This window comes from Pongo pygmaeus, chromosome 11 (genome assembly GCF_028885625.2).
Source record: "Pongo pygmaeus isolate AG05252 chromosome 11, NHGRI_mPonPyg2-v2.0_pri, whole genome shotgun sequence".
NCBI lineage: Eukaryota > Metazoa > Chordata > Mammalia > Primates > Hominidae > Pongo > Pongo pygmaeus.
In genome coordinates this window covers 31225529-31286476 of record NC_072384.2, presented here as the reverse complement: position 1 = coordinate 31286476, position 60948 = coordinate 31225529, and the positions used below count along the sequence as shown (strand labels likewise).

Sequence of the window (60948 nt, the reverse complement as noted above, 5' to 3'; positions counted from 1 at the left end):
TGATAATGGGTCATCTTTGTCAGACTATAGGTTTGTTAACAGTATTTGATACTGTAGACATGAGACCAAGAAAACTACTGATTTTTTTATTTCAGTAATTCTTAACTTAGCATTATATATGTGTGTATATTTACATAATATGTAACATATATCCCTTTATCCTGTTTTTTCCACTTTTAATGGTTTTGTATTTTTTTTCCTTTTTTTTTTTTTCTTTTTTTCTCTTTTTTTGAGACAGAGTCTTGCTCTATCACCCAGGCTTGAGTGCAGTGGCATGATCTTGGCCCACTGCAACCTCTGCCTCCTGGGTTCAAGTGATTCTTGTGCCTCAGTCTCCTGAGTAGCTGGAATTACAGGCATGCACCACCACACCCAGCTAATTTTTGTACTTTGGAGACGGGGTTTCAACATATTGGCCAGGCTTGTCTCGAACTCCTGACCTTAAGGGATCCGCCCAACTCTGCCTCCCAAAGTGCAGGGATTACAGGCGTGAGCCACCGTGCCCAGCCAGTTCCACCTGATTTTTAAAATTGCGTTGGCCAGCATTGGACACACAGTAAATGTTTAATACGTACTTTCCACGTTGAATCAAAGAAGTTTCCCATCTTAGCTATTTCCTTGAAACTTTCCTGAAGTTTGAAACCTAACAGATCATCAGTGACGTCCTCATCACAGTTTCACCTCTGCCTAATAAAGCACAAATTACTCTTAAGCAATGAGGCGCTGTGCAATTGAAGCCTTTTATAGCTCCATTTGTCTGCAGTCACCTAAATGTCAGTGGATAGATGTGTTTGTCATAGTGTGTGATAAGTGCAAATAACCCTTGTTAGTAGTGTCATTAGAGATGAAATAGATGCATAGGAACTAAGAGGTCATAAGCTGTCAGATTTTACTCTAAGGAAATACAGAATGTCATTTGCACCTGAAATTGTGCAGAAGTAAATGGACAATTCTTCACCCCAATCTAATTTGTTTTTCAAAAGCTTTGCATGTTTACATTTGTATATCCACTACCTTAGCCACGGCATAGTGAAATAAACCATAAATTAAAAATAGCTCAGCATACCACTGAAGAATCAATAGATCTGAATATAGTAGCATAGAAAAAGCTTTGGTTTACTGGATGTGCCTTCAAGGTGGACCATGCCCTTTAGGTAGAGGATTAGTGGAGAACAGAAATCTCTGCCTCTCTGTGGCTAGAAGTGGATCTATGTCATTGACCTACCTACAATGGCACTTTTCCTTACTTGAAACTTGGGTATACAGTGACCTCACCTACTCATAGAACCTGCAGAAGTGGGAATTAGTAGAAAAAGGCTTTTGAGTAGCCAAAAAGGATTTGATAAAGTTAATATTCTAAGTTAGCCTGTTCTCTTACCACATAGTATGTCTCCTCAGTTCTTGTTTGCTTGATGCAAAGTTCTGAGGCTTTGTTCTCTGGTATTTGTTCCCTAATGAGTGCCACTATATTATATTTTGAGCTAGTGACAAGGGACTTACCTTGTCCCTGTTCTACATCCTTCTAGGCTCTAACTTGTTTGATGAAACATGAGTACCTCAGAGATATACATGCTGAGAACGGCCTGGAAGAGTTTTATTGCCCCTCCCCTGCCCAACTCATTGAAGGAAACAGGAGGGAGTGAACCCGTCTCCTCTGCTGAATCCATTGCAGTCCACTTTTTTGTGTTCTAATGAGTATATTAAAATTGCAGTCTGAAGTCATTTCAGAGCTCCTATCCTTTACTACAAGCTGACTTAGGTGGGACTGCTCCAGCAACTTGAGGCTAAGAGGCCCAGGGTCTGACTTCTCTCCCTGCTTCCCTACTCCTGCTCCATTAAGGGTGAGAGGTTGGGGAATTTGCTGTCCTCTTTGTGATGACTTGTTGCTGCCAATCTGATTCCTAATGCTATAGATTTATTAAGGTTAGATGGTGGAAGATTGGGCCCTGATGACAATGGAGCCATCCTGGGTGTTCCTCTGACAGTGATGAGCCTCCTGGGAGAGGCAGCCACAGCTGAAGCACACACCGCTCCCTTCTGCTGTGGCAGCCCCACGAGCCTGCAAACCCCTATCTCATCACAGCCTCGGTTCTCAACTCAGGCTGGCCAGACCTCCAACTGGTGGGTGAAACGCAGACATTTCCAAACACTGGAAATATTTTCTTGGGTGGATGGGAGTTGGGGGACAAACTGAATTTCTCCCTTGGACCATGGGAAGGAGAGAGAACCATTCTTAAGAAGAAAATTATTGTGAGGTGGTAATGCTCTCTCCCTCTGCAGTCTTTATTGCCCTAGTTGGGAACTACTGTTTTATACATCACTATCTTATGTGTCTGCTGATGGAGTTTGCTGATGCTAAACAGAACGTCTCCAGGTCTCCAGAATGGTTTTCTTCCTGGCTGGGTCTCTTTCTACACCTTCTGCCAAGTCCTGCCTGCCCCAGTCCTTCTCTGGGGAATGGGTCTAGTTTTCAGGACCAGATGCATTGCCAGAGATTGTCAGACTATTGAGCTCCTCTTCTCACATTTGACAGAAACAGTCTACACGCATCAGCAAGCCCTGAATGCACTGTGTTAAATTAAAAATAACTAAGCTTCCCAGTCATGATCTAAGTCTGATTTTGATCATTTTTCCATGAAAGATTATTTAATTAAGTTAAATTCTTTATTTAAGATAAATCGGGTTTAGAAATGATTAATAAGAGAAAGTAATTAAAGGAGTACATCCGGAAAACAAAGCTGCCAAGTAGGTAAAGATTACTATCAAGCATCTACTATGTGCCAGGCAATGTTTTAGATATTTTGCATTTGATCCTGCAACCATTTCATGAATTAGCATTGCTAACTCCATTTACAGAGGAGAAAATTGACAATTTGTAAGGATAAAAGACTTGACCAAGGTTACAGAGAGTATTGCCTAGACCCTTTTGGATACAAGTAACAGAAAAATCCAACCAATTATTAATTAAATAAGAATGTCCTCTCACATCAAAGCAGTCTATAGGTAGGTGGCTCCAGGACTGATTGATTTAGTGGCCCACCAGCATCATCAGGGGCCCAGTATTTTCCCACCTTTTGTTGTGTCATTCTCAGCATGGAGGCTCTGTCCTAAGGTTGTCTCCTCCCTTTGTTGACAGACAGTGGTTGCTATTTCAGGCCCAGACATAATCAAATCCATGTGAAGAAAAGAAATTTCTTCCTGGGTGGCCCTTTGTAAGAGAAAGAAAATGTCTTCCAGAAGAGTTCTTTATGTCTTAATGGTCAGAACTGCACCATGTGTCTAGGTTGAATAGATTTCAAAGACAGGCTTAGTGAGACACCAAGTGAAAGGGTGTGTCCTACTAGAACAAAACCAGTTCTCTCTGTTTGGAAGAGGTGGGGAATGTACATGTTCCTTGTTGGATACACACCAGCATTGTCTGCTACACACAGAGTAGAGCAGGGATTCAAACCCCAGTCTGTCTCATCTCAAACCTGCGTTTGTGTCTCGTTCCCTAAGTCACACGCATATGGGGGCTTACTGTGTTTGGCTATTATGAAAAATAGGGTTGTAATAAACCCCAGATTTTGAGCAATTTACACTTAAGATTATATTTGGGTTAGATAAATATTAAAATTTGTTCACTTTGTCTGAACATTGGCCAAATGGTGTGTGGAACTAGTTATGGTCTTGCAGAGTGTGGCTTTCTAATACTTAAAGCATTTAAAATTTATTTCCTTCTATCTAGTGTTAATCATCTTTTTAATATAGTGTCCCTCTCTCTCTCTCTCCCCTACTGGGGAGTGGTGGCTAATGAGGTTGGAAAGGTAGAGAGAGAGAAGAGGCCCTTGAATATTAGGTTAAAGGATATAGATTTTTATGTTCCCTAAAGAATATGGAATCATTGAAAGTGTTATCCAGAGAAAGACATCACCCAAGCTATAATTAGGAAATTAATTTGTCGGAAGTGGATGAGAAGAATTGAGAGAAAAATTTGAGGTGTTTACTTTTGTAGGGGATATGAGACTCAGTCACCTGAGTCTGAGTCTGTTTTGCAAGAAATGCCTATTATTTTCTTCAGGTTGTGTTTCAAGTTCCATTCTGCTGGGCTTGTAGGAAATTCAGTCTGAATCATGATTTGGTACTCCTGCTTTCACAAGTATGTTCTCAAATCTGGAAAGATGACTAGGAGTCTGGGAGTCCTGGGAAGGATTCCTAATTTCCATCCCATCATGGTTGCCATGGACATCTTTGAAACCGGGAGGCCTCCTGTGGCTTAGGGCATAGGAGCTTGGTCTCTAGGGACCAGGCTCTCCAGAGATACCACACAGCCATCTCCTCTGAAGTAGTGCTGCCTGTTCGGGTCTGCCATCAGTATTGCTTAGGAGGTTGCTCCCTTCACCCTGTCAGTCTCTGACCTCTTTGTAAACTGCATTCAGTGAAATTTATAGACCTTATTTATAGTTTGATGTACTCTGAGGAATTGAATACTCACATAAGCACACCCCAATCAAGATATAGAACATTCTTATCACTCTAGAAATTCTCCTGTGCTTCCTTCCAGTCCATCCCCTCCCTACCTGAAAGCAGTCACTCTTCTAAATTTTGTCCCCATAGACTAATTTGCCTGTTCTAGAAATTCATATAAATAGAATCACTCAGGATACACTCTATAGTGTCCTGCTCCTTTTACCCAACATTGTATATGTCAGACTTACCGTATTGTAGAAATCAATAGTTCATACCATTTTGTTGTTTAGTATTTCTTTTTTGTTGCTGAGTAGTATTCCACTTCTTTTATCTTTAAGTCTTTCCCTCTCCTCTTGTTGCCATCAAAAGCACTAAATGTGCTTTCTTCAATAAAAGCCAGGAAGCCTTCACCTGAAGCCAAGGATGCACAGGGTGCTCATTTCTTCGTGGAATAGAAGAGGGAAAAGGCAGCACAAAAAACACAAGTTAGTATCTCAGGCAATTGGTCTGCCACATAATTTATTCAGAGAAGAGACTGTGAAGGCCTGGATTAGGGTGGAGCATGGGAAGAGGGAGGAGGAGGGTTATGAGAAGGCTAGTACAGTGGTGGCATTCATGGGATTTAGGACATAATTAGACCTGGGGAAAGGCAGTGGAGGAAGGCCAATGCTGAGTTATTTAGCCTGGGAGGTGACTAAGGTGACTCGTGTAGAGGTGAGGATGGATGTTGGTACAATATCTAAAATAAGAGGAGTATATTTAGGAGGGAAAATGGTAAGTGCAGTTTGGTACCTGTTGATTTTGAGGGGCATATGGGAGAAAATATCCATTATCTAGAAACAGATCGCTAGCTCAATAGCATCTTCAGAACTGAAAGTGAAGATGAAGAGTAATACATGAAGAGGTGAATGCTGAAACCTTGAGAAAGGAAAGGTAAAGGAGGGAAATAAGCCAAGAACAGGGCTTCGGGGAATGGCATGCAGGGGACCCAAGGAAGAAGAGGAGCCAAAGAAGGAAGGAGGGGGTGCCACAGTATTATGAGTGGGAGCAGGGTGTCCTGGGAACCCGGAGAGCAAAGGACATGAAAGAAATAGCTGGCAGAAATGCCAAAGCCTACAGAGAGATGACAAGGATAAAGACTGAATAAAAGGTCATTACATTTCCCAATTGGAAGATCACTGGTGGCCTCTGAGGGATCAACTTAAGAAGGGAAATGGGAATTGAAGAGGATTGCGAGGAGACCTGGAGTGAGGGAGAATAATGAGACAGCTCCAATCATTGGAAACAGCTTTTTTTATTTTTTGTTTTTCAAGAAACATGCACTTAAAGAAGGAAAAAAGCTCAGTGGTTGCATGAGGGCTGGAGGATAGGTTGGAAACAGGTTGCTTGGGTTTGTTCCCCTGGAAGCCTCGAGCATACCTGTACGCTGAGGCTAAGGAGGCAGAAGTGAGAAGGGGCGGGTTTTGACTCAAGCTCCCAGAAAAGGTAACAGATGGTGGGAAGGAAAGTGAGGGAAAAGTGGATTAATTCTGGAAAAGAGTGAGGGGTCAGTCCTCTTCTTGGAAAGCAGTGGAGGAGAGGATGGGTAATACATTCCAGGATGAAGAGGGAGCAGTCCCAGCTCTGGTTGTCTCCAGCATGACCACAACCCCTCAAGAGATTTTTTTGCTGTATTTACTCTGAATACATGTGATTTACAAAATGTGCCCTTTAAGGACCAGGAGGCAGGATTTTGAAGCAGCACCTGTAAAGGAGGCCTTTTCCAACAGCTCCAGGCAAGACAGTAGAGATGATCCCCCAAAAGTCAATCTGTAACCGCTCTATTGTGTTCGTAGCAAATGGCAGCAAGCCCTAGGTTAGGAACCGTACTATGAAGCGTTAATAAGAGACACTGGGCACATGTCCTTTGATCAGATTAATCAGAGGCCAAACTACACAGCATTAACAATGGAGATTAGCATTGGCTGGGTAGGTTGGCAAGGCGAAAGTGGGAAATACCAGACCTTGGATTCAGAGGCACTTGTTTGCACTCGTTTTCAGAATTATATCTGCAGCACAAAAGGGACTCCCAGCAGATTGAATTGGCTTCACAATTAACATGATGCTTGCAAGCACACGGTTTGCTCAGGCTTGAATTGTTCTGTGCTTCTTGAATGCACATCCGTTGGTGGCACACACAGGGGAGCAGTGATGCTGTGGTGTTTTCTACCTGACCTCCACAGGCCTGGCTATGTGCTGGAGGGCTGTGGTTGCTAGAAATTTGGCTACTCTGTAAAGGAATGTTACAGTTCTTGGAAATTCTAGTGAGTGTTCTCAGTATGCTCAGTGTAACAGGCCCAAATATACATCTATTAAACATATAGGAATGTATTTGTTGACCTTCTAGGGAGAAGGCATGGGTCCAAAGCTGCCGCACTCACTCACATTGTGGTGGCTTCTGTATTCTGTATTACAGATTTTATCACTGATACCTCTAGAAAAAAGTGTCACTTCCCACCTCCTTTTCCCATTCCTGTGGATCTTAAGAATTTTTGTCAGTTTCTTCTCTTGTCGTGGTCTAACCCGAAACAACTTACAGTGGGTGCTACAGGTGTTAATATACAAAAGAATAAACAATATAGCTAGGATGATCTCCTCTTTCTGGAAGATTACCGTACGCAAAGACACTACTTTTTCTAAACATTTAGAAATGAATTCCTAGAATTCTGTCATTGCAAACTGAGTGGGAACAATTCGGAAACTGAAGGCTGCAATGGTTTGTCTCCTTCCAACTTCAGCCTTCCTTTCCCTCTCCCAAAATGACCCTGGCCTTTTTGTGTGTATAAATTACCTCTGTCTGGGGTTGGATGTGGCACTGCGCTAAGCCTCTGGGAGAGGATGTGCTCTAGGCCTCCAGGAACTCATACTCTGTGAAAGATGGCGGCAAATTAAACTGGCAGTTGAAAAAGCCAGAGTGTTTCCAGGGCTTCTGCTAGAGGAGTGGTTCCAGAGGGGTAGAGTCAGGCAAGATGAATAGCTGGAAAGTGGCCAAAAGCATTCCGTGCTCCGCATCAATTTGGTCAATAAATACTTCCTGAAAACCTATGTAGAAGAAGCTATTCCGGACCCTGTGTGTGCACACAAAGATAAAAGAGACCTATTTCTGTCCTATAGTAGGATTGACCACACACTGAAGGGAGCAGGGACAATGCTAGGCTGAATAGGAGTAGGAACAAAGGCTTATACGAGAGTGAGCCCAAAATTATAGCTGTAATGTGGAAATGTGTGTGGATGGGTGAGCCTTGAATGACATGATAAGAATGAGAGAAACTGAATGCTGGGGCTGGCCAGGACCCTAGGGGTGATCTAGGCAATCCCCTCGATTTAAGCATGAGGAAACTGAGATCCCTCCCCAGCAAGGTGAAGTGACTTGTCCAAGGTCAGGGTCTCTTAGGTACTTGATACTCGGTGATGAATAGTACAAATAATATAACCAGAGGCTAAGATGATCAAGCACCTATTCTAAGTGCTTTAGATGTACTCACTAGATTAATCACATCCTCACAGTAGGTTATTTTCGCTTGACAGATGAAGAAACTGAGACAGAAGAAGGTAAGTACCTTGCCCAAAGTCATGGAGCTGGTAATTGTTGGAAATCATGAGACTTGCACAGCAGTTGGGCTCCAGGGCCTATGCTCCTAACCTCTGAGCTACATGGCCCCTTGAGCCTCTAATTCCTGGGCCAGTGCTGCTTGTCCTTGAACCGGGCCTGGAAGGGATTGGGGAGACACGGTACTCTCCTAAACAAAGGAGTGACCTGATGAAGGTGGCATTTAGTGATGCTTCATATGGCTTCAGTGGTTAAGGTGGACTAGAGAAGAAATGGAGAAGGGAGACCAGGTAGGACATGATCTAAATCCAGTTGTGATGCACATCTGGACTGCAGCAAGAATGGAGAAGATGGCACTGGACTGGAATGATTAGTTAGCAGTCATTTACTCCACAGTATGAATTAGCCTGTCCTGTTGCTTATCCTGTGGGAAAAGAAAAACAACTGAAGGAAGGAATGGAGAGGGGAGAAAATAAAAAAGAGGGGAGGAATAGTATGTAAAGGGAAGGGCAAAGGAGCAAAAGTAGAAATGGAACAGAATTGATGATGACTTCACAATATTCCTCACCTAGTCCCTGGCCTTTTGGATATAGTTTAATTTAAACCATCTATTTCTGTCAATTTCTCATTTAAGGAACAGAATAAGAGCAATGCCATCTCCTAGAGAGCACGAGACTTTAACAAGGTAGTAGAGATCTCATGAGGAACCCAGCTGGTGTTCACAGATCAGGAACTCCCACAGGGAAGGACTTGCCACCCCACTGCTAGGACCCCATCAGAAGACAGCCCCATCAGCATGCAGCAGACACTGATAGGACCCCATTAGCAGACAGCAGACAGCTCTATGCTACAGAGACCCTCCTCATCCAAGGTCGCAGCCTTCATGGGGCAACCCACATCCAGTGACTGACTGACACAGAAGGACAAAGCCAGGCCATTTTAGCCCAACATGGGCAAGGCTGACAGGCCATTAAAACTCCAAAGCTCCCTGTAGGGTGGGCCAAGACTCCTGCTGTGCCCTCTCACAGCTCAATTCCTCCCTCTACCCACTCCTGCCTCATCTCCCTTCCTTCCACAGGTATGGATCAGAGAACACACCTTAATAAATCTCCTGCCCACTGAACTCTGCTCAGAGTCGGTTTCTGGGGAGCCCACGCAGCGTCATGGAGATTCTCTCCGGCTGCCTCATCTCTCCCCACCAAAACTCCAACTTCCTTCTTTTGGTTAGGGAGTGCCTCCTTCCTCCTGCACCATGCACTTCCTCCACAAACCGTTTACATCACAGGGGATGATCTTTCCTGTGGAGACAGCCTGCTCTTCAGCTGAGGCAGAGGCTTAGTGGCCTCCCTTGCTGAAACCTTCAAACAGGCTTGGGGCAGGTTGGTTTATCTCCCCGTTAACAGCAGATGTATACGGAACATGGAATCCCTTGACATTTTTTTGATTAGAAGCATTTTTTTTTTTTTTTTTAATTTCTGTGAGACTCCCTGGGTCAGGTTTCAGGATCTGCTGATAGACCTTCATCAGCAGGGGTGTGTGTGTGTGTGTGTGTGTGTGTGTGTGTGTGTGTGTGTCTAAATGTAAGCAACCACCAGAGCCTGCTTCAGTAATCAAGGGGAATTCATTGTTATAACAGAATAACCCATGAAGTTCAAGGGCCAGAATGCAGCCCAGGGATGTGGACTGCCTCAGGGCATAGGCAGAAGGGCCTCTCCAGCTGTCTCTGCTCTGGGCTGGTACTCACTCTGCAGGCCAGGCAGGGCTGCTGCTTTGTGCACATGGCAGCAGCAGCATGCCCCTGAGCGCTGGGGTCCACCCCACCGCAGATCCAGCCGCACTTGTTCGTGGTTTCTGAATACTGGTTCCAGATCTCAAGAGAGTGAGAATCTGACTGCCCAGCTTGAGCAAGTGGTCAACCCTGCTCACCCTGCTGTTTGGGGGCTAGTCCCACAAGCATGGCAGACACCCCCGACCTCCTATAGAGGGTGCAGAGTCTCAGAGAGAGGGGCTGTGGTGAACAAAGGGGACAACCCTCCAAAAAGGGCCCATGACACTGTGCGAACATGCCCACAGAGGGGTGGGCGCACCAATTAGAAAATGTTTGCATGAGATATGACTAGATTTCCCAAGAGACAACTCTCATAGATCAATGTGCCTGTCACGGAGGAGCAAGGAGTGCGCTTGAGAGGAAGAGACAATGAGTAGCTATTTGAATTCATTGTAAACTGAGCAAACTGTAAACAGGGATGACGCTGCTTATGACATAGTCACATACATAGCGTCACCTAGTTAAGGGGATCAACCACATTGAGTGTGGAGCTCTCCTCCTCTTGGAGCAATGTTCCCATTGACATTCGGAGAGGCACGCTGCCCCCAGACGCTCATTTTCAAACACAGGACGTGAGCAGTTTCACAAATATCCACCAGATGGTACCTTCCTACCAGAAATTAGGTTTCAGGTTGTGAAAATCCAAATTGTTTTTCCATTCCACGGACAAGCTATAGAATTAGATACCTACCCTGGCTACGGTCAAAGGAAAGAAAATGGGTGAGAACCAGTCCCAGGGAACGACCCACGATGTTTTTATTCTCAAGAATACCAAACAGAACTTGCAGGGTCCTTTGTGTGGTGGAGGGAGGCAGCTGCTGTGGATGAGTCATGGAAAGGCCATGTGCAAGAGAAAGACCTTGAGGTTGTCTCCTGAGAGGGGTTGGTTGTAAACATCCTCAATGGCACCTTTGTTTTATCCCACTAGTTGCCAAATACCTGTGAGTCTGCACAGCGCTCCTGGAATGCTCAGAAATTATGACTGGTTACTCTGTCAAAGAAAGCCTTCGTTGGAGAAACTTCCTCATTTGTTCAGTCCTTTGGGTTCTAAGCCCTGAGCCATAGTCTCCCCAGGTTGTTTGCCTGAGCCATAGTCTCCCCAGGTTGTTTGCCTATGTGGGCTAGGGAGGGTAACTGATGTTCACTATGGGGTGACCACCTTGTCCTGATTTGGCAGGTGCCTTCCTGCCTTTAGCAGTGACAGTAAAGCAAACCCAGGCGGTTGGTCATCTTGGTGCACTGAGCTGTACACATCAGAGACAATGCTGGATCCTCACACAGTTTCAATGAGCTGGGCGATTTGAGGTGGTAGATACTATCTTCACATTATTAATCATTTTATTCTTGGCATTTTCTTAGCAGATCTCCCTGCTTCATTTTGCCAGGGAGGCATATGTCAGAAAAGGTAAAATTCTGGAGAAAGAGGTTTTTTCTTGGCTTTTGAGTTCAGGCCTTACAGAGGTAAAACCGAGTAGATGTGGGAGAACATGTGGTAAACAGATACAACATTCCCGGGTTGGGGAGAGAAAAAGAGAATAGTGAAACTCCATCTCCACTAAAAATACAAAAATTAGCCTGGCATGTTGGCACGCGCCTGTAATCCCAACTACTTGGGAGGCTGTGGCAGGAGAATCTCTTGAACCCAGGAGGTGGAGGTTGCAGTGACTCTGTTCCCTGCATTGGAAGTGCTCCCCACTAAACTCTCTAATAGAGAAGGCGGGATCTGCAGGCTCCCTGGGTGGCTTGATTTCAACACCTTGTGGGCTGCCTTCCACTCTGGTACTTTCCTTTGCCTGCTGATGCTTGAAATTCCTTGAACCGGCCACACAGACTGCGTTCTGGAATCAGAGATAACACTGGAAAGGCAAGTTTTCCTGGGACGGGAAAAGAGTGATTTAAATTCTTGCCGAGGTGTAAGCTTCGGATGGCAGGTTCTTTCCTGAGAACGGGCTTCAACTACGAGGAGGAGTTTGGAAGCAGGACCCTGAGGTGACCTGTAGACCAGGAGAGGAGTAAGCAGAAAGGAGGGAGGCGTGGGTGGCAGGAGAGAAGGCTAGGGAGCCAGGATGGGGTCACTGCCCCCACCCCCGTGATGCCGAGCTGATCCCCACATTCCACGCTAATGGGTCTCTGTGTTTTGATTTTACAAGACTAAAAAGCAGTTTTCTAAAAACATTCTGGAATGCAAAAAGGTTCCCACTATTTATTTACTTACATAAGAATATTAACAATAAACTCTACCACGTTTAGTCACCACCCTTCACAAAAGAAAGGATGTTTGAATGACAAAAAAGTGAAAAAGACAATCTCCAAGTAGGATAATCCTTTACATTAGATGTATATAGCTTTATGGAAGAAAAATGACTGTTTTGCTGTTTTCTACCCCCCTTTGCCGTGATCCCATGAAAATGCTGGCAGAGACTGGCATCCAGGCACCAACTGGCTTTTACGAATCACTCACTGCTCCCCGCCCGGATTCTGAAGCCCCGAGCCGTTTATAGTTTGAGGCACCATGCTTCCCCCTGGTGGCCGAAGGGAGTTACTGTCGCGGCTAAAGGGGCGTCGCAGTATATACACAGCGGGCCCTTTCCCGCCATACATTCTATGCTTTTTGAACACCCGCCGTGGGCTAAGCATGGGACCCATGTGGGGTGGGGACACATGGAGATAAAGAGAACCAGGCCCTGGCTGCCAAAGAGCTTTCCTGTAACACCAATGCATCAAACAAAAGGTAGTAAAAGTGCCTGGGTTTGTGCGTTGAAATATCTTTCCCTTCAACTCCCCACCAAGGTGCTTTTACTCCCTCTCATCACCACTGACTGCCAGAGGCAGTAAACTTGGGTCCAGCTGGCCCCTGTCAACCTACATAACCACCCAGTGAGAGGCTCTCTAAAGAAAGGCATTTATTCAGGAGCAGAGCATTGCAATGGTAATACGCATGTCATAGTAAACTGTGTGCATATTCAAGGAGGCAAAGGAAGAAAGGAAGAGAAAGGTTTTCAAAGAAAAAATAAGGAGGATTTCATAATTGTTTTGAAATGGTTATCCTTGGCTACAGAGATCAGTAATAAGGGGTTGCCAGTCCAAGGTTAGACAGGCAGTTGCTGGGCGAATGTCAGTGGCGCGATCTCAGCTCACTGCAACCTCCACCTCCTGGGTTCAAGTGATTCTCCCACCTCAGCCTCCTGAGTAGCTGGGAGGCACCTGCCACCACGCCCAGCTAATTCTTGTATTTTTAGTAGAGACGGGGTTTCACCATGTTGGCCAGGCTGGTCTCGAACTCCTGACCTCAGGTGATCCGCCCACCTCAGCCTCCCAAAGTGCTGTGATTACAGGTGTGAGCCACTGCGCACAGCCTGTTGAGCTTTTTTTTTTTTTTTTTAAGAAAAAACATTAGTAACTCCATTTTGATTCTTACAACTTCCACACCACCTAGCACTTTATCTCCAGCCCTGCAGGGACAGCTGGTCTTGTAGACTCTGGCAATTCTAGACAATAACCTCACAGACAAACCATGATTACTCATTTCCCTGGGGCATGGTTGCTCTCAGCCCTTCTACATCCCCAGTCCTACTTATTTGGTTACCTCCTGGCCAGGCAAACCTCCTTTCCCCATGAAGTCCTTCCATGCCTGCCTGCTCCAAACCCACATGGCTTCTTTATTCTCAGGACTTCTCTCTACCATTATTTTTTTCGTTTTTTTTAAATTTTTATTTTCCAAGTAGACGTGAAGTTCCCCGATGGCTGAGGCTGTGTTATACCAATTTTCTACCCGTCCTTCCTTCTTAAATTATGACCCAGGGCTCCCAAGTTTCTCTTTTATTATGTACAGAAACTGCCTTCTTCCTTTCAAATATTGGGGCTACACTTAGGCCTCATCAACGTATTCCCTCATCAGAGATGGGAAGTAGTTAAGTCAGGATAGGCTAAGTTATTGGCAGTAACAATCCCCAATCTCTGTGGGTTAAAATAACAAGGTTTATTTCTTCCTGATGTTTCACGACTACCGTGAATCACTTAAGGATAGGGTTGCCAGATTTAGCAAAGGAAAATATAAGACATTCAAATTTGAATTTCAGATGGTCGGCAAATTTTTTAGTATAGGTATGTCTCAAATATTGCATACTAAAAATTATTATTTTTTTCCTAAAATTCAGATGTAACTGGGCATCCTGTATTTGAGCTGACAATCTCGCTGAGGGGTCTGCTCCGTGTCCTCACTCAGCACTCAGGCTAATGGTGCCTCCACACGTCAATATCGCAGAAGAGAGAAAGGGGATGTGGTAATTTGCACACTGGCTCTTGAAGTTTTTTTGGGTGGAGTAATCTGCAACACTTCCAATCGCATGCCTTTGGTCAAGGCTAGCCAGGAGGCCATTCGTAACCTGGAAGGGGTGGGGAAATGAAGTCCTACCCTGTGCTCAGAAGGAGTGAGCACTGGGTTATTTGTAAACAGCCCAAATCACTACCATGGTTAGAGATATTTCCATAACTGCTCTTAGGAAAAAGTGATTTCTCCATCTTATTAAAAAAAAATAGAGGTGAGGGTGGGGGTGAAGGCAAAAGAAAAAAACAGAAATTTGTATTAAGCATAATCTTTTTCCTTGTAATTTCTATCTAGTGGTTAACCATTGCTTTCTAGTGAGCAGAAAAAAGCTTTCCATACCCACTTAAATATGTGAAAATAAGTAAATGTTGCATTCCCTTATCTTTTCTTGTCAGGATTACGTGCCTCCTCATTTTTTTTTTTTTACCACACTTTCCTCATATGATGTAGTTTCCAGAAATTTATTTACCATTGGTAATATATACTAACTGAATTGTAGCAGGCTGTATTCACTAAGTGAATGCAGTGGGAGAAAAAATTTAAAAAGTAGTTTCTGGTAAGGAGAATCCAAAGATGACTTTTTGCCTAGGCCCCTGGGTTTCTTCACCGGCATCGCCTATAGAAGATCAGCAGCTTCTCAACCCTCAACCACAGTGGAAGCACCTGGAGAAATTAATCAGTGCTGCCGCGGCTTCTCTGCCAGAGACTCTTGATTGAATAGGCCTTGAGTAGGCCTGGGTATCTGTATTTTTTAAACAATGTTCTTCTGTTATCTAGCGCTGCATAACAACCTAACCTAAAAGTAAGGGTCTTGGAGCGAAAGTAATCATTTTATTTATTTTTTTTTTTGAGACGGAGTCCTCTGTCGCCCAGGCTGGAGTGCACTGGTGAGATCTCGGCTCACTGCAATCTCCACCTCCTGGATTCAAGTGATTCTCCTGCCTCAGCCTCCCGAGTAGTCGGGACTACAGGCGCGTGCCGCCACGCCCGGCTAATTTTTGTATTTTTAGTAGAAACGGGGTTTCATCATGTTGGCCAGGATGGTCTCGTGATCTGCCCGCCTTGGCCTCCCAAAGTGCTGGGATTACAGGCGTGAGCCACACCGCGCCCGGCCTCATTTTATTATTATTTTGTCGTTCTAGATACAGACTAGACTCAAACATAGAAGAAAGCAATTTACATTGTAAGAGAATTGCACAGGCAAAGGAGCCAGTGGCTGGAGTAAAGAGACTGTGCCTATCTGAGACTTAAAACAGCCTTTGGACTCCAACGTCTGTAGGTAGGAAGCTGGCTGAAGGCCAGCTTGGCGCCCCAGGGAGTGCACATTCTTTAAGGCCCTTTTCAGCTACAGCTCAGGCAGGTAGGAAATTGACAGGCCCTCCCAGTGGGCAGAGCCTGGGGCCAGAGATAACAATGGGGCGGGAAGTTTCTCCCAGGGAAAACAATCAGTGGGGCTGGTCAAGGAATATTCCCCACCCTTAGGAAAAGGGCTGCTTACGATGTCCCCTGGGGGGACTTTAAAATGACATGGCTCAGTGACTGCTGTGTGCCGCCCATGCTTCTTTTTCCAAGTGAGAGTGTTTATCGTGTCCCTGTCCCCAGTTGCATACTGGGTTTGTGTGTGGGAGCAGGTGACTTGCCTTGTTATTTCTTAGGAGTCCCCATCTAAAGGAGGCGTGTCCAAACCTGCTCTAGACAGGCTTGTGCTTTGGCACAGCTCCAAGCAGTGCCTGGAGGAGAGTTTTGGGTTGTGTCCCTTGGGGAGCAGTAAGTGTGTTCCACTGTGAGAGAAGGGGAGAGAACTGTGTATTTGGTAACCAGAGAACAGACTCTGGAGAATCATATTGTGTCCGGAATTGGTGGGTTCTTGGTCTCACTGACTTCAAGAATGAAGTCGCAGACCCTCGCGGTGAGTGTTACAGCTCTTAAGGTGGCGCGTCTGGAGTTTGTTCCTTCTGATGTTCGGATGTGTTAGGAGTTTCTTCCTTCTGGTGGGTTCGTGGTCTCGCTGGCTCAGGAGTGAAGCTGCAGACCTTTGAGGTGAGTGTTACAGCTCTTAAGGCAGCACGTCTGGAGTTGTTTGTTCCTTCTGGTGGGCTCGTGGTCTCGCTGGCTTCAGGAGAGAAACTGCAGATCTTCCTGGTGAGTATTACAGCTCATAAAAGCAGTGTGGACCCAAAGAGTGAGCAGTAGCAAGAGTTATTGCAAAGAGTGAAAGAACAAAGCTTCCACAGTGGGGGAGGAGACCCAAGCAGGTTGCCACTGCTGGCTCCGGCAGCCTGCTTTTATTCTCTTATCTGGCCCCACTCACATCCTGCTGATTGGTAGAGCCAAGTGGTCTGTTTTGACAGGGTGCTGACTGGTGCCTTTACAATCCCTGAGCTAGATATAAAGGTTCTCCACGTCCCCATCAGATTAGTTAGACACAGAGTATGGACACAAAGGTTCTCCAAGGCCCCACCAGAGCAGCTAGATACAGAGTGTCGACTGGTGCATTCACAAACCTTGAGCTAAACACAGGGTGCTGATTGGTGTGTTTACAAAGCTTGAGCTAGATACAGAGTGCCGACTGGCGTATTCACAATCCCTGAGCTAGACACAAAGGTTCCCCAAGGCCCCACCAGAGAAGCTAGATACAGAGTGTCGATTGGTGCACTCACAAACCCTGAGCTAGGCACAGGGTGCTGATTGGTGTGTTTACAGTCCCTGAGCTAGACATAAAGGTTCTCCAAGGCCCCACCAGAGTAGCTAGATACAGTGTCGACTGGTGCATTCACAAACCTTGAGCTAAACACAGGGTGCTGATTGGTGTGTTTACAAACCTTGAGCTAGACACAGAGTGTCGATTGGTGTATTTACAATCCCTGAGCTAGACATAAAGGTTCTCCAAGGCCCCACCAGAGCAGCTAGATACAGAGTGTCGATTGGTGCACTCACAAACCCTGAGCTAGGCACAGGGTGCTGATTGGTGTGTTTACAATCCCTGAGCTAGACATAAAGACGCACCATGTCCCCACCAGACTCAGGAGCCCAGCTGGCTTCACCTAGTGGATCCCGCACCTGGGCTGCAGGTGGAGCTGCCTGCCAGTCCTGCGCCCTGTGCTCGCACTCCTCAGCCCTTGGGTGGTCGATGGGACTGGGCGCTGTGGAGCAGGGGGTAGTGCTCGTCAGGGAGGCTCAGGCTGCACAGGAGCCCATGGAGTGGGTGGGAGGCTCAGGCATGGCGGGCTGCAGCTAAGGCCCAGTGAGAAATCCAGCGCAGCGCCGGTGGGCTGGCACTGCTGGGGGACCCAGTACACCCTCCGCAGCCGCTGGCCCGGGTGCTAAGTCCCTCATTGCCCGGGGCCAGCAGGGCTGGCCCGCTGCTCCAAGTGCGGGGCCCGCCAAGCCCACGCCCACCCGGAACTCCAGCTGGCCCCCAAGCTCCGCACGCAGCCCCGGTTCCCGCTCGCGCCTCTCCCTCCACACCTCCCTGCAAGCTGAGGGAGTGGGCTCCGGCTTTGGCCAGCCCAGAAAGCGGCTCCCACAGTGCAGCGGTGGGCTGAAGGGCTCCTCAAGTGCCGCCAAAGTGGGAGCCCAGGCAGAGGAGGTGCCGAGAGCAAGAGAGGGCTCTGAGGACTGCCAGCACGCTGTCACCTCAATATGAATGTTCACCAAATACTGTGTCACCCTCCTCTGCAGGGCTTCTCCCTGCAGCGGGAAGTTTCTGCATCGTTGCTCTGTTGAATGCAGTGTGACCGTTTGACTTGCTTTAACCAATGACACACACGTGTAAGTGACAGGTGTAGCCTCTGAGCAGAAGGATTAAGAATCACTGTGTTTACCTTCCCCTCTGTGATGGCAACTGGCACTGTCCCAGACAGAAGCTGCTTTCTCAGTCCTGGTCCTAGAGTAAAGATGATGCAGAGCAAAGCCATAACTGACCCACAGTGAAGGCAGCACATGAAAAATTAACATTTTGTTGTTGCAAGCCCTTGGATGCTCTCAATTAATGGGGAGGGCTTGGGGACCCTGAGAAACCTAACAGGGCCTGAGTTCCTCTTGCACAATAGCTATCAGCTGCAAAAGGACACAGCCTTTTCAGACACCCAATTTCCCTGTCCTTCCTGAGAAAATGGAGTTCCCCTCCGCACGTCAGCAGGCTCGCCGTCAGGAAAACAGTAGTTGACAGAGAGCATCTGGGGGGCGCCAGCCTCCGGACAGCCTCCCATCCACGGTACAGGTCTCTGTGAAGCAGACATTGTGAGGAGTCTTTGACTTTCCGGATTCCAGGCTGATGAAAGGCAGCTGAACACAGCAGATATTTTGAGATGGTGGCAAGTCAGGGGAGCCTCTAGGCCCTACTTGTTGGAGTTTTTTGGTTGCCCTGTGACCTCTCACCTTTGCCTTCCTCATTAGGTATTAAAGACATTGGCAGTGACACTGGAATGCATGCGAAGATGGGAGAGGTCTACCCATAGCTCATTCTACAGAGCAGAACTGAGGCTCAGGTATTGAGGTAGATTAAAGATGGCTGCCAGTTCTGTGCTACTTGTCCCATTGAACTGTGAAGTCTTATTCCCCTCCTTGGGTCTGGACCAGCCTTGATGACTTGCTCACTACAATGTGGTAGAAGTGACGGTGCATGGCTTCCAAGGTTAGATCAGAAGAAGCCTTGAAGTTCCTGCCTTGGTCTCTTGAAACAACTTACCGTGTAAGAAGTCTGACACCCTGAGACCGCTATGTTGGCACAGTTATGGGTGGATGCTCCAGTAGACGGATCCAGCTGAGCCCAGCCCTCCAGCCATTCCCACCCCCAAACCATGGGTGAAACTGTCTTGGACCCTCCAGTCCAGCCCACTCAACATCTAAATACCACAGACCGACCTCAGCTGATACCATCACCCAGTTAAAATGTGCCTGAAACTGACCCACAAAATCATGAGATAAACTAAAATGGTTGTTGTCCTAAGCCACTAAGATAATAGAGCAGATATATACGCACTTAACACTGTCTCCTGGGGGTCTGCTTTTCCTTTCTCCATTTTGTGTTGCATGCCTGGTTGTTCTCACAGATTTCGCAAGTGGGGAGGTGTGATGAGCCTGGGATATTCATCTTCAACAGAAACAATACAGATAAACTCTTCATTCAAACAGGGTTTGGGCTGCACTGCAATTTTGTTGTCAAATTGGATTTGGAGGTGCTCAGGTTTAGCAAGCACCTCCATGGGAAAGAGAACTCTGTTGGATGGTAATGTCAGAGGACTCTGTCTACAGAAATAAGATGAAACAGCTCGGCGCAGTTTAACAACTGTGCCATGTGCTTAACTAATCTCTTTCTTACAGTTACTCTTTGAAGTGAGTATTATTTCCATTATACAGACAAGTAAATTGAGGCCAGGCAGCACAAGCAGTAAGTGCCAGATGAGATTTCAAACCAGGCTTATTTACCAGATAGGCTACCATGAGGTTAATGCCTAAGAGACAGACTTAAACATTCATTTTATAAATGGGAAGACTGAAGACCAGAGAGATTAAGTAGTTTTGCTGCTGTGCTCTATAACTAACCATGCATTTTCTGGCTAGTAGACTCCAGCCTGATCCTCAAGGCTCTCTGGAGTGTAGGCCAAAGCCATGCTGAGTGAATGTCTTCAGGAGTGCTATTTTAGGAGGGAAATAGAAGAGATGATATCTGTACTTCCATTTCTAGTATGTTCCCAGAGAAAGCAAGTCCCTGATCACCTTCTGTTTCATTCTTGGCAGAAGGGTGGGGACTGTGATTGGTGGATGAACAGTTGGTGGGTCCAATATGCTGGATTGCTATCATGTGCTTTTCTCTGGAGAGAGCATCCTTTCATGAAAACATCCATCCCTGTGATCTGGCAGAGGTAACAAAGATAGTTCCATCTTTGCTCCAGAGCATGGAAAACGGGAGATACAGTAAATCAGTGGGGCTATTCTGGGATCATAGGCTACTCAAAAGACCATTCCTGGCTTCTCTTCCATCTCTCAGGCTGCCTGGATGTGGGACCCCAGTCAGCACCCATCAGCAGCAGGGGGAGTGGTGCAGAAGCTGGTGCGGAACATTACTTATTTACAAATAGAACAAGGACCTGGTGGGACTTGGCTAAAGAGAAGTACAAATAGAGTCAGAAATTCTAAGTTGAAATCACTCTGGAGATTAAGTATTTATGAAGCACTTTGTACCCACAAAATGAATTTGAATCATTTATCATCCAAACTCAGAGTATCACAGTAACATATAAGTATCTGGGTTACGGCTAAGGACCCAAACTTGAACTACTACCTGTATAAAAAGGGGACATTTTTATGCACTTGAGTCCTGTTTTTAATGCTATTGTGGAGCAAAATCAAGAATTTTAAAAATAAATACCTGAGTCTTGATCCAGACCCATCATGACTGTGCAGACCTGTAATTCTCTCCTGTGACACTTCTGAAATTGTGGCTCTCCTGTCGCAGGCAGCAGTGAAAGGCGGATTCTTTCCAATGAATCTCTAATAATCCTTTCTTCTTTGTCTCACAACATGATGATTTGCCTTTGTGTAGCTCTTTATGTTCTGAGATGAGCAGATGACAGATTGGGATGCTGGAGATTTTGAATGTGCACACGGCTGAGAAGACCACACCAATTGGCTTACATGCTGAATTCAAGGTGAAAACTGATTTGGATTGTGGTAATTGAAGCTGTTTGCAAAATCAGGAGCTGACTGTGGCTCTGCTGGTCATCCAGAAGCCTCCAGGAAGTCATAGTACATCTCATTTCTCCTCTGACTGTTCAAATGACCTCTTTTACAAAAATACTTCTCTACTTAATCTACCCTCTCTCCAATTGTCTAAAACCCCACTTTACTTCTTAGAATTATTGACCATAGGATCTAAAAGGAATTGTATAGATTATTTCATCCAACCTTCTTATTTCATTAATGAGGAAACTGAGAGTCTAAAACGTTAAAATAAGTCTAGAATCCAAGTATTTCAAGACTTCTTTCAATTTTGTAACGTTTGATTTTGTTAAATATGTATCCCATAGCTACATTGAATGCTTTTTACCTTGGATTCTTCTCCATTCCCTAGTATGCCTTACTCAGGGCTCTTTCATAGCACAGAAATGTCTGATCAGCAGTTGACTGGTAATGGCTGCCTGGAGTGCTGTCCTGAGGAGGAGCCAGTGGAATAGATCTCATGGTTTCTCTCCAAATGTGACCTCTATTGAGATAACTTTGACCACCCTAGCTACAAAGTGTCCTCTCTCCCCCATTCCCTCAGGCACATGCTATCCCCTTTCCTTACCTAATTGTATTCCTATCACCTCTCATTTTCTAAAATTATTTTTCCTTGTGTATTGTCTTATTTCCCCACAAGAACGTAAGTTCCACGAGGGCAAGGACTTTGTTTATCTCATCCACTGAAGGGTCTGCTGTGCTTATTAGAGTGCTGACATGTAGGAGTCACTCGATAAATAATTGTGGAATAGATGTCCAAATGCTGTCATTGATTAGTGACGTCTGCCATGGGCAATGGAGAGACAAATTACCAGGGTCAACGCAAAGCTTTTGCACTGGTGGTTATTGGCCAACCAACCAATCCCAGATGCAAGACTGGTTTCCTTTTGACATTCAATTGAATTCTGGGCCATTGTGGGATAACCAGTTATTAGATACTCTGGAAGGAAGAATTCCCTGAATCACTAGTTAGGCAACTTAAAAGAAGAAAGGCACATTTTCTGCTATCTCTTCTCCGCATTGTCTTATTCATCATGACACTTCTACAACGTTGCAGAATTCTTAGCACATAGTAGGTGCACAATAAATATTTATTCACTGATAATTCGTGCATTCTCAATGTCATTTTAAGAGGATTTTTCAAAACTTTCCTGCTAATCTGAAAGAGCTGCGCCACAGAACACAGTATATAGCTCGCAGTACACAGTACGCATTGGTGTGCCTGATTGAGACTCAGGTGTACAAAGCCATGAGCGAAGTTCAGGTAAATATCCAAATTAAACTGTTCTAAAGTAGGTTGAACAGCATCCATTACCTTAGCCCTGAATATTGGCTGTTCTTATCCATCTTCTCCTTGAAGTCAATATTTGAAATAGGCTTTTGTGAGGCAGGAGAGGCTTAAGAAAAATAAAAAAAACAAAGAGGGATTTAGTGCTTAAATATATTTATGAATTCATCTCAATTTCTCTTTATCTCTTTTTAAAGAGCTGTGGTATATGTGAAAACATTTGTAGCAGGTAAAGGTTTCTGAAAATTGGCTCATTTTTAACCCAATCGATACTGTTGTTTCATGTCAAAAGCAGGATATGATGCAGTTCCCTGATAGATCTGATTTAATATTCTCTAGGACTCTGGGATTGTATACCATCTATACTCTCCTAAATTTGATGGTGTCAATATGACCTGACATTTAATTATTTGCATAGCCTATTTAAAATTAAAATAGCAACAGGCTCTGAGTTCTTTTCAAGCTTTAATACACTCTCCCTTTAAAAATATATTTTTCATAAATTACTCTGCTGTCTGGCAGGCCATCACATTCTTCATTTCCTGTAATAAAAGGGGATGTGATGTGGGTGTGAAACGCAGAGGAGAGCACCATGGTTAAACAAGAGCGGACACTGATCAAGTCCATTAATCAAAGCGCCTTTTAAATCTCTGCAAGTTGAGAACTGTAGCATCCAGGGATTTGATTAAAGAGGAAATATAAAATGGCAGAAGAGGCCAATAGCTGCCTGGGCAGGTCACATCTCAGAGCCCCTGATTAACGGAACGTTGCTTTCAGTGGAATTTGTTTTCTCTGGATCATCTTTTGGAGCTTATTTGCTAAGAAAAGGTGGATTTGAGCTGCAATATCTCCTTGCGGCTATTGGAAAAACACCAATACAGCAGAAACTTGAAAATCTCTTCAGGCCGGCCTCTTATGCCTTTTCCTCTTTGGATTATCCCAACTCCCCTGATTTCCACGTAACCCAAATAACTTCACAGGGCTAACATCACTGTCCAATTTCAGTGTTCTAAAGGCAAGGATTCCTAAGCACTATTGAAGCAGGTTTTTACCCTAGAGGTGAATACCTATTGTCTTCAGTGCCATTCAGTCATTTGTTGGTTTGTTTGTTCATTATTTTATTTAGTCCATTTACTCAGAAATACTTCTTGAACATTTATGTCTAAGCCCCAAATTACATGTCAGAAGAAAGGTGAAAAGCCTCCATGCCTGTCCTCTAAGTGCCTTCAGTGTGGTGGAGAGAGGTCAAGAAACACCTTCTATAAAATATGGTGAGGTCTGGCTACCCTGGAGGCTATGCCCTGGAGGAATGATGGGAGCAAGTAGGAAGGAACTCTGAAACCTCTGGGGGATGGTGTTGTGGAGTGTTCCCAGGGAGGTTCTCAATTGGAGAGGAGTTGGGAGGTTGGGCAGGGGGAGAGCCAGGGCGAGTGAAGGCACCTGCACTCGGTAGAGGAGACAGAGCGTAGAGTGCTTGGGAATGGCCAGTGCAGCCACAGTGTGGAGGATGCAGGTGCAAAGGTGTGGATAGGCCAGCAGAAGCCTGTGGGAGAGGACTTCTATTTCAGGGGGAGATGGGAAACCATTCCAGGATTTTCAACGAACAACATGCTAGAAAGACAGCTCCTGGGGCATTGTGGAGAATAGGTAAGAGTTGGAAAAGATTTGAGTGAGGGAGAAAACTAGGAGTTGAGCCCAAATCTTGGAGAGAAATGGCTAGAGTATGAGCTAATAAGGGAAGTGGGAAAAGGAAATTTGAGATGTATTTGAGAAATCTATAGGATCAATGTGAGGCAAGCCAAATCTGGTGAGAAGCAGGACTTCACCTCTGTTCAAGGTTGCATTTACTTTGGTTTGCTTACAAAACCTCAAATCAGCAAACTAATGCCATTTGTGGGATTAGAACAAAGGCCTCCCACTGCCCTTCTTATTTCTGGAGGTTTCCCATATTTTGCAGATGTTGGTAATCCACTTAAGTGACATGCCCACCAGGCCAGAGAGGCTAAGAACTGTGAGTTTTATGGGCTTGGTTACATTAGCACCTAGAACCACTAATAGTTTCATGCAAGGCAAGTCACACTCCTCACACTAAAGTCTGAATTCTGGGTCTTGAAGTTCTGGATTGAACAATTTCTCTTTTCTCTCCATATGATTCTGGACCTGAACAATTCTTATCTATTTTGTGATCTTTCTCTGGGTAGGACTGGCCAAAGCTTATGATACAAAGCTTTGTATCATGAAGGGAAGAGTGTAGGTGGTCTCCCAGTCTGCTGGTTCAGGAGAATGGGTACATGGTCGTGCCATTCATTCACCCTCATGGGAAACACAAAGAAGAGATAGGATTCGATAAGGGAAGAAACTTTAAGGTATGTGTGCTTGAGCTGTTTGTTGGACTCCAGAGAGGTTTAGGTCTGGAGTTGAAGTTTGGGTCTCCCTGGGATAGTAGTACATATTTGAGGTTTAAAAAAGATGTGGCGAAAACCATCAGTGTATGTGAAGGATGGAGGATGTGTAGAACATCAGGACAGAGCCCTGTGAAACATTCATATTTAATCAGAGGAAAAGAAGTGCTATGGACTGAAGGTTTGTGTTCCCCTCAAATTCGCAAGTTCAAGCCCTAACTTCCAGTTTGATGGTATTTTGAGATGGGGCTTTGAGAGGTGACTAGGGTTAGATAAAGCCATGAGGATGGGGCCTTTCTGATGGGATTAGTGGACTTATAAGAAGGAAGAGGGAGAAGTCTCATTCTCTCTTCATGTGCATAAACTGAGAAAAGGAATGTAAGGACATAGCAAGAAGGCAGCCGTCTGCAAGCCAGCAAGAGAGCCCTCACCAGGAACCAAATTAGCTGGCACCTTGGTCTTGGACTTCTCAGCTTCCAGAACTGTGGGAAACAATTTCTGCTGTTTAATCCGCCCAGTCTATGGTGTTTCGTTACAGTAGCCCAAATTGACTAAAACAAGGAGCCTGTAAAAAAGAATAAAAAGACTAACAAGGCCAGGTGCAGAGACTTACGCCTGTAATACCAGCACTTTGGGAGGCTGAGGTGGGTGGATCGCCTGAGGTCAGGAGTTTGAGACTAGCCTGGCCAACATAGTGAAACCCTGTCTCTACTAAAAATACAAAAAATTAGCTGGGCATGGTGGCAGGTGCCTGTAATCCCAGCTACTCGGGAGGCTGAGGCAGGAGAATCTCTTGAACTCTGGAGGCAGAGTTTGCAGTGAGCCGAGATCATGCCACTGCACTCCAGCCTGGGCAACAAGAGCAAAACTCTGTTTCAAAAAAAAAAAAAAAAAAAAAAAAAGCTAATAAGAGGGCTAAGGGGAGAAGCAGGGTGTAATAGCTCCATAGAGGTGAAAGAATTAGGCTGGTGTAAAGAGAAATGGCAGTTCAACTGTGTGAAAAAAAGATACAAATTTTGGGTGTCCATTGGGCCCATAGGTCTATTTTGTGCTTAACGTTGTTGTCCATGTGTGTGTTACATGTGGCACTTTCAGATGGAATAAATGAATTAAGAAACACCCATTCTGATCACCAACATAGTTTTAATTAAAAATTTAGTTTTTTTCATATTACAATGGTGATAACTATTTATTATAGGAAAAAATTAGATTAGGATAAAGAAAAACCAAAAATATGTAAAAGAAATATCTTTGCTAATATTACTATTCGGTGAAACGGCTTTTATTAGGTTGTTGCAAAAGTAATTGTGGCTTTTGCTATCACCTTCAATGGCAAAAACCACAATTACTTTTGCACCAACCTAATTAAATCTCTGTTTCGTGTATGCCCTTCCTTGCTCTTTTATTCTGTCTCTTCCACATTTACATATTCACACGTATATTTACACGTTCACATGTATGTATAATAAATAAACGGGATTGCATTGCTGTGTAACCTGCTTTTTCAATCTAATGAACACATTCTACGCCAATACATATTTATCCATAGAATAATTTTTAAAATGGCTATAACCAATCTCCTATTGTTGGACATTTAGGTTGCTACTATAAATAACATTGTAAGGACTATCTTTATAGCCACAAATTAATTCATATTCTTAATTAGTTGCTTGGGTTAACTTCCTTAAAGTAGAATTGTAGAATCAAAAAGTATTCACATTTTTAAGAAAGCATCGTTAGTATCCAACTGTTTGTATGTTATATATATGCAATACTGAGAGATAGTCTTTAAGACAGGCTTTGTTAACTTAGGTAATTGTTGAATTAGGTTATTGACTAATCCATTACCATTTTATTGAGACCTATATGCAGCTCACTATGCATATTTATGTAACATGAATACTAAAATATTTAGAGCAAATTCTGATGGCAACTTTTAGTTATTTTACATCAAGGAAGTGACTAGAATCCATAACTGGTGGGGCCAAGAGAATAATCTCTCTTAAAGGCTATTTTAGATATTTTTCTGTTATCCATATGCTGCACTTATTTGTGCTAAGTTCTTAGTATTTACTTGCTCACTTGTTCAATGTTCTGTCTTAAGGTACTGAATTTTCCTTAAATATTTTCGTTGGAAGATTCTATTGCTTGCTAGTTGCCTGCTTTTCTACAGATGAGAAACGGCACTGTGAGGTCTGTCTTCTGCCTTTCTAGGTAGAAGTTCTGTGCTCCCTGAGGGGATGGGTACTTTTGGGTACCATGATGGTTGAGGAGCACTTTAAATCTCTTCTGGTGGGAAGAGCTCCATCTAGGTGGTAATCTGAGCTGAAAATGGATCCTTCACTTAGTAGTACTGCGGTGATTCCCATGCAGGGCTGAGCACGACTGCTTATCCACTTCATTCATCCATGCAGTAAATAGTTATCAAGGATCTGCTGTGTGTTGGGCACTGACTGATGACACTTGGGAGCAAAACAGACAGCACCTCTGTCCATGCGGGGCTTTCGTTCTTGTAGGGGGCTCAGAATAAAAAAAAAAACGATCAAGATTGTATTACATGATTATAAGTGTCACGGTGGCAATAGAACATATTGATATAATAGGTGTGATTGGGGTAGTGGTAGGAGACTATGTCATTGGATTGGTTGAGGAGTTAATGTTTGAGCTGAGAATTGAATAATAATTAAGAAGTAGCCAGCCTTGGGAAGATCTGAAGAAATGATACTTAGTGGAGAAGAATGTAAATGCAGAACCCCTGAAGAGGACTAGCTTGGGTATGTTTGAGCCACAGAAAGAGGGCCAGTGGGGCATTTTGAACACACAGAGGCTGGTTAGAGATGAGCTGGAGGCAGGTGGGGAAAGATGCTGTGGAGTCTGTAGGCCACAGCAAGGAAAACTGGATACATTCAAAGTGCGATGAGAAGCTTTAGCGTGTTTTAAGCCAGAGAGTGACATGACTGTTTTACATTTAGAAAAGTTTGTGGGAAATGGATCCCAAGTTTAGCCAGGAAATTGCCTGTTAGGAAATCAATAAGGAATTTTTAGAATACGAGAACACTGAATTCTTCTGAAAGGCTAAATAAGATGAGGGCAGAAAATCATCCTCTGGGTTCAGCAGGGTGGAAGCCATTGAGGACTTGGGTAAGAGGGTCTTCATTTCAGAAATCATGATGGAAAACTGAGTAGAGTGGGCTGAGGAGAGAATGGCGCTCTGGGGGAAAACGGAGATGAAGAAACTCTGGGCCTGGATCAGCCACACAGCCAAGGCTAGAAGCAAGGCAAGGTGGTGAAAAAGGGACCAAGGGAAACTCTACATACTGAGCAGGGCAACCTCCAGCACCCTTGGCTTTCTCAGCAGTCACAATACTGGCAGCCATCCCTATGTGTGCAAGGCAGGAGTCTGGGGGACTTTTGTCTGGAGAAACTGTCTAGTGAAGACAAAAGAACTCCAGTTGCTGACATCTGAGGAACCAAAAGAAAGGGGCCAGATACCTACCCCATGACTGTACAGTGAGGCACACCAGTCAGTATACTGCACTCCCACACCCACGGCTTCTGGTTGCATTCTCATGCCTTACTTTTAAACATGTACAGAAACCCAAAGAAGAACATACATTTGAAGCATCCTCTATTGTGAAATACAGAGACCAAACCTGACAAACAGGAAAAAAGAACCCAGAGAAAACAGACAATGTAGAGATCAAACACTTCAAAACACCATAATTAATACTTTCAGAGACATAAGAGGAGATTTTACATACACAGAAAAAGAAGAGGGTACTATTAAAAAGGCCCATTCAGAGAAAAAGATAGAGGATTGGAATTTTAAAATATGATAGAAGAATTGGCACAGAAAGTTGAAGAAATCTTCCAGAATGTAAAACATAACAAGAACAAAAAGAGATGGAAAAAGAAAAGAAAAGTTAAAAAATTGACATTACTTTGATAAAATAAAAATGAAAAAGCTTAGGAGTTTGTTAAAATCAAAATGTTAAGCTACTATAAAACAGAAAGTTTTTAATGCTGGGTATTAAATGAAATGAAAAAAGCATATTTATTGACATAGAAAGGTAGTTACAATCGGCCGGGCACGGTAGCTCACGCCTGTAATCCCAGCACTTTGGGAGGCTGAGACGGGCGGATCACAAGGTCAGGAGATCAAGACCATCCTGGCTAACACAGTAAAACCCCGTCTCTACTAAAAATACAAAAAATTACCAGGGCGTGTTTGCAGGCGCGTGTCGTCCCAGCTACTCGGGAGGCTGAGGCAGGAGAATGGCCTGAACCCGGGAGGCGGAGCTTGCAGTGAGCCGAGATCGCGCCACTGCACTCCAGCCTGGGCGACAGAGCAAGCCTCCATCTTAAAGAAAAAAAAAAAAAAGAAAAGAAAGGTAGTTACAATCATTTAAGTTAAAAAGTACGGTTTACAGAATATTAGCTGGTTTGTTAAATTTGAAAAGTTATATTCATGCAAAACAAACCATAGAATATGTACATCAAAATAAGCTTATCATTGGATTGTGATATCGGTTATATTATTTAGGGTAGGCTGAACTCTTATAACAAATAGACCCCAATATTTAATGGGCTCAAACTCTTTCCAACAACTCTACTGAGGTATAATTCATATGCCATACAATTACCCTACTTAAAGTATACAACTCAGTGTTTTCCAGTAAATTAACAGAAATGTACAATCATCACCATAGTCAATTTTGGAACATTTTGACCACCTCAAAAAGAAATCCTGTACCCTTTAGTTATCATTCCTCTAACCCCTGCATTGCTACCCTCCCAACCCTAAGCACCCACTGGACCTACTTCTGTCTCTGTAGATTTCCCTATTCTGGATATTTTACATATATGAAATCATATAATATCTGGTTATCTTAGTTCAATTTCTGTTGCTTATCAGAATACCTGAAAGTGGGTAATTTGTAAAGAAAAGTCATTTATTTTTTGTAAATATGGAGGCTGAGAAGTCCAAGTTCAAGGGGCCACATCTGGTGAGAGTCTTCTTGCTGGTAGGGACTCTGGCTTGCCAAGGTCCAGAGTGTGCTAAGGTGCTCTCATGTGCTAGCTCACATATCTCTTTCTTCTTTAAAAAGCCAACCATGATAACCCATATAATCTGTCAGTCCACGAATGGATAGGTCCATTGATGAGGGCAGAACCCTCATCATCCAATCACCTCTTAAAGTCCCCACCTCTCAACACTGCCACACTGGGAATCAAGTTTCAACACGAGTTTCAGAGGGGATATTAAAACCATAGCAGTGGTCTTTTGTGACTGACTTCTTTCACTCAGCATAATATTTTCAATTTCATTCATTTTGCAGCATGTATCAGCACTTCATTACTTTTTATGACTGAGTAATATTCCATTGTATGAATACACCATATTTTGTTTATCCATTCATCAGTTGTTGGACATTGTTTTTTCCCCCACCTATTGGCTATTACAATGCTGCTATGAAGACTTATGTGCAGGATTTTGTGTAGACATATGTTTTCATTTATCTTGGGCATATACCTAAGAGTAGAATATATGTACTTAGGAGGGTCATATTGTAACTCTATATTTAATTGTGTGAGGAATTTCCAGATTGTTTTCCAAAGTGGCTGTATTATTTAAAATTTCCACTGCACATGAGGATTCTGATTTTTTCACATCCTCGTCAACACTTGTTATTTGACTTTTTAATTCTAACCATCTGTAATCGGTATTAGGGTTCTCCAGAGAAACAGAACCAATAGAATAAATATGTATGTATGCATATCTATCTATCTATCATCTATCTGATATAGACATATGAAAGGCAATTTGTCAGAAGAGCTGGCTCATGTGATTATGGAGGGTAAGAAGTCCTACAATGTGTTATAGGCAAACTGGAGAACAGGAAAGTCAGTAGCATGACTCCATCCAGCTTTGAAGACCTGAGAACCAGGGGAGCTGATGGTGTAACTCTTAGTCCAAAGCAGAAGGCCTGAGGAACTGGGTTGGGGGGCACTGATGAAAATCACAGAGTCTGAAGGCCAGAGAGCCTGGAGTTTTTATATCCAAGGGCAGGAGAAGATGGGTGTCCCAGCTCTAGAAGAGAGAGAGAGAGTGAGCAAATTCTTTCCTTTGACTTTTTGTTCTATTAGGGCCCTCAGCTGATTGAATGGTGCCTGCTCACATGTGGGTGAGGGCGGATCTTCCTTATTGAGTCCACTAGTTCAAATACTAACCTATTCTGGAAACAACCTCACAGACAGACTCAGAAATAATGCTTTGTCAGCCATCTAGATATCCCTTAACCCAGTCAAATTAACATCTAACATTAACCATTACAAGTTCACTGTTTGTCAGCTTGGCATCCACATGCATCTCCTTAAGCCATACTTAATCTTCAGATAAAGACAATAACAACGTCATAGTTCAACCTAAGATAATACGCCTGAAAATGCACCGAACCCTTCCTGAGAAGAGGAGGTAAAGTCCTTGAGTGACATTTACTCTTCTTCTGATAGTCCATAATTTAAATACTATGACATAAAATTAGCAATACTTAAATACTGATATAAAGTTAATGCATCTTATATTACATGATAAAGGAATAGGAGAGGAAATAAAACAAAGATATTTGCTTAATGTATGTATATATACACACAAACTTTTTTTTATACTTTAAGTTCTAGGGTACATGTGCACAATGTGCAGGTTTGTTACATATGTATACATGTGCCATGTTGGTGTGCTGCACCCATTAACTCATCATTTACATTAGGTATATCTCCTAATGCTATCCCTTCCCCCTCCCCCAACCCCATGACAGGCCCCAGTGTGTGATGTACCCCATCCTGTGTCCAAGTGTTCTCATTTTTCAATTCCCACCTGTGAGTGAGAACGTGCGGTGTTTGGTTTTCTGTCCTTGTGATAGTTCACACAAACACATTTTTTAACAAAATAGGGAAAAATACTCATGACAGTTACAGTCTTTATTTCTATAACTGGTCACATGGTCATAGCTGGTAATGATAATTACCTTTTTGTACTATCCATTCTATATTCCCATTGTCTTCAAGAAGCACTTTAGCTGGTGATGGTTTTCTCACCTGGTGGAGTGACCCAAACCTTCATTCCATTTGTAGTCCTTCATGGGCTGGGTTGTTGTATTTTCCCACTGACCTTAATCACAGGGTGCAGTTATACAAGGAGATACCCTAAGGGATCTCCTCTATTCCAGACATACTCTTCCTTCCTCCACTGTGGAATAGTAGTCCAATTTCCCAGTGGTAGTCTGGATCAATCATGCCAGCCAACACTGTAGTTCCCTTCTTAGCCTGTTGACTCAGAGGCATGAAAATCCCAATGTGGCTGGGTGGCATCTTAACCTTCAGTTGAATGGAATCATTGTTGTGTCACCTGATGGAAGCATTCTTCCTTCTGGAGCTAACTTCTAGGCTGGCAGAGCATAAAGCTGTGGGAATAGGAAGCAAAAAGTTTGCTAGTGGGTCACTAGGGATAATGGTGAGTGGTGGCCTTTCTATTTCTCCTCCTTGATTCCTGGACCCATGAATGCTGAGATGAGAGAAATAGTACCATATATTGGATTCTGATTCAGAGCATATTTAGCTGTCTGGAGAAATTTGTTCCAGCCCTACAAAATATTGTCACCTAGCTGCGCTGCATCTGTGACTTCAAAATGACATTCCACAATTTTAGCAAGCCAGCTGCTTCAAAATGATGAGAAACACGGTAAGACCAGTGAATTTCATAAGCATGAAACCATTGTCACACTTCTTTGGCTGTGAAGTGAATTCCTGTTCTCCTTTTCCCCTGCAAAGGGAAGTGATGGCTCAGGGGATCCTCCTTGGCAGTAGGATTTGTTGGGGGTGAGAGCGTAGCATGTGATGATAGCATTGGAGTTCCAGGGTGTAGGTGTGTGTGAGGTGGTGTCAGGGCTGGGATGTGGGATGTGGCAACTCTGGCCCTAGGGAGGGTGCAGTAGCAGCTTTTGCTCAGGGGAGGAGGAGCAATGTGGACTCTGGGCAGCTCTGTCACTAGTGCAGCTTTGACAAAGACTGTGGGGATCCCTGGTGATAAAAATTGTGGGTGTCCGTGGTGGCACTGCAGATCTGTGCCAGGTTGCATGATGGGCTGATGCAGGTAAAATGCTTCCTATGTTTTTCTACGTGATCACTCTCAGTTTTTCTTCTCTGCTGGGTTGCTGCAGCTTCTTCACTGTACTTTGGAGATTTCCTGGATTTTTTCTGTTTGTGGTAGTTGTTAAATCATCCATTGCATTTGTGGCAGGATGTGGGTTGGGACTTCCTAGTCTACCACCTTGCTGATGTCACTCTCTGTAGAAATAGTTTCTGAGGTCAGTGTTTAATATTTGTTCTAACATCAGGGCTACCCCCAGTTGTCTTATTCCCCACTTCTCTCCTATAAACTAGCCAGCCTACAGTCTAGGCTGTGTCTTCATTATATCCATGAATCTCTTCCCACTACAATCTCCATTGTTCTTGAGAGTGCCCTTAGGCTTGAACGTCTCTAGCTCTGTTGCAAATAAAGTCAGTTCCTTTGGGAAGAGTTTAGAAGCTATTTGTTTTATGGCCAGTTTTCCCTTCTGGGAAAAAAATCTCTGAGTCAGGACTCTGGAGCTGGGGGTAGGGACAGTGCCAAGCCTCTTTTTGAGTGACACCCATACTCTAGAAGCTTAAGGGATGGGCTGCAGCCTAGGGTTCTCTCAGCTTGCCAGTCCTGGTGTGGAGCCTCTGCCTCATGAATGAAGGCAAGAGCTATCAGGGCCCCAGTATCCTCAGTGTGCCACATCTAAAATGAAGCCTTCATTTCATGGCTGGGAATTGGGAGGAAGAAGGGAGCACGCTGCATCTTGACTGCAGTCACCCAAGACTTGGCCTTGGCAACAATGTGCTAAGGGCAGAATAAGAAATGTTACAGTCTTGCCCTGTGTTCTTGGCTATAGTAGTCTGGAGTGCGGTTTCCACATCATGGAACAGGTGGGGAGGGAGATAAAAGGAGTCTTCATTCAAATACCACAGATCTTCACATTTTGTACTGAATTTTTATATATTCTCTTGAGTAGATGTTTCTTCATTGGCTTAGGGTAAACTCAAGTCCATTTCCAGAGGTCATCTATAGACCAAGACTAATATTGACTACACCATTTTAAAAATGTGGTTTCCAAGGCTGCTGTAGTCTTTGCTATTCAATTTTGCAGGAAGAAGAAAGAGTATAGAGGAGTGTCCAAGGGGGATTTTATTGACCATGCCAGAAAGTAGGACACATCACTGTCACTTGTATGTTATGAGTGGGTAGATATAATGTGTCTCACTCACCAATGGAATTCAAGTGTCCACCCCAATGGTAAGGGAAGTTGGGAAGTGTCATTTGCCATGGGTTTAACAGTTTTGCCACATGGGTACTTTAAGTTTTCTCTTAGCTTATTTGTATTTTCTAATTTTGCACAATGGATCTATATTTCTAATATAATATAAATACAAATAAATTAATAAATAGAGAACAAGCAGTGAGGAAGTAAGGGTAGGGAGTATAGACAATCCCTTCTAAGAAGTTTTGCAGGTGCCATTACTGGAGTGAGAAACTAGGTTAAGAAAAGGTTTCTAAATATGAAGATTCTGGCATATTTTTAAAGCTGATAGGAATTATCCAGAAGACAGGAAACAACTAATAAGTCTTTGAGTTGGTTCTCCCTAAAAATTATATAGAGTGTCTCTTTCACTTGAGATAGGAGAGGGAAAGAAAGAAGGGTTTCAAAATGGTCACCCTTGCTATTTCTTCTCACTAGACTGTATGGTTCAGGATTTCAAAGCTTTCTTTGGAACATTTGGAAGCAGAAAAAAAAAAAAAAGAAAAACCACCAACAACAAAACCAGTGCTTACTAAGCTTGACAAAGTAACAAATTGTGGAAATTTCCAAAGCTAATTATTGCGTTTTTCTAAAAAATTCCTTTGATATGCTAAGAGTTTTAATCAGAGTCATTAAATACAGAAACCCTTGGGTTGCAAAGAACATAGGAATAACCCACTGATGTGTTGATTATGGGTGAGTTGCTATTTATCAACAGAACTTACCCGTGACATACAAAATGAGACTGTCATGCAGTGGGGCTGCCTTTGCAAACTTCCATGGAGTTAACTCCAATACCAGACAATCTATTGGAAAATTCTATAACAGATAAAAAGAAGGCACTGTGGGAACATATAAAGAGAGAAGTTAATTCTCACTGAGGGAATTGGGATCAGCTTTAGAGAGGAGATAGCATCTGAACAAATTCCAGAAGGCCAGTAGGGATTTAGACAGACCTTGGAGAGAAGACATCCTGGTCTGGGAGTGCCAACATAGCTTGAAGGCAGAGGACGGGTGATAGGAGGTGTTAGGAGTTAGCTTGGCTGTGGCTGGTAAATGTGCAGAAGCACAGTGGAAGGTCAGTCCAGAGAAGGAGTGACAGCACAGCCTGGAGGATGGAGGGTGATGCATCCCAGCTTAAGGAGTTGTGCTTTTTACTTTTAGTTCTGACCAGTTTTTAGAAAAACTAATCTACTAATAATATGGAGGCAGGGGTGAGGATGGAAGAAATATTGGAAGCCGACTAGAAGGAGGTGAGTGCACTGTTTGTTCAGGAGGTGATGATACATTGATTAGTGCTGGCAGAGAGATGTGGGGGAGATATTAAGACACCCCTAGAGTGTGAGGAGGACTTTTTACAGCTTCCACAGAGGAAAAAGTGGTGATCACAGGTCTGCAGGGCTCTTTGAGCCTTCCCCAGATGTGGAACAGAGAAAGTTTGAAGTAGATGCCATTTTAAGAGCCAAGACATGGATTCTCCCTCTCTGCAAAGCATCCTTGCAAACTCTCGAGGGAAACCAGTGCTTCATGTTGTTAAAGTTTTACAAGTTATGGCATAAATTGTTCTTCAAGTGCCAAATGTAGTGACCAATAAATCACTGAGAGGATTCTCTGAGATTTGCAATTGTGGAATTATTGATTTTGTACCTAGTCTTGGATGCACTGAGCCGGGTCTCCTCTGAGGCAGCATGCTGCAACCCTGCCCTGTCCAGTCACCTCACTCTCACCTGGAAGAATCTTGTTCTTTAGAGGGAATAAGTCACAGACGTCCTCAGAGGTGAACGCTCCAGGTGCACCCCAGAGAGCTGCCCCACTAGCTCTGGCTGGCTGATGCTGTGTTTCGCTCCAAGCTCTTCGCTCTATAAATCCACCACAGGTGTCCTCACTCTCCATCACCCAGTCCTTTGTTCCGTCATTGCCTCATATTCATTTAGCAAGACTTCACTGAGCACTTAGAGGCTTGCTGCTTCCCTGTGGGGCTACAACAGTAAACACCACAGACAGGCGCTGGTGGGGAAGACAGCCAAACAGACCAGGAATTACAAAACACCTCGAAAAGTGCTCTGATGGGGGAAAGACAGAGTGCCGAGGAAACGTGGGAGAGGTGTTGGGGAAGTTTCTGGAAGGAAGTGGCCAGGTGAGAACTTCAGTCATTTTGGATGAGCTCCTCTTTCTACGCTCCAGCCCCACATACTATCTTCCACTCATTCTGTTGATTCTCCCCTATGACATCTACCAGGTCAGTCCCCTCTTTTCTATTATTTCCCATAAAGAATTTTTCCAACAGCTTCTCTGGGAGGCAGAGTTAGGAAACCAGGCAGGCCCGGACATTCCAGCTGTGTGGCCTTGAGCACGTCACTAAACCCCTCTCAGTCTCAATTTCTTCATCTAAAAAATGGGGACATCAATGCCTTACTTCCAGATATATCTTGAAAAACAAATAAGATAATATTTTAAAAAATAGCCCAAGGCCTGGCATTTAAAAGATAATCATTCCAGTTTCCTTTCTGAGCCTGCAGTCTCTTCTTTTGTTTAACATACTCTCCTCACAGCTGCCAAACTCATCTCCCCCAAACTTTAATCTTATTTCTCCCTTGCTGAAACGTTTTCAGATTCCGTAGCCTGTGCAATAAAGGCTGTCAGTCAGGATCCCTGCAGAAATGACTGAAGAGAACATAAGGAAGGCGAAAGGCAGGGGTTCTAGGAGCGCAGGGCAGGGGCCTCGCTCACACAGGCCATTGGACATCTGGAAGGTTCCCCAAGGAAGTGATCCCAGAGCTGAGAGATAAAGGCTGAACTAGGCAAGAAGAGGGTGAAAGGAGGTGTCCAGATAAAGGCTGTTAGGGAGGAAGCAGCCAGTAGGGCTGGAGTGCAGAGAGCAGGGAGGTGATGAGATGGACCAGTGCCTGTCCAGAACCCACAGCCTAGTGGGTTGAGAGTTTGTCGGATTATTTACCAGGTGTGAAGCAATGAGAGCCGTGCCAGTGTTGTTTCCTTTGTTGTGTTTTGTTTTTGTTTCTGTTTGGTGAGACAGGGTCTTGCACTATCACTGGGCTGGGTTGCAGTGGTGCCATCTTGGTTCACTGTAACCTTGACCTCCCAGGCTCAAGTGAATCTCCCATCTCAGCCTCCTGAGTTACTGGGATTACAGGCATGCACCACAATGCCCTGCTCATTTTTGTATTTTTTGGTAGAGACGGGGTTTCTCCATGTTGCCCAGGCTGGACTTGAACTCCTGAGCTCAATTGGTCTGCTTGGCTCGGCCTCCCAAAGTGCTGGGATTACAAGGTGAGCCACCGCTCCTGGCTGTGCCAGCATTTTAAGCTGTTGCTTGTTGACATATCAGTTTTTCTTGCTTGGACAGGATAATCTCTGTATGCCTTATGGTGTTCAATACATTTAACCGACCAAGTGAATGCAGTTGTAACTATAGAAATGGAGGGAGAGAATTCTGGTCACTGCATCTTCTGATTTTTCGGGTGAGAGTTCCTTGAAGCTTCACTGCAATTTCCCAGCCAGAGTGTCTGAAGACCGCTGCAGATCCAGTTTGAGTTGCTTTTACTCTCCAGGAACACACAGATGTGACTAAAAAAATCTACATTCCCCAAAAGTAACAAAATTCATGCTACTCCAGAGACCCAGACAAAGGGGAATTAAGCTTGCTTGAACTTGAGCCTGGGGACCAGGATGCTGATGGAGGCTTTGCAGATTCCTGGGTCTCCATGGAGACGAACAGACTCTGGCAAAATTTCCTTCTTTGGAGAAAGGCAGTGTTGGCTGCTTTCTTTCCTCTGGCCACCCTGAGAAGGCAAGACTCATAAAAGTGCTGTGTGTAGATTCTCTGCAGACACGGGGCTATTTTGTACCATTTCTGGCCTCTTCAGAGCCCTCCTGAAGTGCTCTTTGGCATCCAGCATCCAGGGTGTCCAGCTGCCTCCACAAACAGTGAGAGCTCATCAGTAATGAGTGATACAAGTCACACAACCAAGAGCCATGTGTCTGGTTCATAGCACCTTATGCAAAGTGAATGCTCACTATGGTTTTTAGCAAAAAATGTGTGGAGAATGAAGAGGAATAATAGCCAACTTTCCAGGTGACTCTCTTCCTTAGAGCTGAGAAACAAAAACACATAGTTCAGGCTTCTCAAATGTTAAGGGCTTACACTTAACCTAAAATTAACCAGAGATCTGGTTATAGAGAAGCTTCTGATCTGATTCAATAAGTCTGGAGTGTAGATGGAAGCTCTGCATTTCTAACAAGCTCCCTGGTGGTGCTCATGCTACTGGTTCGAGGACTGCCCATAGGGCCAACAAGGAAGTAAATGGGGCAGCCAACTGTCAGCCAAATTCTGAGCCAGGGCAACAGTCACGCTTGAGTTTATGTGCTTGAGGTCCAGTGTAGTGTTGGAAGATTCATTTATTTTACACCCGTGGAAATATATGAGCATGCATACTGTCTTCATCTGTTTGTGTTGCTATGAAGAAATACTTGAGGCTGGGTAGTTTAATAAAGAAAAGACTTTTATTTGGCTCACAGATCTGTAGACTATACAAGAAACATGGCACCAGCACCTACATCTGGTGAGGCCTCAGGCTGCTTCCACTCATGGTGGAAGGCAAAGGGAGCCAGTTTGCAGAGATCACATGGTGTGTGTGTGTGTGTGTGTGTGTGTGTTTGTGTTTGTGTGTTTGAGAGAGAGAGAGAGAGAGAGAGGTGGGGAAGGAGGTGCCAGGCTCTTTCTTTCAGGAGGAATAGGGTAAAAACTCACTCATTACCTTGAGGATGGCACCAAGCCATTCGTGAGGGATCTTCTCTCATAACCCAAACATCTTCCACCAGGTCCCACCTCCAACACTGGGAATCACATTTTAAAGTGAGATTTGGAGGGGTCAAACAAACCAAACTCTAGCATATACCAAGCACATGAATTGAATGTTATCTTTACACCAAAGAGACTAGTGTTGTGGGCAAGTCAATATAGTACATGATTTTCAGTGATTTTTTAAATATTTCAGAATCATTGAATACTTTTAGTTTTTTTTTTTTTTTTGGTCATAGCTTTATTCCCTCAACAAGAATTTATGGAATATTTGTAATGTATTAAGCATCTCTCCTAGCAGTGGAAGGTACTCTTCCTATTCTCCTTAAGTTCCCTGTCTAGTGAGTGAGGCAGAGATAAAACAAATAATAATAGTATAACAGTGTCGTGATAGTTCACACCAGCATTGTACAGCAGCATTATGTGAGCCATAGATTTTAGCTCCCAATGTAATTTAGAATTTTCTAGTTGCCGTGTTTAAAAAGGTAAAACAACAACAAACCCCATGTGAAATTAATTGTAACAGTATATTTTATTTTAATCCACTGCAGTCAAAATTATCCTTTCAATTTTTTTTTTGTTTTGAGACGGAGTTTTGCTTTTATTGCCCAGGCTAGAGTGCAGTGGCACAATCTCGGCTCACTGCAACCACCTTCCAGTTTCAAGCGATTCTCCTGTGTCAGCCTCCCAAGTAGCTGGGATTACAGGCTCCCACCACCATGCCCAGCTAGTTTTTTTTTTTTTTTTTGTATTTTAAGTAAAGATGGGATTTCACCCTGCTGATCAGGCTGGTCTCGAACTGCTGACCTCGTGATCCACCCGCCTTGGCTTCCCAAAGTGCTGGGATTACAGGCATGAGCCACCGTACCCGGCCTTATCCTTTCAATTTGTAATTCATCTGAAAAGGTATTCGTGAGACATTTTGCTTTTTAAAAAATGCTAAGTGATAGAGGATATTTATCCCCTCCAAATCTCATGCTGAAATGTGACCCCCACTGTTGGAGGTGGGGCCTGGCAGGAGATGTTTTGGTCATGGGGGCAGATCCCTCATGCATGGCTCTGTGCCCTTATGTTAATGAGTGAGTTTTTGCTTTATTAGTTCCCAAAAGATCTGACTGTGGAAAGAGCCTGGAAACTCCTCTTCTCTGTTGCTCCTTGTCTGTCCATGTGAGATACCTGCTCCCCCTTCACTTTCCACGATGATTGGAAGCTTCCTGAGGCCTCACCAGAAGCAGATGCTGGCAAAATGCTTCTTGTGTAGGCTTCAGAAGTGAGAGCCAAGTAAATCTCCTTTCTTTGTAAATAGCCCAGCCTCAAGTATTCCTTTATAGCAATGCAAAATGGATGAATACACTAAGTTATCAGAATCCGGTGTGCATTTTGCCCTTACAAAACATCTGAATTTGGACTAGCCATGATTCACACACTCAGTAGCCACACATCTGAGAAGATTGTAGTAGTCGACCACAGTGCAGGTCTATACAGTGGAGTGGGGGACAACTGCCTTTGCTGTAGAAGCTGAGGGGTGGGTCAGGGAAAAAGGTAATCTACTGCACTGCAGGGAAGGGTGGGAGAGTCACATCTGGGGAGGGTAGAGAAGAGATTCGAGAAGCTTCTGCTACTGGTCCCAAGGAATAGATGGGTGTGGTGGGGACGTGGGTAGCCACTCCTGGAAATAGTTGAGAAAGCAGGCTTGGTGCTTAGAAATGGGCTCAGACAGAAACCTTGGTGCTCTCTCATCCCGCTCAGCTTCTCTCTCATCGGTGGCTGGCTGAGAGACTGTTGTGTCCAGGGGTACAGCATTTCTGGCTTCTTGTTCTAACCCAGTGAATCTATTCTGAATGTGTTCTGAGCCCAGGATGGAGCTAAGCCTTGTGGCTTCTGTTCACTGAAGGGTGACTATCTTCTGTCTTCCTTCAGGGCAGGCTTGGTGTGACCCTGTCCTCCTGCCTGTTTTTCTCTTGCTCCTAAAACTCCAGTGCTTCTCTGAGATGATGCCTCAGTGGAGCCTCTGGCCCTTCAGGAAAAGAAGTTGCTGCTCTCAGGAGCTCTTTCCAGTAGGCTCTCCCAGTCAGCTAGAGCAGTGGCCATAGAGCAGTGGCCATAATCAAGGGGCACTCATTCTGATTCTGACTCAGACCAGATAGGTGAGGCACTGTGCCAGGCTTTTTACAAACATTCCCAACTTATCTCCCCACTTTTTTTTTTTTTTGAGATACCACTCAGACTTATGTCCTCTCCCTCTCCTTCTGCCAGAGGAGGAGAAGGATGATCATCCATGGCAAAAGGTAGTTGCAGTGAAGCAACACCAAGAGCCGGCTTCACCTCAGGAGAGGATGCTGCACCTCCACCCGGTGGTTTCTGGGGCTCTACACATTCAGAGAAACTTCTCTAGTAGCAAACTATAGAAACAATCTCTGAAACTACAGTCTTGCAATTCATTCCTCTTAATAAACCAGTGGGCAGGTATTGTCGTGCCCATTTTACAGATGTGAAAACCACAATGTGATACCACCTTACTCCTGCAAGAATGGCTGTAATTAAAAACTGAAAAATTAATAGCTGTTGGCATGGATGTGGTAAAAAGGGAAGACTTCTACACTGCTGGTGGGAATGTAACTATCACAACCACTATGGAAAAGAGTGTGGAGATTCCTTAAAGAACTAAAAGTAGAACTACCATTTGATCCAGCAACCCCCTACTTGGTATGTGCCCGGAGGAAAAGAAGTCATTATAAAAAAAGATACTTGGCTCATACATGTTTATAGCAGCGCGATTCACAATTGTGAAAATGTGGAACCAACACAAATGCCTATCAATCAATGAGTGGATAAAGAAACTCTGATATATATACATATCCAGTGGAATACTACTCAGCCATAAAAAGGAATGAATTAATGGCATTTGCAGCAACCTGGATGGGATTGGAGACTATTATTCTAAGTGAAGTAACCCAGGAATGAAAAACCAAATATCGTATGTTCTCACTCATAAGTGGGAGCCAAGCTATGAGCATAAGAATGACACAATGGACTTTGGGAACTCAGCGGGAAAAAGGGTGGGAAGGGGGTGAGAGATAAAAGACTACTAATTGGGTTCAGTGTATATTGCTTGGGTAATGGGTGCACCAAAATCTCACAAATCACCACCAAAGAACTTACTCATGTAACCAAATGACACCTGTTCCCCAAAAACCTATGGAGATAAAAAATTAAAAATATTAAAAAAAAAGAAAACTGGGGCTCAGGAGATGAAGGCACTGGTGGAAGATCCAATAAGTGATAAGTAGCTGAATCAGGATGGAAACCGAGGTGATTGTGCTTCCCAAGGCCCCTGCTTTCTCCACAGCACACTTCTGCAAACACATAGATCCCAGAGATGCGTGTCTTGTACTTTATACAGTAATCAGTCAACAAGTGTTTATTTAAGACTGACAGGTGGGGAAGAATGCTATGCCAGGTGTGCAGGACATGGTTCCCTCCTCAGCAGCTTACACTCTAGGATGACATGCAAAAGCCTGTGATAGGTGAACAAGCAGTGAAATAGCAAAGAAACAAACAAACAAAAATCAAAATAGCTTCAGGATTAATTTGTGAGTGAGCCTAGATCCAATGAGCATTTAAATTCATAAAAGCTTTAACCTTGGCTGGAGGAGTGTCAGGCAGCAGCTTGGACACAGGTGAGGCATATTTTGAGCTGAGGGCAAGTGGGCCTTCCTAGACTTCCTGGAATCACACTTATAATTTGCCTAGGATTTAAATCTTATTGTTTTCTACCTTTTCCAGGCAGCAGTGAGGATGCCAGAGTCCATGGGTTTCTAGAAGACAAGTTTTCAACTGCAGATACAAACATTAGGACGTCAATGAATCTGTTAGGAGACACCTGGACAGTGTTGAGAACACTGAACCTGGAGGCTAAACCCCCAGCTTTCTATGCCAGCTGAGAGTCTGTGGGCACATTCCTCAGCGTCTCTGAACCTCGCGCTCCTCCCCTGTGACATGTAGATTGTTAAACCCATCTCACAGGGCTGTCTTCTGCATTTAAAGAATAAAATAACACATGAGGGGTCTATCAATATTTCTGACTTATTTATTTATTGTTAATCCTTTCCCTACACGGAATACTCTAACTAACCTTTTGGATTCTCACTTAATGAGAAAAAGCAAAATTAACTTGAGCAGCTTTGCTATGAACATTTGCAAGTAGTTTCAGGTTGGGAATTTGCCTTCATGGAGAAGAGGGAGTGGATCTACATGGCACAAACTATTTCTTCACAACTCAAAAGTCATTCCCAGTCTCCTTTCCCCTCAGGACCTCTTGCTCAGAGACCGGGGCACCAAACGCTTGCTTGTAAGGACCATGCAAGTCATTTTCACCCCATCCATTCTCTCATGCTTCTATGCATTGCTCAACAGAGAGTATGAGGACATTTAGTATGTGCCAGGCACTATTTTTGTCACAGAGGAGACAGACAGAAAGGAGAAATAGGTACAGTCATGCTCCACATGAAGATGTTTTGGACAATGACAGATGGCATATACAATGGTGATCCCATAAGATTAGAAGCCCATATTTTTACTGTACTTTTTCTATGTTAGAATATGTTTAGATACAGAAACACTTACCATTGTGTTGTAATTGCCTATAGTATTCAGTACAGTAGCCTGCTGAACAGGTCTGTAGTCCAGGATAATAGGTCATACCATATAGCCTAGGGGTGTGCATGGTAGGCTATATCATCAAGGTTAGTGTAAGTAAAATCTAAGATGTCCACATAATGATGAAATTGGCTAACAACATATTTCTCAGAACACGTCCCTGTTAAGTGACACATGACTATATATGCGTTAGATAATGCTATGAAAAATAAAGCATGGAAGGGATGGGGGAAGGGAAGTTGGAATGATGAATAGGATGGTCAGGAAGGGCCTCAGCGCAAAGCTGAAATGTGAGCAAAGGCTGAAGGAGGTGAGGGGGTAAACTGGGAGGTTAGAGGCAGACATCATGCCAGACAGAGGGAATAGCGAGTGCAAAAGCCCAGTAAGGGAGCGTGCCTGGCCTGCGATAAAGCAGTGGGAGCCCGGGCTGGAATGTGCAGTAGGAGGAGACAGGAATATGCAGTAGGGGTGAAGTCAGAGCAGAGATGGGGCGGCCAGATCACACAGTCCTCCTAAGCCCCTCCGAGGAGCCTGGACTTTACTCTTGAGTATGGTGGGAAGCTGTTGGAGGGTTTGGAGCAGAGGACTGGCACGGTCCCACTTTTCCTTCAATGTGCTCACTGTGGTTGCTGTATTGAGAATAGACAGAATCAGGGAAGAGAAGAAGGTGGGAGCCATCCTAGGCACTGGCTCATATGATGGTACCTCGGACCAAGGGTGGTAGTGGAGGTAAGCAGACATCAGCAGGAGGCTTCTTGAAAAGTTTTTGATTTCCTAATAAAAAGAGACAGATCGTGCTGAAGTGGCCCTTCCGTCTTTCCTCTTCTTCATGGCCGTGATGCTGTTACTTGCAGCAGCCATTTTTGGCTAAAACACATGTAGAGACATCGTCCAGGTATCATTGAACCATGTCATCCAGGTATCATCGAACCTCCGAACAAAGGGCAGTGACTGCCTAGCTGCAGAGTTGTTCTTTTGCGAATGAACAAACTCCTGCCTGGGAATGCTCTGCAGTCAGGCTTTCTGTGGCTTGCAGCTGATTGCGTCATCTTCAGTGAAACCATGCTCTCAAAGACTCCCCGCTCTCCTGAACCCCTTCACCAAGACCACACCAACAAGAAAGGCCAGATTCAAAGCTGCCCATGAGGTACTCCAAAAAGCAAAAGGCCCCTGTGTGACTGCAGGGGGAAGGGATCTCAAACACATTCTCTCTTAATCCCCATTCATCTGAGCTAATCTCCAAACGGACAAAGTAATCAATTTAAGTAATAAATATGGCTTATTCCAAGGGCTGAATAAATGGCTGGAACAATTCCCCAAACTGTGGTTTCCATTGAATAATTGAAATTATGCAAGGGTATGGAAATTTTTCAACAAATAAAATATGTCTGAAAATCTATTAAAGATGTGTCTGCAAAAATCATTTGAAAAGGCCCAACTCAGCAATAAAAAATAAATTACATTTCCGTTCTTGCTGTTGCTCCCTTTGGGAAAGAGCCCATTACAATCCACTTTGTGGACAAATGAAACAGGCACATTTCGGAATAAACGACTCCCCATGTTCTAACCAGGAGGTTTAGACCATGAGATAATGATTCTACACTGAAAATAGGAAAACATCCCTTCACTTCATGTTGCTCCGATAATATATCTGCTGTTGTGTCTCATCAGTGGGGCTTTTGGAATCTGAGTTTTCCACCTGTGAATTTGAGTGACAGACAACTTTGCTCAGAGATGTTAGAGCTCATGTGGGCCAAGTAGACCAGCCCTGTGGGGACCAAAGAGTTCATTGGAATCTCTTATTTGTGTTTTCATCTTACCTTGAGCAACAGGGCTCAGAGGAGAAAGGCCCTCCAAAGGCTACACTGGAAAGTTGACCAAAGGAATGTAATTTTTGAACTGTGAGTTTAAAGGCCTTCTGGGTAATTTATTTCCAATGTGATGCAGCTTTGCGAGTTGGCTTCAAAAGTTGGTTGAGTTTGTGGCTCCATCAGCCTCCTACACTGTCCTCTTCATATTGGGTTCAAAGCTGCTTCCTTAACTCCTCTTCAAATAAAGACCACAGAGCTTAAAGCCATAATCTTTTTTGCTTCTGTTTCTTCACATTGGTTTTTATTGTTGCTCTGAGAGCTGGCCTGCAATTTGCTAAATGCCTTGGGCAAGGCATGATCTGTCGTTTCCCCTCTCCAGATGGGCACCAGCATGCAGAGGCTGCACACTTGTGCTGGATTGGGCTGGCCATCCATATTTACCTGCAAGCAGAGGTGATTCATTCTCTGGGAAACTTGGAACGGGCAACAGACATAACTTCTCCTCACACGAAGTCCAGACCTCCTCTCAACTGGGAAATAGCAGAGCCATGATTCCATTGCTTAAAGAAAGCCAGTTGCCTCTAGCCCCAAATTAAAAAAACAAAATCAATTGCCCACATGAATGGCCTGCTGCATGGAAGGCAGGCTGTTCAGTGGAGATGAGGTGATAACTAGTGGTTGAAGTAGGGCCGCTTCCTCCAAACACAGAGAAAACTACAGCTGTGCTACCAGCATTTATCTTGTAAGCAAGGGAAGTGGATCTCTTAAACAAGACCAAGGCTCTTGCTGAACATGGGAAGGAAGGTGGAGAATGGTTGTCTTTTTTCTTCCATGGTGGGAGCAAGCCTACTGAAGATTAGAAAGAGAAGGCTGAGATGAGATGATTGCTTGAGGTCAGAAGTTTGAGACCAGCCTGCGTGACATAGTGAGATCTCATCTCTACTAGAAATAAAAAGATTAGGCCAGGCGTGGTGGCTCACGCATGTAACCCCAGCACTTTGGGAAGCCGAGGTGGGCAGATCACTTGAGCTCAGGAGTTTGAGACCAGCCTAGGCAACATGGCGAAATCCTGTCTCTACTAAAAATACAAAAATTAGCCGGGTGTGGTGGCGTGCCATGTGCCTGTAATCTCAGCTACTCGGGAGGCTGAGGTGGGAAGGTCACCTGAGCCTGGGGAGGTTGAGGGTCTGGTGAGCTGAGATGATGCCACCGCACTCCAGCCAAGGCAACAGAGTGACACCCTGTCTCAAAAAAAAGCACCCCACAAAATTAGCTGGGCGTGGTGCTATGCACTTGTAGTTCCAGCTACTCAGGAGGCTGAGCTGGAAGGATTGCTTGAATCCAGGAGATCTAAGCTGCAGTGGGCTATGATTATGCCACTGCTCTCTAGCCTGGGTGACAGAGCGAGAATCTGTCTCTAAAAACAAACAAATGAAAAACAGAAACAGAGTGCCTTGGTAGTAGAGTTGTGAGCACTTTCTTTTTTTTAGACAGTCTCACACTATTGCCTGGGCTGGAGTGCAATGGCTCGATCTCGGCTCACTGCAACCTCTGCCTCCCGGGTTCAAGCAATTCTCCTGCCTCAGCCTGCCGAGTAGCTGGGATTACAGGCACCGGCTACCATGTCTGGCTTATTTTTTTTTGTATTTTTTAGCAGATAAGGGGTTTCACTATGTTGGCTAGGCTGGTCTCGAACTCCTGACCTTGTGATCCACCCACCTCGGCCTCCCAAAGTGCTGGGATTACAGGCGTGAGCCACCACGCCTGGCTGAGTTGTGAGCACTTTTTATCTGCCAGACACAGAGCCCAAAGACTTTATATATTTTAATTCATTCACTCAACAAAGCAATGTCATGAGGAACCTGCTCTTATTAGCCCCATTTTACAGGTGAGGAAAAGAAAGCTTAGAGAAGGCAAGTGCCCTGCCCTGGGTCCCAGGTAGCAAGGGCGGGTGGAAAGATTCGGAGACAGGCAGTCAAAGCTGTCACTCAGCCTGTACAGGACTGCTTTAAGGGCTGCCAGGATGGCTTCTTTAGTTGCTCAAGGTGTGTAGAATTGAGTATCTATTTCTTAGTGACCTGAAATCTGCTCTTTTACTCAGGTGTGAGCACCTTCTCCCTTAAATTCTCTCTCCCTGCCTCTTACTCAATCACCCCTTTATAATCCAATAAAAGGAATAGCAGTGGCTACCCTGAAAGGGGAAGTTGCTTTGGGAACTTTCGGCTTGCAGTAGTTCTCTTTTATTCACAGGGGATCTTTCCCAAGACTGTCAGTGGATGCCTGAAATTGCAGATAGCACCAAACCCTATATATACCCTCTTTTTTCCTATACATACATATCTATGATAAAGATTAATTTATAAATTAGGCACAGTAAGAGATTAACAACAATAATAACAAAATAGAACAATTATAACAATAAGCCAGCATCAATACTCTTGTACTTAAGGCCATTATTAAGTAAAATAAGGATCACTTGAACATAACCACTGTAATACTTGGACAGTCAATTTGATAATTGAGACAGCTATTAAAGGACTAAGGGGTGGATGGCACAGACAGTGTGGAAATGCTGGGCAAAAAAAGGATTCCCATCCCTAGCAGGATGGAGGAAGACAGCCTGAGATTTCGTCGTGCTACTCAGAAGGGTATGCAATTTAAAACTGATGCATTGCTTATTTCCGGGATTTTTCACTTAATGTTTTTGCTTGACCGTGGGTAACTGAAACCACAGATGAGGGAGGACTCCTGCACTTGTAGTGGAGCACTGGCAGGCTGCACAGCTGACCTTGGCAGCCCTGGACCCTGGGACAGTCCATCAGCCTCACTGATTTTTCTCCCCTCAGAGGCAACCTGAAAGTAGCTTCACCTGTGGCTTGAATAGCATCTGGTAATTTCACTGGATTGTTGAGTTCACTGGCGTGGTTGGAGGGGATGGCAGGAGAAGCATCTGTCAGAAGCAAGGCAGAAGCGAGAGAACCCAGTCGGGAATACAAGGGACCATTTGCCAGTGCCCTGCTGCCACAAAATCTGGTCTCCCAGGGTAGTCGGGCTGTTGACTGGGAGGATAACTGAGATTAATGTGACTTCTGGACCCCAGGAGGGTCTCTTTCCCTACCATCCATGTGCCCCATTCCTATCCTGATTTTTGAAATGTTATAATTAAACATTTTCATTTAAGGCTCCTTATCTTAAAAATCAATGGTGGATTAGCCAATAAAATGAAAGAAAGGAGAAAAGTTTTATTTTAATGAGAAGATTCAGACTTTTGTAATCAGAAAATCTATAAGGAACTTATTTATATTACACCATACATGTAAGCTATGTGTAATTTCAAAAAATAACGTTATATTTTGAGTTACACACAGAAGCAACTGTGGAATGCCAAGGTCTTTTTATAGCTTTTAGTGTCTATTAGTGCTTTAGGTCTTAATATGGGCCTAGTTAAAATATAAGCACTCTTGAAAGATCACAACTTTGCATTAGTTTTCTATTGCTATGTAACAAATTACTACATATTTAGTGGTTTAAAACAATGCCCATGGCTGGGCGTGGTGGCTCACGCCTGTAATCCCAGCACTTTGGGAGGCCGAGGCGGGCAGATCATGAGGTCACGAGATCGAGACCATCCTGGCTAACATGGCGAAACCCCGTCTCTACTAAAAAAAATACAAAAAAATTAGCCGGGCGTGGTAGCAGGTGCCTGTAGTCCCAGCTACTAGGGAGGCTGAGGCAGGAGAATGGCGTGAACCCCGGGAGGCAGAGCCTGCAGTGAGCTGAGATCATGCCACTGCACTCCAGCCTGGGCAACAGAGCAAGACTCTGTCTCAAAAATAAAATAAAATAAAATAAAATAAAATAAGATAAAATAAAATAAAATAAAATAAAACAATGCCCATGTATTTGCTTTGTAATTTTTGGCAAGTCATTTCCATTTTTGGACTTCAGGTTTCCCCTCTGCAATGTGAAGTGGGAAACTGGTGAGTTGGAAGCATTTGCTAAGGGCCTTGTCAGTTTAGACATTCTGAAACTTGGTTCCAAGATAACAGAATTCTCTAATTTTACAAATTTTTGTCATTAATGACAAGGGAGAGTGACAAAAGGAATGAGAATGGCTCACAAAAATGGAAACCTATGGAATAGCTACTACTAATAGAGCCCTTATGGTTGCCTTGGTGTATGAAAATAACTTTCAAATGGTAGTTTATGTCAGAGAAGAAGCAGGCCAGGAGTGGCCAAACTTGTGTCTCACAAGTTAATTCATTCAGACACTCTTATCCTCAAGCATCAGGAAAAAACCTCTATAACACGCAAGTTTGAAAAATTAAAATAAAACCCAAGGCCAGGTGTGGTGGCTCATGCCGGTAATCCTAGCACTTTGGGAGGCTGAGGGAGGTGGATCACTTGAGGTCAGGAGTTCGAGACCAGCCTGGCCAACATGGTAAAACCCCATCTTTACTAAAATACAAAAATTAGCTGGGCGTGGTGGTGCACGTCTGTAATCCCAGCTTCTTGGGAGGCTGAGGCAGGAGAATCCCTTGAACCTGGGAGGTGGAGGTTGTAGTGAGCCAAGATTGTGCCACTGCACTCCAGCCTGGGTGATAGAGTGAGACTCCATCTCAAAAACAAACAAACAAACAAAAAAACAAACAAAAAAAAACACCCCAATAATAGCAAGGCTTCTTATATTTAGGAGCAGAGAGTGAGAAAGACAGTATTTCCTCCTGTCCTCCTTTAGACACAGTAGAATTGTACTTCTCCCCTCTGAAGATGGACATTCTATGTGATTTTTCTGGTCAGTGGAATGTGAGTGGAGGAGGGACAGGTCACTTCTGGTTGGAAGTATTTGAGAGCTGGTCCTGGTGTGTGGTTCTCTTCCCTCCTGCAGTGACCATGCAAGTAAGTGTTGTCTGGAAGGTGCAAGAACTTAGGTTATACTTTGCATGACTGAGACATAAACCATTGTTTTTTTAAAGCTTCTAAGACTTGGGGGATGTTTGTTACTGCAGCATAACCCAGCATATCCTGACTGATACAGCAAGAAACAGACCACACAGTTGACAAATAGCAGAGATTATGATCTAGAGAAATATCAGTTTTTGTAAGAGGAATTTAAAAAAAACTCTGATAATCCAAATTCCTGGACAAACTATTCAGATTTTCTTTTTCTGCTCCCTCCCAAGCTTCAGAGAGTTGCTGAAATGTTAGAAAGCAAAGAGCAGGATTCTGAAAGAGATGGAAAATCAGTTTGGATTCACAGATTGAATTGCCAACCTCTGGCCAACTGAGAGTTGCAAGTTTGCAAGCTTGATTTTCTAAGCATACACCTTTTACAATATCTTCTAAAGTCTTCTCCTGATTTGCTTGTTTTCGTTCTGATGGGCTGCATGCGGTAAAGACATTGGAGTCCTGTTTTTAAACTAAATAATTTAGGATTTCTTTTTATACTGTTGCTATGTTTGGGCCAATGTGTTTCACCTGCTTTCTTAAAAAACTTTTCCTGCTGCTTCTGACTCAGATCGATTTCCTGGAATATTCCTCTGAGCTAACTCTTTGTTCTCTCTCTTTCTTTCCTTCCTCAAGAGGAGGCTCTGTTACAAGTCAAACATCAATCCCCAAATCCAAAATTTAAGTCTTCCCCCTGCTGAAACTGAACCTACGTTAGTTTTCTCAATACCTCCTATCCCATGAGATGGTCATTCTCAGACCCCAGAAGAGATAACATAAAGTTCAAAAGTAGGTATAAGTAAGCTTAGAAAAAAATAACCAATTTATTTGCTTGTTTATTTTTAAATCAAGTACTAAACAAACTCATTTTCTTTCCTTCTTTAAATTTAATTTTTAATCAGCAGTATACTCATGTGGTTCAAAATTAAAAAGATGTAAGTGGACATTTAGTAAAATGTCTCAGTCCCACCTCTTTCTCCCAGATACCCAGTGCCTCTCTCCAATATGATTAATTTATTATGTACCTTTAGGAATATATATTATGCATAAAGGATACATTTATATCTTTTATATAGCCATTCTTTTCTCTCTTTTATAAAACTAGTATCATTCTATCCTTGTTGTTGTGCTCCTTGTTGTTTTTGCTTAACAGTATATCTATCTCGTAGATCTTTCCACAGCAGTATGTAAAGAGCTTCTTCAGCCCTTCAAATTCTGTTGAGTTCACTTAGCCAAATTTCATATTGATGGACATTTTAGGTTGTTTTGAACTTTTGTTTTACAAACCATGTTGCAGTAAATAATCTTATTTCTAAGCCAGTTTGCATTTGTGTGAGTATATCTGTGGAAGTAATTTCTGGAAGTAGAATAGCTGGGCTATTGTATTAGTTTAATGGTAAATTTAAGGCATGAATGGGTGAAACTTCAGTGTGTATGCTCAAAAATATACATATTCTCCCAAACCACACTGGTCAAGCCTAGCATATATATTTGTTCATAATTTTCAAGTGTTATCATACCATACATCCACTAAGTATTTATTCTGTGACTATTGTGTGCCAGGTACTAAATAGGTGCTTGAGAGAAAGCAATAAAGAAAATGTGTAAGAATGATGCGTTACTAATGACTCATAAGGCAGGAGGGCAGTATGATGATTAACTTTATGTGTCAACTTGTTCGGACTATGATGACCAATTGTTTAGTCAAACACTAGTCTACATGTTGTATAAAGATATTTTTAAAGAAGTGATTAACACTCACAATCAGCTGACTTTAGCAAAGCAGATTACCCATTACCATGAGATTGGGCCTCATCCAATCAGTTGAAGGCCCAAACAAAGACTGAGGTTTCCCAAAGAGTAACAACGAATTTTCCTTACCACTGTAATATAGTAACACTGCTTGAGCTTCCAGCCTGCTTCCCTGCAGAATTTGTACTCAAGACATCAACTCTGACTTGAATTTCTAGCCTGCTGATCTGCCCCACAAATATCAGGCTTGCCAGTGGCCACAACCCCTTGAGCCAATTCCTTAACATAAATAGTTCTCCCTCTATATACTCCATTGGCTCAGTTTCTCTGGAGAGCCCTGACTAATACAGGCAGGAATAATGACCTCCACCCAACTGATGAGCAAGCAGAGGCTGAGAGGGTCCACATCCTCCTAGGACCCCAGACTCTAAAACCAAAGCGCTTTCCGCTGCCCTGCCTTGCAATATTATTAAAACTCAAGACAGGATATTCACAGTGGTAATTCCATTACAGAATGTTAGGCATGTCTGATAAAGTGGCCAAGAGGTGATTATAAATATTTCACTTTTTTACTTGATTTCTTATTGAAATGGAAAAGAAGCTAGTTCTTTATTTTATTTCATTTTATTTTAAGTTCTGGGATACATGTGGTGAACTTGCAGGTTTTTTACATAGGTATACATGTGTCATGGTGGTTTCCTGCACCTATCAACCCATCATCTAGGTTTTAAGCCCCACATGCATTAGGTATTTGTCCTGGTGCTCTCCCTCCCCTTTTCCCCACCCTCTGACAGGCCCCGGTGTGTGATGTTCCCCTCCCTGTGTCCATGTGTTCTCATTGTTCAACTCCCACTTATAAGTGAGAACATGCAGTGTTTGGTTTTCTGATCCTGTGTTAGTTTGCTGAGGATGATGGTTTCCAGCTTCATTCATGTCACTGCAAAGGACACGAATTTATTCTTTTTTATGACTGCATAGTATTCCTCACACAGTGTATATGTGAGGCTAGTTCCTTCTTATTACATAGTCACCATCTTGAACATACTTTCCCCATCACTCCTGTTTTTAATGTCATTTTCTAGGGTAGCAGATGTCTCTTGAAAGCCTTTGTCTCCTACTCTCACTTCCTTATCCCTAAAAACTATCACCTGAAGCTTGAAAATGTATTTTTTCTCTCTCTTCTCCCTTTTGTCCTATTCAGAATCTCTACACTTGCAGACCTGGAGCTGACCTGGCTTGAAGGAATTCTTCCTTCTTAGAGGCCGCAGTGAATAGTTACACATGATTCTTCATTGTTCTTGTTTTACAATATTTTCATTCCTATGAACTACAGTTATTGAGAATGCTTACACTAAACAAAAGTTTCTTAACTTTGAATCTTTTCACTGAGTTTCTTCAGTGCTATTTTGGGATTGAGCTTGGTGTGGATTAAAGTATTATATACTCGCCAGGGGTTGGGGGATCAGAAGATCTGCTCCTATTGGATTCACCACCTTGGGAAAATCACTGAACACAAAGATTATTTAGTTGCTTGACCTGTAAAATAAGCAGGGATTAATTTCTGAGGCTAATTACTGAGAAGGTGATCTCTGAGGTATCTGGCTTTGGTAATAGGTGAAATTTTGAATAATTCTTTCCAGGCCTTAGGTAGAGGAGAGTGCTTGGCACCATCTGTGTTGCCTGAACAAGTCAACGTCACTAAAGAAAGTTCCTTTTTCTAACATGATTTTTCAGTGCAAATGCAGAATGTTTGGTCTTATATTGAGTCATGAAACATGTCAAGGATGGTTTATCAGTCTATAACAAGGATAAAAACATTTTAACAGTTTTAAGGGAAATTTCATTCATCCTGCCCTTCTCGATTGTCATAGCTTCCTTTTCTTCCTTCTTTCTTTCCTTCTCCTTTTGTTTAATCTTTTCCATGGCAACTACAACTTGTGATTCCTAACATTGGCTGACTTTACTGTAACATGTTCCCACACTGCATAACTTTTCATGAAATATTATGAAATATTTCCGTAACGACATGAAATATTCACGTGTGCATTAAGCTTCTACCTTGAGGTAACTTTTCTGTTTCAGTGTCTCCATGGACTTTTTATTTTGGTGACAGATGTGTTGAGATAAAATTTACATATCTCACAATTCACCCATTTGAAGGATATAGTACAACGGCTGTTAGTATATTCCCAGAGCTTTTAACTATCACCACAATCAATTCTAGAATATTTTCGTCTCCCCCAAAAAACCTCTATGCCCCTTAGCAGTCACTCTCCTTTCCTCATTTCCCAATCCCAAGCAACCACTGATCTACCTTCCATGTCTGGATTTGCCTACACTGGACCTTTCATAGAAATGAAATCTTACCACATGTGTTTCTTTGTCACTGGCTTCTTTCACTTATCATGTTATTAATGTTCATCCATGTTGTAATACTCATCAGTATTTCATTCCCGCTTATGGCCAAATAATACTCTATTTTATGGATATAGCATATTTTGTTTTTCCATTGATGGGCCATAGCTTTCTTCCCCACACCCCTATTTTCTCAAGCTTAGTCTGAGAATTCTGCTAAGAAATGTCAACCTTTCAAAAGCCATCAGACACGAAACCCTCAGCTTTCCTTTACCAGAATCTGCATTATCCGTAGGTTGGAAGAGCACCCTCAAGCTGTTTGTGTGAAGAATACATACAAGCCAGTTGACCCTTTGTTAAGAACAGGAGACTTCTCAGGTGGCACTGGCTGGAATCGGCTTTATCACATACTCTCAAGCAGCACTTAGCCTTCTTTAAGCCTCAGTGTTGTCATCTTCAGAATGGGAATTATACTGGTACCTTTCTGTGGCAGAGACTGCTGGTCAGCCCTACTTACTGCTGTCACTTACAAAGTTGATAGAACCCCATTTTTTGACTAGGCATATGGCTGTCCAGGATGGAGACCATATTTCTTAGCCCCTCTTTTAGTTAGGTATGGGGCCATGCCAATACCTTCTGGCCGATGATCTGTGAGCAAAAGCATCATTTAGCAGCTCATAAGATCCTTCTTTAAAAGGCATCTTGAACTTGCCCTTTTTTTCTTTTTGACTTCGTCTCTTCCTCTATCCTCTGTGGAAGCTGATACTATAATCTCAGATCATGAAATCAAGGTCAAGAATACAATGGCTATGAAACAGAATCTGATCCCTGAAGTGGAGCCTATAAGTCACAGAATCTTAGCTTGTGACATAGGATTAGTTGAAGTGGCCAGGCAGTAGGTGTGAAGATACAGATATTGCAGGTTAACAAAAAGGAACCAGATTATGTCCTTTGCGGGGACATGGATGGAGCTGGAGGCCATTATCTTTAGTAAACTAACACAGGAATAGAAAACCAATTACTGCATGTTCCCACATATAAGTGGGAGCTCTAGGTTGGTGCAAAAGCAATTGTGGTTTTTGCTATTAAAAGTAATGGCAAAAAACTTCAATTACTTTTGTACCAACCTAAATAAATGATAAGAACACATGGACACATAAAAGGGAACAACACAAACCGAAGCCCATCAGAGGATAGAGGGTGGGAGGAGGGAGAGGATTAGGAGCAATAACTAATGGATACTAGACTTAATACCTTGCCGATAAAATAATCTGTGCAACAAACTCCTATGGCACACATTTACCTATGGAACAAACCTGCACATGTACCTCTGAACTTAAAATAAAAGTAAAAAAAAAAAATAACCACAGATATTGCAGGCCAGCCAGCTGGTGAACCTTGCTAGGTGGTGGCAAAAGTTTTGGTAAAAACTGTTCCTTAAGTGTGTGGGGAGCAGACCAGGACAGATTGGATCTACAGCATTAGGAAACTGGTGGGAAAATTTTGGCATGCCCTGCTTGTTGGCTGGTTCTTGACACTTGACGTAACAGAGATGAACTCTGGCCAGAGTTGGTGGTGTCTGACAATCTAAGTCAACTGAGAGTCCAATAACCGGGGACCTGGCAGAGTGGAAAGCACCCATTCCATTTGTACTGCGGCTCACGACTGAGGTGGCAGCTTGACAGGGAGATAAGTTTATGGCTGCAGGCTTTTCTCAAGCATCTTCTATTGAGAGCTGACTGGCAAACACCACCATCGGCAAAGTAAAAAGGCAAAAGACAGATGGGCGCAGTGGCTCACACCTGTAATCCCAGGACTTTGGGAGGCCGAGGCAGGTGGGTCACGAGGTCAGGAAATCGAGACCGTCCTGGCTAACACAGCGAAACCCCGTGTCTAATAAAAATACAAAAAATTAGCCGGGCGTGGTGACAGGAGCCTGTATTCCCAGATACTTGGGAGGCTGAGCCAGAAGAATCGCTTGAACCTGGGAGGCGGAAGTTGCTGTGAGCCGAGATCACGCCACTGCACTCCAGCCTGTGTGACAGAGCGAGACTCCGTCTCAAAAAACAAACAAAAAAAAAGACAAAAAGCAGCACAGATGAGATTGGGTGCTGTCTTCCCTTTACAGCCTACAGTTCAGATGGCCTCATGGTGGCCGTAAGAAGATGAAAGAGAAGGGTATGGCATGCAGGGGCTGATGAGTAACAGACCAGAGTGGGGTTGGCAACCCGGGCAAACCTACTGAGAAAATCTAGCTTGCCACTTGTTTTTGTGTGGCCCTGAGTTAAAAAATGATGAAAAAATCTGTGGACATTTGTTTTCTCTCTTATTACATAAGTACCTACATAATATCCTTGATTTTGCCTTTTGGCCCAGAAAGCCTAAAATATTTACTATTTGGCCCTTTACAGGAAGCATTTGCCAACCTCCAGACTAGGGTCTTAGGCATAAATATTAGGTCTAGATAGGATCTTGCACACAGAGTGACTGACTGCAGGCAAATACATAGGTAAGAAGTTTAGCAAATGTTTGAGGGAATTTTATTGCTATAAGCAACCACTATCTTCCCCGCAAAAGCCTGTAATTGTTCCATCCTTCCAGTAATGCCCCTGATCCCCAACCTGCATCAGCAGAAAGTAGGCTATGCAAGCTGGCAGCCTCCAAGGACAGCACACTCTCCAAGGCCTTCCCCACTCTTCCAGCGTGACACACATGGTTCCGGATGGGCCACAAAGTAACTTACTCCACAGCCTAGGAGGGGCCTTCTCAATCTTTGCCCTATGGGATTTGAGAAAATACAATGGCCAGTGACTGCCATGTGCTTCCGGAGCCTCTCTGTTACTGACAGTAGTCTTAATTGCTGTTATTGAGTCTTATTCCATCATTGCACATTGAGTGTATGCGTGTGTGTCCTTTAGTTGATAGGCCACTGAGCTATGGGCAGCCACATGTGTTCCTGATGGAAGGGACTGAGTATCTCCCAGAGATCCTGGACACAAGGAGACACGCTGTGAGTGGATGTCTGTAAGCCAGTCCTGAGAGAGAAGACTCTAAATCCAGAGTTTCTTTAGGCATTTCAAATGTTGTATGCATTGTATACAGAATGTTGTATGCATTGTATACGGAACACCTGTAATAACTTGTCTTAAGAAAATAAAAGCAATAAGATTAACTGATCCCTTGGAGTGCATATTGGGCCATGGGCAATGTTCACGGGCTCCCTTCAAACTCTAGAAACACAGAGGATACAACTTTTACATTTTAACACACAAACCTCAGGGGCTCCATCTCAATCTATAATGACTCTTGGGAAAGGGGTGAATTTGGTCACACTGCTTTTGTGCTTCTAAAGTTTTAGATTTTTTTCATTTTTCTCATGCAATATTTTAAGATAAAATTTCTTTACTCTTACTTCTCCTTTGAGGGACAGGTAATTCTCATTAATTAATTACACAATCATTAGAATTATATTTTAGTAAGTTTAGACATAGAAAAATAGTACCATTAATATGGCATTATTGATAATACCACCAATAATAACCAAAAATAATACCATCACATCGGTTCTTACATGACCTAACATCATTGTTAGTAACATCAGTGTCACTAACATCACTGTCAGGTCATGTAAGAACCACTGTGATTACTCAAGTCCTTTTTAATATTGGTTTTTAATGGCTACAATCATAATATACACAACATTTTATGTATTTTTTAACTAAATATTATGAAAAATAAGCTATGTTTTTACATAGTCTTTTAAATTGAGTGTTTGAATGGCTGTACCTTGTTCTCTGCAGTAGAGATCTGTGCTCTAGGCATCTATTGCCATACAACAAGCCACTCAGAACTTAGCAATTTAAAGCCACAACAATCATTGTATTATCTCTCCTGGTTTGTGTGTGTCAGGGGGTTAAGAAGAACTTGGCTGGATGGTTCGAGCTCACAGAGTTGCTGTCACAACTCTGGCTGGACCTGGGCAGTTGGGGGCTGTGGGGGCCTCCTCTCTTTTTATGTGATCTTAGAGCATCTCAGTGTGGACTTCCACATGGGCCAGTCTGGGCTTCCTCACAACATGGCAGCCTCAGGATGCTGGGACATCTTATGTGATGGCTCAGGGCTCCAGCACAAATATTCTAGCAAGTCAGGCAGATGGTGCATTGTCTTCCGTGACTTTCACATAGCACCACTTCGGCTGTACCCTACTGGCTAACTAGTAATCAAGGTCAGCCTTGACAAAGGGAGGGGATATGTCTCAGTGATAGAAGGAAGGAAGAGTTTGCAGATATTTTAAAATTGCCACAGTTCCATAACTAGTTTAGGTGTTCTCTTTTCATTGGACATTTGTTTACTTGTTTTCTGCTATTAAAAATAATGTGACAAACATCTTCATGTATATAGCTTTTCCCATATTTTGTATGAAAGTAGAATTATTAAATCAAATGATATAATCTTTCATATGGTTCCTGAAATATATTGCTACATAATTTTCCAAAAGGATTATGTCAACTTATAATGCTATATGCAATGTAGATGACAATATTTTTGATACACAATTACTGGCAATATAAATTACCATTAGACTTTTGTTAATTTAATATGTACAGCGTGTACCTTAATGTTTGTTTAATTTGCATATTTTTATAATTGACAATGTTTTCTTTTGTGTTTGTAAATTTATTATCTTATTGTCTTCTGCTTTATTTATTCAGGTCTTAGCATTCATTGCAAGTTGCATTAACTTTTTTTTCACCAAGAATTCTGAAGACAATCAAAGCATTAACTTTTATGCCTCAAAAATATCAATCACTTCTATACTGTATTTGTCCAGTGTATTTTTTCTTTTGTTAATAATTTTCCTTGTAGTGTAGGTATTTTAATTTTTCTATCAAATCTGTTCATCGTTCTAATTTATTTTATCACATATATAGTGCTTAGAAAGTCTTTTATTCTCCAAACTTTCCAGATGTACTAAACTGTCAATTATGTGAGTGTCTATATTTGTATTTTCATGATTGGAGCTATACATTGAACTTCTTAATTCATGTAAAATTTATTTATTATATTAATTGTGTCTAAAGTCATTCTTCCCCTATTGCTAATCAGCAAAACCAATATTATTGAGTATTTCTACCTTTATGTTTATTGATTTATGTCTTTTTATATGTATTATGTTAAATTCTTATTTTCTAATATAATCTAATTCTGGACTGTATATTCTATATAAATTAGTCTTTAAGTTTTTTTTTTACTATGCTTACCTGTTTTGTTTTCTCTTAGGTGAACTTTAGAATTAATATGTACTAAGTTTGAAGAAAAAATTTGAGAATGTGATTGATATTGCCTTAAAGCTTGAAATTCATCTTGGGAGGACTTTGCAAGATTTAGTTTGCAAATACAGATGCATTGTGTATCTCCTCAATTGTTAAGCTTGTAAAGGATGCTTTAATTTATAGTACTCTCTACCTGTGTCTACATGCTTGATTTAAAAACCAAGGTTTCTTCACTTCTTAAGGGCTACCTGTAATAGACAGATACTGGACCCGGCTTATGCATGATAGTCTTTTGATTGATATTCATGCAGTCAGGTTTCTCTTGAGTAATCCTTTCAGTTCTTTCTTTATTACTTCCTTCCTTCCTTTTTTTTTTTTTTGCATTTTATTCAAAACACCTGTATAATTTTTGTTTTAAAGTTTTTTTGATACACCTGATGTTCAGAAGCCAAACAACAGTTAGAGTTGATGGGGCTGGGGAAGGAAGGTTTGCAGATTTCATTCTTAAGAAAGAAGAGGAGGCCAGGCGTGGTGGCTTACACCTGTAATCCCAGCACTTTGGGAGGCCAAAATGGGAGGATTGCTTGCATCCAGGAGTTCGAGACCACCCTAGGCAACAAAGTGAGACCCCTATCTCTACAGAAAAATAAAAATAAAAAAATTAGCTGGGCATGGTGGTGCATGCCTGTAGTCCCAGCTACTCAGGCGGCTGAGATGAGAGGATTGCTTGAGCCCGGGAGATTGAGGCTGCCGTGAGCCGTGATTGTGCCACTGCACTCACCCTGGGTGACAGAGCGAGATCTTGTCTTAAATAACAAACAAACAAACAAACAAATAAAAGAAAAAGGAACGGAGGGAGCGGAGCTGGTAGAAGCCGAAACAGCGACAGTTGTCTGAGATTATACTCATGGGGTTCAAGATGCGGGTGCAATCCATGTCTCTGTTGGGGCCAACACAGTATGTCATAGAAAACGACCACAACAGACATGCCCCATCTGGAAATTCTTGACAAGCTTGGAAGCCTGGGCCCTTTCCTGCTGCCATCCAAACAGTGAGAAGGCATTGATGCCCTCTATTGGGCAGAGGGGCCTGTAGGCTGCCCACATCATGGGATGTCAGGGCACCAGGAAGGGGCCACTTCCTAGCCTGTCAAATTATTCCCCTTCTCCCTACTAGATCACATCTGAAATTTTTTTGAGGAGAACCTAAATATTTTACTCCATAGTCAGGAATGAGGGGTAAAATGTCTGGGAGAGAGGACCCTTAGATTGAAGTGTAAATAGTGAATAGTACATCCTCTTCTATCTCTGCAAGCAGGTGGGCATTCGGAGTGTGAGGAGGGATTG

At 43.3% G+C, this 60948-nt stretch overlaps 1 long non-coding RNA gene and 1 other non-coding gene across 2 annotated transcripts; one reads left to right on the top strand and one right to left on the bottom strand.

Annotated features, from left to right (window-relative positions):
* The first annotated feature begins 241 nt into the window (after nt 1-241).
* On the top strand, nt 242-42882 carry LOC129032086 (uncharacterized). Its single transcript, XR_008501192.1, has 3 exons — nt 242-2125; nt 3141-3259; nt 42592-42882. It is a non-coding gene; the product is annotated as an uncharacterized LOC129032086 (long non-coding RNA).
* LOC129032335 (small nucleolar RNA U3) lies at nt 41023-41238 on the bottom strand. Its single transcript, XR_008501333.1, has one exon. It is a non-coding gene; the product is annotated as a small nucleolar RNA U3 (small nucleolar RNA).
* Nucleotides 42883-60948: the final 18066 nt, after the last annotated feature.